General features: G+C 38.2%; 1 protein-coding gene across 1 annotated transcript; it reads left to right on the plus strand.

The window, feature by feature from the left end:
- Positions 1-19,675: 19,675 nt before the first annotated feature.
- Positions 19,676-40,889, plus strand: RGS21 (regulator of G protein signaling 21). Its single transcript, XM_066253519.1, has 4 exons — positions 19,676-19,686; positions 24,866-24,942; positions 28,397-28,563; positions 40,686-40,889. Exons 1-4 carry the CDS (start codon positions 19,676-19,678, stop codon positions 40,887-40,889), a joined length of 459 nt encoding a protein of 152 aa, XP_066109616.1.
- The last annotated feature ends 31,200 nt before the right edge of the window (positions 40,890-72,089 follow it).

Consider the following 72,089-nt stretch of genomic DNA (forward strand, 5'->3'; position numbering starts at 1 on the left):
CACTGACAGCTGTGACAGGTGTGTCAAGTGCTATGTCAAGACAGAGGTAGTGGGGTATAATAGAAACACCCATAGGAGAGGCCAAGAACCCCCAAAACCACAAGTTTAGACACTCTGATAAGGATGCCATCCAGATGCCAGTATGACTGGGACCTCCCTCCTGGTGGGTTATGAGGACTCAGAACTCCGACCACTCAATGCTCAAACATGGCTGTACTGTGGACACGCTGGGCATCCTGCCAGACTTACACTCCACGGGACACATGCCACCACAGCAGCTGCCTGGCTTGACACTCACGCCCACACCTCTACCTGCAAATCCACCAGTGTCTGGGACTTCATTGCCACATGTTCGCTCTGCCTCTGCCATAAGCTCCCCCTCTCTGTGTGTATCCTGCATGTGATTCTAATACACCTGGCATCGTGGAAGGACACAAAGACATGTGAGTGACTCCTTTTGAGGATGCTTCCTTGGTCTCAACAAAGAGACTTCTGGAGGAAAAGTAGAGAGCCAGTGCCGAACTACTGCCGTCATCCAGGGAGAGGACTGTAGTGTGAGTCAGCATGCTGGTGACGGAGGTGAGTAAAGACAGGGTGGTGGGCGTCGCGTGAAAGTAGAATCAGAGGGGTTTGGTACTGAAGGGGAGAGAGGTCAGAACAACCAAAAATGGTCAAAGAAAAAGGCTACAAACTAAGTCAAGAATGACCCCCTCTGCAGGTATCAGAAAAAAACCCGGATGAGACTGACAGATTTTTCTTTTCTTGTTTGTTCTGAAATGTGTGTCCGATTGGTATAATAAAGGAATCAGATAACATTCTGAAATCAAGGATGTGGAATTAGGTCTTTCATGGCTTTCCATGGCCGCTGCAGTTGGAAATGAAAAATCTATTACCATCTTTCCAAGTATACATCAGACACATAACACAGCAGGTCATTTCAATGTATCATAGCCTTGTAGTCTTGAGTTGTTCCCCCTGAGCATTTACTGCTTCCCAAAAGCCCCTTCCTCAAGTCATTAAGACATTTACTCTTAAAGCCCCAATTCTATTTAACTTCAAAATTCCAGTTGATAATACTTTTCAGTAGAAACATTAATGTGGTCACCTAATTAATTAGGGCATCAATATGATATCTAGAGTTAGATCATGAAGGGAGTGCAGACACTCAGTGGTAACATGTTTCAATTCAATAGTGCTTGAAATTTAAACAGTTGATTTATTTCAAAGGCATTCTGTTAGCCAGGTGACTGGATAACCATGTCTACATCAATTAATGAGGTCCGGACACTTAATCAGCAGCTCCACATGGGACACTCTGGGTGGCCCTGTCTAATTTCCTTGTGTTCCCCCTGACTCTCTTTGTTTATCTAAAAGTGGCCACAGATTGTCCTGCAAGCAATTTCTCTCAATTACTACCAGCACACCATTTTAGGGAGGTTCTTTAAAAATTTCTATCCTTCAAAACACTTCCCTGTAGTGTTTGGCAAAATAATTTTTATGAACATACTGGCTTCTTTAGTATTTCTATTGTACTCTCTCTTTTATAGCATTGTTTCCTTAGACATTTATTCCAAGTTCACTCTTTGCTCGACTTGATCTGCATTCCTTTTAACCTCGCGCACTTAAATCATTCCATCCTAAGTGCAGTTATCTTAGAAATAAAAACATCCTTCTACATATAGTCTATTATTTTACAGGATAACTCAAAAAATCAAGATAGTCCTGTTTGAAACTCTGTGTGTGTGTGTGTGTGTGTGTGTGTGTGTGTGTGTGTGTGTGTGTTCTTATAGGAGCTTTAAAATTTTCTTCTATTCTTGACCTTCCATTTCCAATATCCTTTGCTTCTTACTGGATTGTGAATGTGCCCTTTCCTTATGTCTGAAAATCTTTCAACCTTCACCATTCATTCTAAGAATCAGCAATATGTTATGTTTTTATAGAAGCTTTCTTCCAGGGAACAGAGAGTGTTTCATATATATTACCACATTCATCCTGAAAATCTCTCTCCCAACGCCCATCGCCCTGGCTAAACGACACCTCGGTGGAAACTTCCACCCGTGGCTTCCGTTCTCTTTTCCTTGACTGCCTCTCCTATAAACTCTGTAAATCACGTTCTCAGAATTCTGTGTCTGTGGAAAATAAGCATAATTCTGTCACTTAAACGACTTTCCTTCCCAGCCTAGTTCTCAGGATTCACCACCTCTGTTTCAATATGTTACCACAGTCTCCCTGGTAGACTTAGGTGACGAAGGTCCTGCTACTCCTCCTTCTGGAACTTTCTCGTGAAAAGGGCATACTCTGACTTGATAACATGTGGTACCTGGGTTTTTCTTAACCGTGCCATAGAATGTTACCCTAAATTACAGTTGTGTTTCTTTAAAACTTATTTCATTTTTAATAAAGATTAAATATGTTATATTTGATTATTATGTTCATTCTAAATTCATGTTTGAAAATGTGGATCTCTTGGTAGCCATAGCTAGCATTTGGAGTTTTATTTGTTTATTTTTAATTAAATTTATTGGGATGACACTGGTTAACAAAATTATACAAGTTTCAGGTGCCCAATTCTACAATACATTTTCCACACATTATATTGTGTGTTCTTCCACCCGCTCCAGTCAAGTCTCGGTCATTTGTCAATGATTACCATGAAGCAGTCACTTTGACAAATGCTGAGGGAGAGTGCCTCATTTAATCTTTACTATAAGCTTAAAAGCTCAATTCTATTTCTATACATTAGAGAGAGAGAAATGAAGGTTTTCAAAGTTAAGTAACTTGCCCAATGACGTACATAAGTAGCTGAACACATACTTAGATGAAAGTAGCCAAAACATATCACTATTTATCATTCTATACTATCTATACATAATTATTTCAGATTGAAAGTTTAAAAAAAAGCATTACTTTTTCTCAGCATTCATCCATTTTCTATAAAACACTGTATTTGGGGGCTAAGTTCTAGGATCAAACTGATTCAGAAAAGCAGTCTAAAATCTATTTACCCTGATAGGACTAGCCATACTCAAATGTAAATGGTTTTTCTGACTTACAACAATTACTTTTTTTTTTTTTAATAAATTTTTATTAATGGTAATGGGATGACATTAATAAATCAGGGTACATATATTCAAAGAAAACATGTCTAGGTTATTTTGTCATTAAATTATGTTGCATACCCCTCGCCCAAAGTCAGATTGTCCTCCGCCACCCTCTATCTAGTTCTCTGTGCCCCTCCCCCTCCCCCTAACTCTCTCCCTCCCTCCCTCCCATGTCCTCCCTCCCCCCACCCCTGGTAACCACCACACTCTTGTCCATGTCTCTTAGTCTCGTTTTTATGTTCCACCAATGTATGGAATCATGTAGTTCTTGTTTTTTTCTGATTTACTTATTTCACTCCGTATAATGTTATCAAGATCCCACCATTTTGCTGTAAATGATCTGATGTCATCATTTCTTATGGCTGAGTAGTATTCCATAGTGTATATGTGCCACATCTTCTTTATCCAGTCTTCTGTTGAAGGGCTTTTTGGTTGTTTCCATGTCTTGGCCACTGTGAACAGTGCTGCAATGAACATGGGGCTACATGTGTCTTCACGTATCAATGTTTCTGAGGTGTTGGGGTATATACCCAGTAGAGGGATTGCTGGGTCATAAGGTAGTTCTATTTGTAGTTTTTTGAGGAACCACCATACTTTCCTCCATAATGGTTGTACTACTTTACAGTCCCACCAACAGTGGATGAGAGTTCCCTTTTCTCCGCAGCCTCTCCAACATTTGCTATTACCCGTCTTGTTGATAATAGCTAATCTAACAGGGGTGAGGTGGTATCTCATTGTAGTTTTGATTTGCATTTCTCTAATAACTAATGAAGCTGAGCATCTTTTCATATATCTGTTGGCCATTTGTATCTCTTCCTGGGAGAAGTGTCTGTTCATGTCCTCTTCCCATTTTTTTATTGGAAACAATTACTTTTAATGTGTATGTTTAAAGTGAGAAAAACCATTAGAGAAACGCTAAAGGAAAGAGACACTCACAGAGGCTCTGCTTCCTAGTTTTCTGTCCAGAGCTCTTCAGTTTCCCGGTCTTTCCTGTTTTCTTAGTGGAATGGCCTGTTTGTATGAGTTAAAGGCTGTTCTAAAGGGCCCATGCCATTCCATGCAGTGGCTTTTTCCTCTGACATCTTAATTCTGAGGATTTCATCAGCACTTCTAGGTGAACTGCTTTCTGCAGTCATGTTAAGTAGCAAAGAACCATGGTGAGTCTGCAACTCTGAGACAAAAGGAAAAACTAATAATCTACCTTCAAGGACTGTCACGGTCAAGTGAAGGATTAGGGCTAAGTATTTTTTATAGTTGTATCACATATCAAATACTACACACGAGATAGAGTTAACAGAGCCAAGTAAAACATGAGCAGACAAGCAAAGAAATAGGAATATGTTTCCCCACGCAATGTAATACTCAAGTAAAATTACTTAATTTCAGGGCTCGTGAAAGAGGAAAGAGTTAATTATTCGAAATGTCAAGAGTAAACATGCTACACACGAGTCTATTTAGCTTTCTGATATAATGTCAGTGTGACAGCAGGGAAGATAAACCCTCTTTTGTTAATGTGTCATTAGTGCCTCTGGATTCTAATGGCCTTAAGATGCTCTCACTGTAGCTGTGGATATTTCATTGATACAAGTTAGAGTCACATGATCTGGGCAGAAGAAGTGCTGGTTTCTTTCTCTTTCACCTCTCCATGTTAGACTCATTCCTTTAAAAGAAAAATACTATAGTGTGACAATTTCCCTTCCAGTCTATTTGACTTGATAAAGCTGGTGTGTACCCATTTAAAACCACTCCCTGATTAGCCAGAATTAAAAAAATAATAAGAGCTATTAAGCATTTCAAATGGCCTTGATAAGCTTTGAATCCTTGACACTAACGGCTATAAACCATGTGGATGTAAAATAAAAGATAAATTTCCTATGCAAATATTTATTTATAACCTATGGAAGCCATGCAAATGAGACTTTCAGAAGAACAGAGAAAAAAAGGTTTGTCTGTTTTCTCAAATTAAACCCTTTTCCTCGGAGTACAATTGCAAAGTAAAGATTTACATATTTTTGACTGAAAAAATATTTTACATATCACATGGAAAGTGACTTCATAATGTAAAGATTTCAGAACACTGATCTGGTATAGGTACCAGATCATTAAAAAAAGAGACTTGGATAGTCAAGGTTATTGTTGGACTTGATCTTTTATACACTGGGTAGAGACACTACCCAAATCCTTCAAGTTAAAATGAATTAAAACCTAAATATCTTGAGTATGGAATGGATTCAATGGTGGTTAGATATTAAACTGTATCTAAAAAATAATGCAGTTATATGAAGATTGTATAGATAAATATATATATAATAGAGAATATGTCAACATAGAAAAGTCACCACTTGGGGGGGAAAAATCATCTAGAAGAAGCATAGATTCTCTCGTCCATCCTGTCAACAAAGAAGGAGTCCAGAGAACAAGAGGGAAGTGATTTCTCCTGCATTATATTTGTGTGAGTATAAAGAGATTCAACGTTTGTTATATTAATGAACTTGCTAAAGATTAAAATAATGACATTCAAAGATGAATATGCCAAATTTGAGATTGTAGTCATCAAATTCATTAGCTATAGAATCATTAAAAAAAAAAAACACTTTAAGCCTGACCTGTGGTGGCACAGTGGATAAAGCGTCGATCTGGAAATGCTGAGGTCGCCGGTTCAAAACCCTGGGCTTGCCTGGTCAAGGCACATATGGGAGTTGATGCTTCCAGCTCCTCCCCCCTTCTCTCTCTCTGTCTCTCCTCTCTCTCTCTCTCTCTCTCTCTGTCTCTACCTCTCCTCTGTAAAATGAATAAATTAAAAAAAAAACACTTTACTAACTATAGGTTTGGTCACACTTGCACAAAATACTCTATTATCATATATTGCCAGTGGACCAACACTGTGCCAAGCTGTCTTTGATTCAAATTTGTAAAAAGAATAAAACAAAGAATATCAAACTCCACAGAGAGAGGGGAAGAAAGACAAGACATAGGATCATAGAACCTACAGAATTTTAGCACTAGAAGGAATATGGAAAACAATCATCCCTTTCTTCTATCTTTTTAGAAAAGCACCTGGAATACATAATAACAAGACCGTTAAGACATGAATTATATTAAAAAAGTAAGATGTTTTCTACATCACACAAGAGCATATTCAATATAAAATTACTCTTTCTATTTCTGTATTTATATATAGTTTAAATAACTTAGGTGAACCTTGTAAAGATGAAAGTGTTACTTGTATCATGTTCAAAGTTTTAAAGATATATTTAAGTTACTATTTTCACTGTTCTTCTACTATTTATTTTAAAGATAATTTTGAAAACTACATTCTCATATGACCTTAAGTAAAATGGTCATAAAGTATTACATTCTTTTGAAGTACAATAGTTTATACATTTTTTTAAATTTGTAATTTAGTAAGATATTTATAATGTCCATTCCAAACTTGAAAAGTGGTGTTACCACATCTGTACCTTTTCTTGAGTAGGTATCATACTCGTCCATACCTGCACACGAAGCAGATAGTGGTTTGTACCATGCTCTAAAATTTATATCAAGTGCTAACAGCGCTTTCCCTTTGTTTCCAATATTTATCATATTATAAAATAAAAATAAATATTAATATATTCACTATCCATCAGCATTTTAAAGAGATCTAATGCCTTGCTGTTTCTAGATACTGTCAAAATATTGCCCTTTCTAAAAAAAAAACAGAGTCATTACTTAAAAATGTCAAGTATACCTTTATGTGGGTTATGAAAACACTACAATTTTCTCTTTGAGTTGAAAATAAATCCAGGGACCACAGCATTCTTGAAGTAACCCTCTTAATTATTTCTGCTGATCATCTGTAAGCAGAATGAACCCTTCAGGGGGTGGGGCAAGGCAATATCCTGTGTGGGTAGACTTGAGGGACATCATCTCAGGGTCTCAGCCCATCAGCCTGCCTGTAACTCTTCACCTCCTTGGGGCTAGACTCTGACCCTCTCCGCACAGCAAAATCAGTGAGAGCTTCTGTGCTGAGCTCAGCTCTCTGTTCTGGCCCTTGTGCAACACTGTCCTCTCCTAGGGTGGGCCTTCTAGCAGAAATAAGGAAAGAAAGGGAGGAGGGGCTCAGCTTGCTGGTGGCATCTGGGAGCCTACTGCCAGAGTTCTGATCCCAGGTGTGCCATCCTGGTACAATTCTTCAACTCTCCATTCCTCAGTTTTCTCACCTAAAAAAATGGTGCTTAGGGAGCTATAGGAGGATGTTCAACTGAGCTCTACCTGTGATATCTGGGAGGTGGAAGAGTTTGATTTAGAGGGAGGACCAGGTGAACAAACTCAGTAACGTATTCCTATGAATTAGATGCAAAGACACATCCTTTCAAAAAGGACAATGCTGAATGGAAGACAAGAAGCAGAATAAATATATCACACATCATTTATGTAGTTAAATCAAAATGGATGCATCCAAAATAGCCATAGATGTTTTGCAAGAATATTTTGCACATGAAGTGTTTCGCATTACAGTGTCTACATGAGCGGTTGAGAATCAGCAGTGTCGAGTAGAAACTCAGTAAATGCTAACTCTCAGACCATAAAGTACTGTAAAGAGAAGTGTGTATGTGAGAGAGTGTGTTATAATAAAGCCCTTCAGGATTTTCTGGCACGAAAAACATTTGCAATCTAAAACAGCAACTACAAGCAGTGGACTAAAACTTCATCAGAACATGATATTTTTGATTTTCTATATTATTGTGAATTTAATTTCCTACTGTTAGATTAGCAGTTTCAGGGGGGAAGGGGAAGAATAGGAAATAGCATAAGAGGAAACAAAGCAAATTTAAAATTGCTAATTAACTAAAAATATTGAAAAATTCTTTTTTAGCTAAGCTGATTTTAAATAAATCATTTGCATTCTTTTAAATTAGGGTAGCAAAAAAATCATACAGGCTAATTACAATGCTTAAGGATTTACAAAGATTTTAATCTCCACATCATTTATAAAGCTTGCAGTTAGCATATTTTCAAAGATAAGACTATATAATAGATATTATCATGAATCTTTGTCTTTAGTTCATTTAATTTTACATACTTAGTTTAAAATTAAAGTTTTATATAATGATGAAAAATCCTCATATTTAAATTCTAAGCTAGCCTGACCTGTGGTGGCGCAGTGGATAAAGCGTCAACCTGGAAATGCTGAGGTCGCCGGTTCGAAACCCTGGGCTTGCCTGGTCAAGGCACATATGGGAGTTGATGCTTCCAGCTCCTCCCCCCTTCTCTCTCTCTGTCTCTCTCTCACCCTTTCTCTCTCCTCTCTAAAATAAATAAAATTAAAAAAATAATAAATTCTAAGCTAAGGCTTCACATCATTAAAATAAGCATGTTAAAGTTTATTAATAACATCATTATTCATTACATAATTATTTTGTTAGATTTTGATTTTTATTAAAATTATTTTTTTGCTAATCACTTATTTAGAAAAAGAAAGAACAATACACTTTGATTTTCCAAAAAATAATGAATAAATAAAGTCTTTAAAACTGTCTATCAATAATGCAACCACTAATTTAATTAATTTTCCTATTCTCAAGAACATAAAATAGTCTAATTTCTAATAAGGGTTATTATGGCAAGTGCCTAATAAACTTATAACGATTTGACATTAGGGCTGCATTTTTATTGGAACTAGTGGGAAGTTTTATGACTTTAGGCTTTTCTAATTCTCAAGCATATTGATGAAATCCCTCTCTAATAAAACAATCCTCCTGATCCTTGTTGTTTTCTACTTATAAATTTAGAAACTAACACTAAAAATATAAATGAAAAGGAAAGTTATTGACACTTTATAAAAAGGAACAAATTTATTTTTGTTAATTTTATGCCTTGTACTGCTTTCCTATGAATTACTTGCATATTCATAATAAAATAAACGTGATGGTGAATCACAAGATATGCTATATGGCAGTACAATTAGCATAAATCAGAGTGTTTTTTCATGAATCTTACCTACACACTGATATAATAACAGGAAGAGCTTGATCTGAGTATAATAATATGCTTTTTAAATACATGTTTTGCATTCTCAGAACTTGGACAAATCCTTCATTTTGAGATGCACATTTTACTTTCTTGGAATGAAAGATCAGACTCTAAAAAGCAACCAAAACACAAACCCACAGCCACATACTTTCCCCAACAAATACAGATTACAGCAAGTCCATTTTTTTGTAATGTCTCATTTTTAATAAAGAAATTTAATGCAGATTTTTCTTACAATGTCCCTGTAACCACACAATATGTTCCCAGGAAATTAAAGGTGGAAGAGCTAACCCAATATCCTGCGCCTTGCAGGGGACTCCAGCGGATGCATCCAGGGACCTTAAGGACCACACAGACATTCTCCTCAGAATCCTAGGGAGATGATTTAGCCAGAAGTTCTGTTTGTCCCCTCTGGAATCTGAGATGATTCATTTGAATAGGAAAATGTGACATTCAAATACCGAGGGTCAATCATAAATTCTGTATCATCTGAAGAAAACCCTATCATAGCAAGACAATAACCAAACTAATTCCTCCAAACCTCAGAATATCTTTTCCCATCCCCAACCAACATCTCCTTCAAACACCACACAAGGAACCTCTTAAGAAGAAATGTGTACATTTGCAATTCTGGTCAATGATACATATGCTTTTAATTTTTCCCAAAAAGATATTTTTTATTTTGTGTTTGGAATCCTAGGATTCAATCATTATCTATCTATCAATAAATATGATTCTCAAACAAACCTCTAATTAAAATGTTCGTTTGCAATGATTCATTTTGCTCCTGTATTCATTCCTTCTTCATGTTGCATCTCCAAAGTCAAGTGTTCCCAGGGTGTCCCTGGTCCCCTAGAGACTCCCAGCCATCCTCCTCCTAGCCTGGGATCTCACACTAGAGCACACCAAACATCCTGAGACGCTCATTACAAGTTTTACTACCCTTGTCCTACTTGTTTGCTCTGCTAGTCCTATTCTCTCCTCATTTTTTCAGTGGATAAAGAGTGACTGGTTAGTTAATCTGATAAATTGTCTTAAACTAAGTTTTCAATAAATGCAATTAACTTTTTCTATCAAAATAAGTGTTGTCTAAATGCACTGTGGCATTCTGGATTGGTTCCTGGAACAGAAAAACAAAAAACAATTGGTAGGAAAACAGATGAAATCAGAATAAATTTTGGAGTTTAGTTAACAGTACTAGACCCTTCTTGGTTTCTGAGTTTTGATAAACAAACCCAAGATGATGGAATACAGTTAAAGCAAGGAGGGCAGCATGGAGGAGGTGTCTATAAGAAATCTGCATAATTTTGCATTTTCTCTGTAAAATATATATAATCCAGAATAGTTTATTTTTAAAAAATAATAACAACAGGTGCTGCATTTTAAGATGAGACTTCTATTTATTAGCACAAGGGATGAAGATGGTGGGCCTTTTAGATGAGGCGATGGTGCTGCAGAGAGAGAAGTCTGAAACAAAAAACCTTCAAGTCACCTTCCCTTTCTCTCACAGGGGCAGCTGGTTCTGCCTTTGCAAAAGGCTTGGTCTGGTCGGGAAGGAAATAGCATTCATTTGCATGGCATCTGGTCAGGCAAGGACAGAGCCTCAGATTTACTTGAAAAGATAAACCTTGTTGCATTATTGAGAGTGGCCTTCAGGATGTTCAGAGAGGCCACCCAGCTAACAGTTAAAGAGAGAGTGAAATGAATGAATCAAGAGATATTAACAGACTCTACGGACTGTGGTCAGAGAGAGGGAAGGGCTAGAAGTGATCCCTTGCTTCCTTGTGCTCAGACCATGGTGCAGATGACAGAAACACCAGCTGAAAGAGAGTTTACAGAAGAAGGAGCCGTGGAGGTGGAAGGCAGAGATAGCAAGCATGTGGATGATTCTGAGCTTGGAAACATTTTAAGTAGCTATGAAGGGACAAGACGTTCAGGAGGAGGGCCCAAGCTGCACATTTAGACTTGAACATCATTGGCCATAAGGTGGCATGGAGAAGTTTATTGAAGAGTATCCAAATAATTACCAAGATGATGCAAACACGATGCACATTTATAAGAGTAAAACACTCAAGTACCAAGCTATAAAAATTCACCACCCAGAGATGATTAACCTAATCATTTATGAGAAAAGACACATGGCCTTATGCTAAAGAATTCATACCAAAAAAGTAGCTTCAAAGGAAAAAAAAACTCTTAAAAACCAATTTTGTCTCATGTAAATATTTATGTTATGTTTCATTATCCAGCCCCATGAAATACCACATTCGACAAATAAAAGCAAATACATAGCTAACTGCAGGTAAAAATGATACACATATAATATACACTAACTTTTCCACGGATGCATGTATATCTATCTAGTCAGCATGTCAAAAAAAATTAGCAGGGGAGTTTTCCTTAAATATCACAAAATTAATGAGTCTTCTAACAAACTATATATACATATATAGTTACGTTTTGGTTGAAATAAAGTTGGTAAAGCCCTAAGATAATGACAAATTGCACAAGAATAATTCTACAATCAGTCTACTTAGATAATTTTCCCACTAGGAGAGTTTTAACTTCTGTTTGATTATTGATCTCCATTTGGTATTAAGTCCCTTCTTGTTTAGGCTCCTCTGTGAAGAGATCTACTTCTCAGAAGGGTCAGGCCTTAATAGTAGCAGTTAACAGCAATTTCACATTGCACTGGTTGTGAAATTGAACTAAACGTCAAAAATAGAATTTGCTGTTCCCTTTAGAATAGTATTTCACCTAAATGGGTGTTGGGCAGATAAAATATATTATGTTCACTTTGTTAAAGATGGCGCTGCCCACACAGAAGCTGTCGCCCAGGTGATATTAATGTGTGTTGGGGGCGGGCTCTGGGCAGGCAGGATCCTTGTAGCCTAGGGCTTGGTTTTGGGATTAAGCCTTTCCCACCCTTTTTGATGTGGGGTGGTACAATCCCATCATGTCCCAGATAAGTGACTTTGTATTAGAGACTTCCCTATTTTGTATATTGGATTAAAGGTTTTGATTTCTACATTATAAAATGGGGGCAGAACGGGAGCTTGCTCTCTTGGTTCTTGAGATTAGCATTAGAGAGCAGAGCAGAGAAAGGCCATGTGTTGGAGGCCAGGAGAAGCAGCCAAGATGGCGGAGTGTTGAGTGAGAAGCCAGTTTGTGCAGTTTGTGCAGGGAGAACGAAGGAGATGGGGAACAGAGGTGAATAAAGTCTGGTGAGCTAGGAACCTTTGATTCTAGGAAACTTGGATAAGTCAGTAGCTTTGTGAGCACTGAATGTGAGTGGGTTTTTGAGCCCAGTGTGTGTTTTTACTTGCCTGCCGGGTGCAAGCTAGGATTAAAGATGATGGCCCACCAGTTTTTGGCTCCATTGTTTCTCTACCGACTGTCCGAATCCAATGCGAACCTGCATGGGCCAGGCAGCTGTAGTAGTGGTCGTGGCTTCTGGCTTTACAATGGGAATTTCACATTGGGAAGACAGATATAATGATTACATTGCACTTGGAAATTTGCACATAAAAAACCAAAAGTATATTCACAGAGGGAGATCTATATAGACATATTAAACTTTAACTTTTAAGAATCTGTACCCACAGTAAAAAGTTATATTGGCTTCATCCATATTTATTTAACACCACTTACCTCTTCTAACTTTGATGTTAAAATAGAAGTTGTATTACATTTCACCAAAGGTAAGCCTACACCAACAAATGTCCTACAAGACAAATGAATCAGAAGCTGAATTAAAATAATAGGAAACTGATGTTTCTTAGAGTAGACTAGGAAAGGGAGACGTCTTAAACTATGAAAAACTGTTTCCCAAGAGAATAAGAAAATGAGTTACAAGCTGGGAGAAGGTAACGGAAAAGACACATCTGATAAAGGATTGTTATGCAAAACATATGGAGAACTTTAAAAATTAGCAAGAAAATAACCAGACTAATAAATAAGCCAAAGATCTCAACAAATACCACACAAAAGACAGTGCTGGTAGAAATTAGCATATGAAAAACCTTCCTCATCATGTATTACCAAGGAAATGAAAATTAAAACAACCAGGAGCTTCTTCTATTATACCTCTCTTAGAAGAGCCAAAATCCACAACCCTGACTGCACCAAATGTTGATGAGGATGTGGAGCAATAGGAACTCTGGATTCTTGCCGGTGAAAATGCAAAATGGTGCCGTTACTGTGGAAGACAGTTCAATTGTTTCTGACAAAGCTGAACATACGCCCCATATAATCCAGCAGTTTGGCTCCTTGCTATTTACTTAAAGGAATTTAAAACTAGTATTACTAAACACACATGCACCAACGTCAATTGGCTGGTTTTGATAAGCTGCTGTAATAATTTGTTAAGATGCAACTGCTAGGGAGGACAGAGTAAAGGGTGGATAGGACTTCTCTGTCTTGTGTTTATAATTTCCTGTGAAGCTACAATCATTTCAAAACAAAAAACTTAAAAAAGTAAAGTAAAAGATATTATATGACTTTAAGTATAACCCAGAATATATCATTAATAAAATGTGGCAAAAGTGAACTACTTTAACATATGGCTGCCTAAGCATATTATGGTTATAAAGAGATAGACTTCATGTATATACATATAGCCTTGTCTTTGGGTCTGGGCTCTATATTAAGAAGTAACTTACTAAAAGATCCCCTGTAATAAAAAGCATAATACACATGAAATAATAGGGTTAAATTTGCAAAACAACCTATGTCCACCCCCCTTCTCTTCAGTCTCCATCTCTTCTCCCACCAAAATTGGGTTGAGATGAAGGTAGCACTTCTTTTAAAATAAATCACAATATGTATTCCACTTAATGTCATTATGAAACTTGAAATCCTGCTTCATGAGTTTGCAAACCCTATTTTTAAGTTGTATTTTAAATACTTTTCCTATTAAATACATATTACCATATCTGGACCTTCAAATAGCATCATTAAGACATATTATATTACTCTCACAGACATGTCTTCTATTAAAAAATGTTCATAATGCTTAATACTTTTTGTTCTTTTAAACTTATGACAAATGCCTTCACATAAAGAATGTATATAATTTGCAAGAAAAAAAACATAGGTTTTGGAATCAGTTAATGCCACATTTGAATGTTTGCTTCGACACTTAAACTAAATGACTTTTAGGCAGGAGGAACAGAAAGAAGGCTTTTGCTGTTGTTCAGAGAAGTATACTCATTGTAATCATGTGTAGGTTAACCACTTTGTATGATATCCTTCTGTATAAAACATATTGTCTAAGAATCGATTGATTGAAAATTAATGTGTGTGATGTTCCTGAATTTCCTGTCGCCAGTCTATAAGTCAAGCCTAAGCACTCTGATCAGATGATTAAAAGGCTCAAATAGTCAACGAATGATAAATTCAGTGGAAGACATTGCTACTACCTGATTCCTGGTAGCCCACAAATTTGATGACTTCTTGCCTTCTTTCTAGGGTTGAAAAGAGAGTTTTTCCAGCAATAATCTACAAATTAAGAGAGGCTCATTCAGCCTGTCAAAAAATTAAATGATTAAACATCTCTAAGTAACTAGCCAGATATTTTACTAATACTTGCTAGAGTGAATAGATTTTCATTGTCTTTTTCCTTTCTCCATTCCATAAAAACAAATTTTACAAGTTTAAAAGTCAAATATATACATATATAGTGTATATGTATTTTTTCATATATATGCGAAAGCAAAATTATTATGCAAGGGTAAATACCTAGCTAGAAAAAAAAAAAAAAGAAATGGAAACAATCTTGTTGTGTGGTGACTGGCTTGGCAAGAATTCTGTCTTATTGCCTCCCCTTTGTGGATAACTAGTAAGTAGGAGAAACAAGTTATGCTCTGTGGAAATTTGGGTCTCATTTAGCTAACAGAATTAAATGAACTTGAATTTATATCACAACTTAGATCATTGATTCTAGTAATATATAATACAATAATGGAAACCTTCCTCTTAAATAATAGTAAAAAATATTGTCTGTTGTACTTGAAATGTATTTGGATATAGCAGAGAAATTCAATTTAGACATATATAGCCAGGATCTATGTTTCCCCTTCTTATTAGGGATCAGTGCTCTCAAACACAAGGACTTTAGCATCTTCTCTCTATTATTTAAAAAAGCTACAATATAGAGAATCATTTCTTTTTAATCTATTGAAATTCTGCTACCTGGTATTTATTTCCTATCAAAAGTTTTAACTATTCTGTTGGACCACAAAAAGTGAATGAAATATTTTTAGCAAAAATGTACACTAGAGTCCAACTGAAATATTCTAAGAATTATTTTACTTAGCTTTATTCATCTCTGCATGACTGCCACCCTACCTGACATGTTTTTATTTTTGTATTGACGACTAAACTCTTTAGCACCTAGTAAATAGAAAGGGCAGGGTAGCTTAGGAGCAAGTCAAATAGATGCTGTGTGTATAAGATGGCAACACAGAAATTGGAAATGTGGGGGAGAAAAGTCAATTAAATGGTTATTGATCTCTGTGTTGTTAAAGTACCCAGCAACAGTAAAGCAAAACTATAAGGAATTTAGTTAATAGCAGATATTATGAAGAGTATGAGACTATAACATGAGTCAAATATTCTTTACCAAAAGGAGAGGAAAGTTGATCTTGTGATTTGGATAATACTATCATAGGATTCCAATGCAATTCTAATTAACTTAGGTGTGTGAATGTACTAACATGCAAAACGATATTTAACATGTAAAACATCAGAGACATTCTTGCTTGCATCCAAAAAAGCTTGTTAAACTTATATATTTCACTTTATGGAGGGAGATGTTTCTTTGACTGTCAGTGACACGGTCTTCTAAAATAACACAAAGAAGGTGCACGTAGGACAGACAAACCTGAGCTGTGACCAGCCAGTAATATGACTGATTTGTCAAGAAGCACACCAAAACTAAACAGCGAAATGAGTGTTATGTTTTTGAGCAGCCACTTTGGGAGATGAGACACATTTCAGCGGTGCTGCCATTGCTCAAAACATTTCACACTTCCTTTTTAGAATGCTCTCTTTAGTAATTTATGAACCATACAAAACTCAGCCTCATTGCTTTATAAATTACACCTCATAACTGGAGGGAACACAGAATTGGAAAAATATTATTTCCCCCCTCTCTTCTGTATTTATAAAAAGAAATAAATTTTAAATTGTTTAGTCCCAAATAACTGCTTTTATAAGCCTATTGTATAAATCGAGAAAGACCATTGTAAAACAACAGATAACAATAACAATCATCTTTCTCTTAAATTTGAATAAGAATGTAATGTAGACTAATAATCATGCAACATTGTTTGAACAGTCTCTCTCATCTAATCTCATCCTTGTCAGTCTTATTCGGTTTTCCAGTGACCACCTTGGCCAGTCCCACAGTATTGTTTCTCTCCTCACGCTCTTTTACCTCTCTCAGTCATGTGACAACCTTGGTCATCTTTTCTTTTTGCCAAAATGCTATTAGGAACAGTGTTCATAAAGGAAATCCACACCGCTCTATAACTTAAGTCTTTCTCTGACTGCGCACCCCGTCTTCTTCCCCAGTTCATTCATACAAGTGTCGCTGTGCATCCAGACATTCCTAAACTATCTGAATATTTCTTTCATAAGCAAACAGCTCTGCCCTTGCGTCTCTGCTCTGTCATTGCACTGTAATTGTGAATATCAGTAGGAACGCCATCTGCAGGCTATCAGGTGCCACTCTGTTCCTGTAACCCTCTTTGTCCCATCCATCCCTTCCGCACGGGCACCGCGTGGCTCAAACAGGCTTTTCCATCCTCCTCCGCCCTCACCCGCACCCTCGTTGTCTTCTGCTCAGACCAAAATGCACTTCTATGGCTCCCCCGACCCCGCCTGTATTCTCACTTTCTTTCAATTCATTCCACACACAATCTCACCGTGTTTATTTTCCAAAATTACCAATGCCATCCCACCCGATGAAAGTTTTGCGTGCCTACACCACCTACCACATTTACCTGCACAATGTGAACAAACAATTGTAGAATAAATCTCACCCCCTTCCAGAGAAAACCCCATTGACTGCATGATGGTAGTTGTATTGTCCATAGAGTTCCGTAGGACATCTTAACTATGCTGCTGTGATTACCAGATAAGGAGGAAGGAAGTAAAACAAATAGCTACAAGTAGCGCTGTATATGATGCTCTCTGGCTTAGTATTCAATACATTCCCACGCTGTTTCACAGTAACCCCTGAGAAAGGTACCACCTCCATTTCAGTAGCAAAGAGACCCAGGGAGGTCAAGGTTACTGTTCAGTAGAAAGGATCCACACTTACATATATATTCACAGAACTGGTCTCAAAATTCTATTTTATTCCATCCATAAGCAGAGTTTTACAGACTGGAGTTCCTTGGATGTCTTAGCTACCTATTACTGCTGCATCAAACTGCCATTAACTCAGTGGCTCAGAAGAAAATAATTTTTTTACCTTAGAGCCCAGAAGCGCAGAAGTCTGAAATCAATCCCACTTGGCCTAAAATCGAGACATTGGCAAGGCTGATTGTATCTGGAGACTTTTGGAGGTGGGGTGGAAGATCTTGGGGGGGGGATATATTTGTGTGTCTCTTTCTGCATCTCAAGGCCACCTGTATCCTTGACTCTTGCTTCTGTCCTAACATACCCTGTCACTGTCATTGGCCCTCCCATACCCTCTGTGGTAAGAACCCTTGTTATTACCCTGGGCTCATCCAGATAATAAACCCACGTTGCCACATTGGGAAGCATGCTCAGAAGTTCCAGGCAGTAAGATGTGGACATCTTTGGGGGCTATGACTGAGCCCCTCACACTAGGAGCTCTGATCATGGATACTGAGATACTGGGTTCCCTGGGACTAAGGCTTGACGACATTTCAATGTCTTAACAATACTTTTATACATGGTGATCTTTTGTCAAGATGTACTGAACACAACAAAGAGTCATTCGGCCTAAAGACACAGGTTATTTACTCACTGATCATTTCTTATGAACCTTCACGTCTATGAATTGAATCTAACTCTTAGCTGTTCCAGAAACAGTTAACAGAAGCATGGAAGGAACGGGCAGGGCACATTAAATGGACAGCCACTGGGCATTGTGCAAGGATTACGAGAAACAGCTCATGGGCACCGCCACTGCAGTAAAAAATAGAGCTTTAATTTTTGTTTTAAAGTTTTTATGTAAAAGAAGCCTACTTCAGGCTCATACTTCTTACAGACTTAGCATGGTTTCCCATCCAGGGGGGTTTTTACACTTTTTTTTTTTACATTTTTAAGTTTATTTCTCTACAAAGTTCACGCATATGTGGTCAAGTCAGCACTTCATTATCCCCCCCATCAGCAAAACAAAGCCTAAATTTACCTCCCCATTCAGATCTTGCATTTCATAAGAACATAACTTAGTGGTGCTTGAATTAACAAAATGGGCTGAGCTAATTGATGCTATCCTTTCTTAATGAGACAGTGACTTTGTAGGTCATCTCTTCCAATCCCAGCCACCTCGTTGGCCCAGGGCTGTCCGCGCACCAGGCACCCTCGGGCCCTTTGCAGCCCCCCTAAATGGGGACACCTCCATGCTCCATCAGGGAGAAGCGGATTGCGCTGTCCTCTGACTCCTCTCTTTCTTCCTCCGTGAAAACCATCCATCTTTCAGGGATGTCTGATGGACATGGAAGATCAGAAATATACACCAGTAGAATTTCACTCCCAAAGAACTCGGTTAGGTTGAAATAAATGCTTGATGAAGCATGGGATTATATGTACACAACTTCAACCTCAAAGAAAAATACCAATCCATGGCCTTGGTTTTGATAAATATATCCAAGCATTATTACCTTAAACATCAGCATTTCCTAAAGAAATATTGGCATAAAATGCCATGAGAGTCATGGTTAAAGGAAGTAGAAAAATACATGTTATTAAGATGTATAAAGCCTATAAATTTCAAGAACAAAAATGTATGATGCCTTGTGCTAGAACACTTTAGTCCACGCATAAAATTGTAAAAAATACTTAAACATATATAGTCGTTTAAGGTAACTGCATTAAAAGTAGAGATTTCCTCAGACTATTTTTCAAAATAATCAAAGAACAAAGAAAAACAAAATAATCTTTGGACAGATGAAAGGCCTGAGGGTGAATACTAAATTTTTCACATATATATGGTTCTGAGTCGATTTAACCTCCTGTGAACAATACTTGTCTTGTAAACAGATGCATCTGAGCTTTAGAAACCAAACATGTAGGCAGAATTTATTTCAGTTATGGCAAAGACTGGGACAAGTGTCAACCTCATTCTAAGAGCTATTGGTTACTTAGAAGTTTAAGTGTTTTGACCAGAGAAAAGTTAACATCAAAATGAAAATATAAAAATATATAATAAAAGCTGGGAATGGCATGATGTAAAGAATGCCAATCTGTAACCCAGGGGACAGGTATGCACAAACTAATTGTAATGTTCCTTGCTGTCACCCCACCTTCAGCTCCAAGATCAGCCAGGGACTCAGCACTACCCGGCGGTCCGAGGACAAAAGATGCCCATGAAGTGAGTCACTGTTTAAAGCTCTTTTTGTCTCAGAAGGTGTGCAAATGAAATACTTGAGCCTGCACTCATCTCTATGTGTGTTTCCTTCACTTGTGGTTGTCTCTCTTCCTGCTTTATTTTTTCGCCCCTCCTTTCTCTATTTATTTCTTCTTCATTTCTAAAATATGTCAACAACTGGATTGCTTCTGCAGCTAATGTTTATACTCGCTAAAGATCAAGAAAGATTGTAGAGTGGAGACAGAGCTCTCATTATGTGAAGCTTTTCAAAGTTATTCAATGTTCAAGTTAAAGACATATATATATGATATCATATATATGTATCATCTTAGGTGTATATATATGTACCACATATATATATGTGTGTGTATATGTATATGATCCTTGCAAAAAGTATTCACTATTGCAATGCTTCCTTACAAATTTGAAAATGGATATTAAATGCTGGGTAAGGAAGCAGCTGTCACGTCCTCAAACACATGGACTCCTTGCTTGAGTTTTCCATTCTCCAGCACGCTGCTAATTGAGTGTGAACAGTGAAGTTGTTGGAGTCCACATTTTTAACGCAATACAACTGGTCCTGGTTGGTGCAATTAGCCAGATAACTTGGTAGCTTTCACACCGCTTCCATCTGGCCTGACTCTTCTCTGGACAGAAAACGTGGGGGCTACTGGCCTTGAAGGCAACAGAAAGGAAATCAGCCAAAATCCCATAAAATACTAAGCGTGATTTTGGCTCCTGCTATGTGGTGTATTTTCATGGTGAATCATGGACACACGAAGAGCTACTCTGATTATGCATCACAGTTACATGGGAAATACACACACAAGGGAAAGAGCCAGGCAAAAGGTCTGTCAAAGTTACAACTAAATTCAAACAAAGGGAAAAAGAGAGAAATAACATTGCCTACTTAAAGTAACCCATGTCTCGTAAATCAGCCACCCTCTTTTCCCCCAATTTTAATTCAGTGGATTCCTTTCACTTATATAGTTGAATTTTTTTAAACATGAAGGCTACTGCTCACTCCCACCTAATAATAGAAATGATCTTGTTTTCATCTGATAATTTACTTTAACTTAAGAATCTGTCACCTAAAAATTTTCTGTTGAGTAATTATAGTAAATTACCTTTTATTCAAAGGAAATGCATGTAGGAAGTACAATAAAACTTTGTCACAGGAAAATCCTTCTCAAAGCATTTATTCTAAAAGTTCCAGAACATGAGCAAAGCATATGCATATATTGGCTCATTCATTCTAGGATGAACTGTCAATGGAGTTTGGGTTGCAAACAGCTACACCTGTGTTTGAAGTCTAACTGCCCACTAATAGTATGTGAGATATTACACCAGTTATTAGCATTTCTGAATGTCTTCACTCAGGAGTAACATGGGATTAAAATACACTCTATAATTTTCAAGGTTAAATGAGATAAAGTATATGACATGCTTTTAGTACAATGTGGTACAAATTGCAAACAGTCAATATATGGTTGTGTGTTTTAGTGCCATTAACAATATTGTCTTTTAGGTTAGACATATATAACAATAATTGAGTCTTTCACAGAATTATAAATATACCCAAAATTTAAACATCAAATTAGCATTATTCCTCAAAATAATTGCATTTGTCCTAACTTCTAAAAAGTAAATACTGCATTACCAGCAACCCTTTTAAAATATGGTTTAAATTGAACCTTGCAAGTCAAACTTGAAATTGGCTAAAAAACAGTTAAGTAATGTGAGGGCAATCCAGGCATTATCATACCCCCCAGCGGGGGTATCGATTCAGAGTTAAAGGCCAACGTTTCCCTTTATAACAATGTCAGCACTTGATGGATCTTAAATAATACTAGAATAGTCTAGTGTCTCTAATTCTATTAGCTCTATTATTCTAAAGCTGTGGGCGACCTTTAATATTTTAATATCTTCATAATTCAAGACATAAGGATTTTTCCTTTGTCCTTGGTTCTGCACCATCTCCCAGAATTTGCTTTCTTCTGTTATTATTTTCTATGTCCATTACTGAAGAAAATAAGGAATAGCTACCATTTACTTGGATACTTCCATTCTATTCAATGAGCTCTTCACTATTTGCTTAAGCAAACCTGTCTCTCCCTGAAGGATGTGACCAACCTCAATATCATCCAGAATGCATGTGGTCCATTTCCTCCAATTTCACATACTGCAGGGTCGACAATGAGGTCTGTGGTCTGCTGCCCCCTAGTGATGTTTTCACATCATTTCTCCTATTCCCTTGCTCAGAACACACTTTGAAGCTAATAAAATTCAGTGATACCAGTATCATGAAAGACACTGCATTGCCTTAATTGAAAGCTTTCATATCGGCTACTATTTGGGGTTTGGTCGTTCATTCATTATTTGTTTTATATGTTTAACAAATATTTCACAGACCAGACAGTGGTCTCTCTGCTGGAAAATAACAGCATTTATTCCCATCATCAGAGAACATACATACTAATGGCAGAGTGTGTATTTGTCCTTGAATGATGTTGTCTACACTGTCTTTCTCTGTCTTTTAGTTTAATGGCTGTTACTCCTTCAAAATCAGTATACTATGTGGCCAGGTTTGGAATAAAACCTTTATTAGCATATATTTCACAATAGCTTTTAACTTGAATACCCTGCTAACCACCCAATTTCGGTCTACAAGTAGAGATGACATTTTAAACATGCATATTAAGTTGACTAAATGATAATTTAGCACTTTTTGATAGAATTCCTATAAGACCTTATATTTGAGTCACAGGATTTACAACATAAGCTTATTAGAGTAACAGGTTTTACAGTGCTCAAAAACTCTTCACTGTAAAATTTAATCTAGAGTTGGGTCCATTTCTGAAAGGTGAAAATTGAATAATCAAAGTTATTTAAAATGCCCATTTGAATGAAAAAACACCATTTCAGCCTTGGCCCAGTGGTTCAGTAGATAAAGCATTAACCTGGCACACCAGAGGCCAACGGGTCAATCTCTGGTCAGGGCACATGAAAGAAGCAATCAATGAGTACACAACTAAATGGAAAAACTAAGTGAAACAATGAATTGAGAATTATCTCTCACTTCCTCTCTCTCTCTCTCTCTCTCTCTAATTTTTCTTTAATACATTATTTTAAATTTTAAAAAAAAAAAGCACTACTTCAAAATGGTTTCATAGGAAAGGTTGTGTCCCCAAGATTAGTCACTCAAGGGAGAAAGGAAAACCAGCCTCCCACCACTGAAGAAGAAAATCCGATATGGGAATATAAGGAATCTGAGATAACAACATGAATCCCAGTCACACAGCCCCCTTGACCTCTCTGCTATGAGAATGGCCATTACTGCGTGAAAATCCAACAATAATCACCACAGCAGAAGGGACCAAACCCCCCCCCCCAACACAAATAATGTAACCACAGCAAATGACCAGAAGTAACAGAGTATGAAAGCTTAGAGACACTTCGCACTAGCATACTGAAGGTTAGTCACCTTGATAGGCAAATGTAAAATTTGTAAGAATGACTAGGTATAAGACTCTATTATCAATCATTTTAATAGAAAGCTTTAGTTAGACCCCTGGTCGGCAAACTGCGGCTCGCAAGTCACATGCAGCTCTTTGGCCCCTTGAGTGTGGCTCTTCCACAAAATACCACGAGTGGGCACTACCTTGATAAGGAATGTACCTATCTATATAGTTTAAGTTTAAAAAGTTTGCTCTCAAAAGAAATTTTAATAATTGTATTGTTGATATTTGGCTCTGTTGACTAATGAGTTTGCCGACCATTGAGTTAGACCATCCCTTTCTATAACTAAGTGATTTACACATCCCAGTTACATAATCCAAGTTTGTTTGTTGTTTTTTTGGCAAGCAGGTGTTTTCTAAGGATAGAGTTTATTTCATCAGGATATTTGTTTCTTAAGAAGAATAATGCATGATATATTTGCACCTCAAAAGCTTATATCTTAAACCAGATTTATTATTTCTACATCACATCCCCAAAAGTATACCTTCTTCAGAAGGCTTATGTCTATACATTTTTTTACTGCTTTACAAAAGATATTACTCTGTCCTGACAGATTTCTGGATTTAAATACATCAGCCAAGAACTAGAATCCTACCAGTCTAAGGAAAAATAAAGGCTGTCTCATCTCAGAGTAGGGGGTAAAGATGTCCCCAAAATACATAAATATATGTTTTCAAGATAATTACACATTAGAAATCCTTAATAAAAACTTTTAAAAGCTTTTCTGAGATGCAATAATTATGGGATGGATAATTTCATATATTGTGAAAACTTAGAAAATCATTCATCACTATTATTATCATGATCACTTTTCTGGAATAGACCAGATGAATGTCACATACAAGACATCCACTATTTCATAGACCCATGAGCAATATCTCTCTTGTGCATTTTTTACAATTGAAGAATTTGCAAATATTAATACTGTCAGCTAGATTAATAATTAACTTGTTAATGTCAAATTATATCTTATTTTGTGTTGAACTGCTGTCCACCATGGAAAGCAGTTGTATAGGGTGGGGCAAAATACATTCACTGTGTTTGGTACAAAAAAATACAATAATTAATACATAATAACATGGCCCTGGCCAGTTGGCTCAGCAGTAGAGTGTTGGCCCGGCGTGTGGATGTCCTGGGTTCGATTCCCAGCCAGGGCACACAGGAGAAGCGCCCATCTGCTTCTCCACCCTTCCCCATCTCATTCCTATTTATCTCTCTCTTCCCCTCCCACAGCCAAGCCTCCATTGGAGCAAAGTTGGCCTGGGTGCTGAGGATAACTCCATGGCCTCTGCCTCTGGCGCTAGAATGGCTCTGTTTACAGCAGAGCAATGCCCTGGATGGGCAGAACATTGCCCCCTGGTGGGCATGCAGGGTGGATCCCAGATCGAGGACATGTGGGAGTCTGTTTGCCTCTCTGCTTCTTACTTCAGAAAAAAATTAAAATTAAAAAAAAATTTTAAATACATAATAACACAAGGATAAACTCAGTTGCTCACAACTATAAACCTACTTCTGCCCCACTCTGTATAATTCTAGTCAATCTTTTGCAATTTAATCAATGGTGTAAAGCTCATTTGAATGATGCTATTCAACAAAATTTACATAACTCAAATATCACTATAGGTTTTAGTAGAAAAAGATCACAATGCTATTTCAAGGGTAGATGTTGTTTCTACAGGTCTCCAACAACAGAAACAGTGGCGTGGTGTGAAAACATGGACACTCTGTTAACCAACCAAGGTAAGGATCACCTAAGAAGGGTTATGAAAATACAACACTTAAAAGTAAATTGTTAAATCCTGGAAATGATCGACTTAGGATATGGTATGATTTTAATCTATATTTGAAGTAAAAGATTCTTCACAGTCCAAAAAATTTATGCAGGCCCAAAGTCTACATGAAATTGTGTTGGGCCAAAAATAAAACATGGTAATAGAAACTCCAAACATGAAGAAAGAAAGCAGTGTGAGGAATTTTTCATTTCCTTAGATCCATTATTGTTTGATAACAATAATGAGTATTTTGTTACTAGTTGTGAGAAACATACAAATAATTTAAAAGTTAAACCACTTGTTTTAAATGTCCTGTAGGTCAAAATAAAGTTCATGAAGTATTTATTTTAACTGAGCTATTCTTATTTTTAGTAAATACAAAACCGTATTTAAATGTATGTGTGTATATTAAAGTAAGGTAATTTTGGCCAATTATAAGTAAAATATCCCAGATAATACAAAATAGTCATTGGCAAAGGTCACTAGACCTTCTTGTGATAAATCATTCTGCTTTGCAGTAGTTCTACCTCAAGAAGTTACACTATAAAGACATATATAAAAATGTTTAAAATGTTGTATTGTTTGAACTAATCAAATGGCATTTCCATTTTAAAGTCATAAAGTAAATATCATAATTTTAGAAAAGTTAAACACATGGCAAAGCTGAATAAATTCTTCGTCGCTGTTCATTCATATAGAGTTCTATTAGATTAGACTAAATTATACTCTTTAGTTTAACACTCTTAAATAACTAATTCTTAAAATGATTCATACATACTAGTACTAGAATTCAACTAAGGTCAGATACGAAAGAGTTTAAGAATATGGAATAGCACATTTGTAAGTTTTGAATGGCATGATTTGTTTTCTTTTCTTTCTTTTTTTAACATACAGTCAGTGGGACAGACTGGGCTAGCTCAGAGGGGACCTTTCTCTGCCAGGGGTCACTTTGCTGGCTCCAGAGCAGGGGCTTGCAGCACAGGCAGTTCAGTTAGAGCATTATCCTGATATTCCAAGGTTGCAGGTTTGATCCCTGGTCAGGACATATATAAGAATCAACCAATGGGTCTGACCAGGCAGGGACACAGTGGATAGAGCATTAGACTGGGATGCAGAGGACTCAGGTTTGAAACCCCGAGGTTGCCAGCTTCATTGTGGGCTCACCAGCTTGAGCACAGGGTTTGTGGCTTCAGCGTGGGATCATAGACATGACCCCATGGTCACTGGCTTGAGTCCAAAGGTCACTGGCATGAAGCCCAAGGTTGCTGGCTTGAGCCCAAGGTTACTGGCTTGAGCAAGGGGTCACTCACTCTGCTGTAACCCCCCGGTCAAGGCACATATGAGAAAGCAATCAGTGAACAACAAAGGTGCCACATGAAGAATTGATGCTTCTGATCTCTCTCCCTTCTTGTCTGTCTGTCCCAATCTGTCCTTCTCTCTGTCTCTCTTCTCTGTTACACACACGAAAATAACCATGGAATGAATAAATAAATGGAACAGCAAATCAATGTTCATCTGTATGTCTCTGTCTTCCTCTCTCTCTCTCTCTCTAAAATAAATAAATAAATAAACAAACAAACAAACAAATAACAGAGCCATGGAAGACTCTGAGACCAAGGAAGAGGCGTCCATAGACACGGCTCCTGGGATACTATATTTCATGCCCATGTTATGTGGAAAAGTTATAGACGCATCTGAACAGCTGTTTGGTTCTTGGATTTTATAACACCAGAGAAAAGCTTACACACCTTTTAATGCTCTTGACAATTCAATGACTCACCAGATAATCTAACTGTTTTGTGGGGGGGGTTGTTTTGTTTTTTGTTTTGATGTGATAATAAGCCTTTCATGCACTGGGCATGAGCACTAAAGAAGATTTTACCGGTAATTACTGAATGTTTTTTCTTTTGTCAGCCTCTGTTGGATCTAACCCATAGCCATTCCATCCTAGAAAGTATGCCCTCAGATAATTGGATTTTAATTGCATGTATCATATAATTCCAAATTCACTTGACATCTTTTGAACAGTCAAATTGTATGTACAGAATAGAAAAATATAGTTCGATAGTTTCCGAGATAACTAGCTCCAGTTTTAGCTGTTTATTCTGTCCTATTGTGTCTAAGATGATAACAATTATTGGTTCAGAGTGATCTTTCACAAGATGGAAGCAAATAATAATTGCTTCTTGATCTCCAACTTCCCATCTATCTGGGATGTGTTTAGATAATCCTCATTGGGGTAAAGCTTCATACGCCTTCATGAATCCACAATATTCTTTCATTGCTATTAAAGTATACTTTATCCTCTCTATAGATATATATTTTATCATAAATTCTGTTTAGAATCCTCAAATTATCATTGTTTAAACCAAACTTAGAGAACATTTTCATTAGGGGTTACTATGAGGATTTTCAGGACCTAAATTTGTGTCACAGAAACTTCTTGGGTGTATTTTTTTAATTCAAGAAGCATGCAGTTAATTGAATTTTTTAGAGTGCTCACTTATTAACAATGTTCACACTCTCCAAATACTTCTACTGAGAATTTTAATTGGTACCCGATAACCATTTGCAATGACTTGTTATGTCAATTCTATTTCAAAATAAATAAATAAAAACATTGTTAAATCTATTTTAATTGACCTATCAACACATAAAAGGAAGAAGCATTTATACTCAATATCTTATCAGTTACTTTTTTTTTTAGAGAGATTAGACTTGGCCAATATTTCCCCTAAAAACTAATAAATGCCAGCCCCTACTCCTTTGCATTAATAAGCCCAAACCAATACAATCTAACTTCTCAGCATCAAATTGTGTTTTCTCAAGAACTCATAATAACCATGATATTCTTACTCTGAATTAGTAACATCATTAACTTGATCTGGGTTCAGTGTCATGGGTCTAAAAATCAAAGTCCATGGGATTTTCCATGAAGTAACTGACATTCCTCTAGCCCTAGAGACGAATAGCTCAGTTGGTTAGAGCGTCTTTCCAATATGCCAAGGTTGTGGGCTCAATCCCTGGTCAGGGCACACACAAGAATCAACCAATGAATGCATAAATAAGTGGAACAACAAATTGATCTCTCTCCCCTTCCTCTCTATAGTCAATAAAAAAAAATCAATTAACAAAAAGACTTTCCCCTCAATATAATTCTTAGATTCTCAGATCTAAAAAGTACAGGTTTTCTTTGTTAATGGAGCTAATTGTAGAATTAGAGCTATAATACTTTATGATTATGGTGACTGATCCAAATAAGGCTTTGAGAGCCAAAAGTAGAACATATACATATCATATTTAAAGAGATGGTAAGTATTTGTCACTGGATACCCTATAAGTACTCAACCTGTACAAGAAAATTATTTCGGCCCTATTACTGAGCTCTGTGGCATACAACATCTTTCCTATGTGTTTTGTAGCTGGTCTGGATGCTTTTCGAACATTTCTAAAATCAGAGTTTAGTGAAGAAAATGTTGAGTTCTGGCTTGCCTGTGAAGACTTCAAGAAAACAGAGAGTGAAGAAAAAATTGCTTCCAAAGCCAAGATGATCTATTCTGAATTCATTGAAGCTGACGCCCCTAAAGAGGTGAGTAAAATAGTCTGATTTAATGAATATTCATCCTTGAGCGAATCTTCTCCCAGTTAAAAGACACTGAATCCATCTAAGAAGAAGTCAAACTGCAGCTCTGTACCCAAGAGAAAAATGTCTGTAAACCCCCATAGAAGTTCCTGAAGGGGGGAGCTCTGGCCTTCAGTGACTCAGCAAGTCTATTTCAACACTGTTTCTGTTTTCTTAGCACAGCAGCCAGGCTCTTGAGAAATAGTGTCTATTCTCTCTCACATTCCATAGTTCTAAGGCCAACCCTACAGAAATCCTACTTACATGTGTTCTGTAGTTTAAGTTCACATTTGTTATGCCTTTTCGAAACCATGGAAGTCAAAGTGGAATATAATTTGGGAATAAATTGTTTTTATTTAAAACAGTATGTGGAGCCCTGGCCATCTGGTTCAGCAGTAGAGCATTAGCCCAGCATGTGGAAGTCCCAGGTTCAATTCCCAGTCAGAGCACACAGGAGAAGCGCCCAACTGCTTCTCCACCCTTCTTCTCTCCTTTATCTCTATCTCTCTCTTCTCCTCCTGCAGCCAAAGCTTCATTGGAGCAAAGTTGGTCCGGGTGCTGAGGATGGCTCCATGGCTTCTGCCTCAGGCTCTAGAGTGGCTCCGGTTGCCAGAGATGGGCAGAGCATTGCCCCCTGGTGGGCATGCTTGGTGGATCCCAGTCAGGCAAATGCAGGGGTCTGTCTCTCTGCCTCCCCACTTTTCACCTCAGAAAAAAAATACAAAAAATAAATAAATAAATAGTATGTGGGGAAAAAATAACAACTCCTATCCAACAGTATAAATTCTTCATTTTTAATATTTTGGATGTCCCCACTATGGCATTTAAGAATGAATGCCTCACTTTCCAAAACAAATATTTGCTGACCTTTATTCCTTTGCCAGCTAAAATGAACCAAAGGTGGGAGGCACTATCTGAGGGAGCAGGACCCACCTGCACTTTCTTAGAATCAGAACAATAGGAAAAAGGCCTGAATGAGAAATCTGGAGTGACTTTGATACTAGCCCCTCCCCAAAAGTGTTGTATGCAACATCGCATTTTTATTTGATTTACTTTCCAGAACTAAAACCATGATCATCTTCACATACCCCTCTTGTGTTTAACTTTAAATTGTAAGCAATTTACATTTTAAAACCACCTTGATTTCTCAGTGGCTACATTTTAATGAATAAGTAGCAAACAGAAAGATACATTAAACTACTAGTACAAGTCATCTTTCCCAGAGGTGCAATTCCAATACCCTGACAGGTGATGGTTACTGTACTTTCTGATCTAAAATTAGGACTCATGGTATAAGAAGGGTTGGTTGTACTTATGGGGACAAAAGACAGAGTGGATGAAATACAAACACTTTTGGACAACCAAGGGCATAAACTTTCCATATCAATAGTTCAAGTTTTAGACGGATATTAATTATTGCAGCACATATTGCCCTAGTATGACACTCCAGAAATATGAACCACTGAATTATAACCTGGAATTTGTAGGGGGAAAAGAAAGGAAATTCACCTCCTGTGGATCTATTTCAACATTCATTTCCCAGGCACCATATAAAGAATCAATAAATAATTCTAAAAAATTTAAAGTATAATACATAAGATTTATCAAGTTGATTAATGTGTCATTCCCTAAAAGGCTTTGAAATCAACTTTAAAGATATTCTATTTATAGTGATACTGGTTGGAAAGCCAGATTTTTTTTTCCTTCTCTATAAATCTATCTAATTAACGATGATTGTTTTAGAATAACATTCTCAAACATCACGTAGACTAAATAAAATATAACTAAATTTGTGGCTGCTTTTCAAGTGATAGATTATACTGTCTCCTTGAAGTGGCTATGTGACAAAATTCATTGAAAATAAAGAAGCACATATATACATTTGAAATAGTCATTATATTTTCTATTATTTGCCATTTGTTTTTATTATTTTCTATGATTTACTATTCATTTCTATTATTTTCCAATTTGCATTACTAACAGGCATTTGTATCTTATATTATACACCAATTGCAATCTTCACGGTATTTCTCTACACGTTAAATATAATACAACCGTTAGGATGCTAATTCATTAAGCAGATTATTTTAAGTAGCTGTCCCCACAATAAAGACACAGTGTAGGAGAGAATGACCTATAATAAAACCAGTCAATATGCACTAAGCGACATAGTAATACAAGCACGATGTTTGTTATTAGCCCAGTAGGAACGTAACTGAATGTCCCTGGAGAGTTAAGAGACTGAGTTCCAGATTGGCTCACACTTGCAAACCACAGGCATCTCATGTGAAATAAGTACTATCTATCAAGAGAGCAAATAAGCAAGACTGTTTCAGACTGAAGGCACGGTGGCATAGCGCGGAGGTCCAGAGTTCTCCAGTGCTCTCCAGAAATTCTAAGCACTCTGATATTGCTAGTGAGGGGTGGGGAGAGGAGGCTGGATAGGCAGCAGCAGAAATAAGGAAGGGTGCCATTTTCTAGATTTAACTAGTGGGACGATTTAATAAGACAAGGTGATCTATTTGATATGGTTGGTAGAAAATAAAATTTCCATGAGTAGAAAATTAATTCAAGAGTGAGATTCTTATGAGAATATTCTCCCATTTTTCTATATTCAATTATAGTTGTATAACTGACTCTTATAAAGAATTAAACTTACAACCACTTTCCCTGACAGGAATGCCTAAAGATCAATGACAAGGCCGTGTCCTCAAGATGGTCTCATTGTCTTTCTTTTCAAGTTCTTGTGTCTTTAGTTCTTCATCTATCAAATGGTTAGCATGACTTAATAGTATTTAACCAATGCAATTAGACAATTTACAGTGAGACTGGAAGGAGCTGACTAAATGACGCCTGTCTATAAATTGACATCAGTATGGTTCTCAGTTTCCTGTTCAAATAGGCAAAGACTGAACACAAAAATGGAACTTCAGGCCTTGGCAAGGTGATCATAATTGCAGCTGGACTGAGGCCCTGTCCCTCCTGTGTGGACTTTCACACTAGTAGAGAGTTGGTCTGATGCCAGAAAACCTTCAGTTTGGAGATTCCCAGACCTTATTTCACATCCTGTAATCTTGGGCTAAGTGATTTTTGCTCTCGGAGCCTCAGTTTCTTCATATAAAAATACGTTCATTAAAAGAAAAAATAGCATATAACAACCACTCAGGACAGATGAGAATGATGAATGAGATCTGGTGATTACATCATCAGGACAATTTTAAACAAATGTCAATCCCTTTATGTCCTCAAACAAGTCACTAGAAGCACTACTGAATCAACTTGAACACAATCAGTATATAATTTGTAAGGACATTTGAGGAAAAGCAACTCTAAAAGACTTGGAAAATATATATACATGGACATGTTATAAAAACTACTCATTTCAGTAAAGGGAGCTACTTATTGAATGGATGGTACCTAGGCAGTTTCAGAAGAAAATACTGCAGGAAAAAATAGATGTGAGCTAGGTATTTTGACTACGTGATTTGACAATTATTAGACAAGCAATATATACATATTTAAATTGTCTCTGTTTTGCACACAATAAGAACTTGTGAATGACAAAGAAAATCATCTTAAACTTTATTTACTATCACCTCAAAGTGGAACGCTAATTTCATAATATTTGAAAATTTAAAAAACATGTTACTTAGTTTTAAGGGAATGTAAGCCTTCAAGAAATTTAAGATGTTTTTATATCAAGCTAAGACACTGATATATTTTAAATATTGCTGTGATATTTATATAATTTATATCTTATATGTTTATCATTGTTCCCTTATATTGAAAAGAAATTTTTATTAAGGGGGAAATTGTCTATGTCGATTGTCCTTCTGTGGGGTTAGAAAATGTTGGAACCATCAGACCACAGTGTATTGTGGCATCTACATTCAACTTCATATTATCACCGGTCCAGGAACAAAGACACAGGCAGTCAAAAAATTATATAACTCTTAAATCTATTTACTAAATGTGAAGAAAACTGTAGCCAAAAAGGAGATAGTTTGATGAGTCTGTACAGGACATTTTTTAAATATCTGTTTATCTGGATTTTTGCCTTTATTTTTACCATAGTATAATGTTATTTACTGATTTGTATTTTATGCCACATCAGTAAATGCTTATTCTGTGCCTATTGTTCACCTCCTCATGAGATAAATCCCTCCATGGAAGGGAAGCCCCAGGGAACAAGTGATAAGAGTATTAAGTATAACCCCGTGTATTTTGTGAATGAGGCAATTTTATTCTCAATAAAGAATTGCAAGAAAATAAAACAGGTTCAAATTGTGGTTTGGCTCAAAAGAAACATTCAATCTAGTTGGATTAAAAAAATAAAATTTAGAACTAGGGAAAAATAGCTAAGGAGAAAATGATCAAGTGCAAAAAAAAATGGGTGAAATCTTTTTTGCATTATGCCGAAAGGCTATGCCAGAATAGTACTGAGATAGGACTTTAAGAGAAGGTCTTTATTTTAAATGAGGTTAGGTTTGAACTCCGTCTTGATGGAATACACAGAGTTATTGGCAGAGGGAAGCCCCTGAAAATGAGCATCTAGAGGCATTTCCTGACATTACTGTAATGCCAATTTTGTATTCTCCGCTTTCTATTCACATTTTTTCTTTGCATTGTAAGAGCTGTTTCCCAACATGGCGATGTGTTGTTGAGCATTAGTCCTGCCCCACATTTGCAGCTTGTCACCCGTCCCTCCTGAGAATAGAATCATCTCCAGATGTCACATCTGCGTTTTTAAAAACCCATTGCCTAAGTTTTGCTACACTGGTCAGTAGCTCAGTGTGTCTTTTATATGTCAAGCACTACACTGGTGCTGCTGAGAAAATAGTATCAGCATCCCTGAATAGATCTAGCGAAGCGTCATCTTGGTAGAAAGACACCAGTTAGAACAATAATTGCAATAAACTTTTATGAGGGATGTGATAGGGAAATACAGATGATGAGGTAGACAAGATGGGAGCAGGGAAGGACAGAGTAGGACAAGGAAGAAGAGTCAAGCAAAGGACCAGCCAGCACCTCGAAAGCTGGTCCAGGGGGAAGAAGCCTTCATGCTCTGTGGCCCAGAGTGCAAAGTGAGAGAAGAAAGCAGGAATCGAGCTCTAGGCTACACCTGCACGGTGCATGGACCGTCTCATTCAATTAGTCATCACATTCACTGGCTTAGGGAGGTGTTGCAAGCATCCACATTGCACAGGGGAAAATGAACTGAGCCTTAGAGATAAAATGAAGAGCCCTCAAGTCACTAAGATGCACAGAGCCTGAGGACGGAGGTCCACAGCCCTCCTGTGAGGTTTCAGATTCCAGTCTCTGGATCAACTGCTTAATTTAAATGTCCATGATGCAGCCTGGGAACCTTGATATTTATGCTAAAGGCAAACACCTAGTTATCTTGTCCCATGGCGTCTACCTCTCTCTTACCAAAATACTTTATTTCTCTTCTCATAGTGTCTCTACTTCATAGAAGTTCTTAAACTATGACGCCCAGATGCAAATATGCCTAAGGAGACAAGAAAGTGGCAAAAGTATTTCTCCGAATACTTTTCAGTAATATTTTGCACCCTCCCACCCCTGGAAAAATTGGTTGCTGCATTTTAATAAAAACAAAACACTCAGGTGCTTCTCCAAACATCTGTACAACCCTGTGCCACTATCCTGGATGAGCATGTTGGGCTGAGGAAGGAACCCAATTAATTTCACTCCCTTTCAGCTTCTCTAGACAGCTGTTGCCTACATCCATTTATTTTTAACAGTCCATGTACATTGTGGTTTTATACATACATACAATCTACAATCGCCAATGTCGTGGTTTCTTTGACATCTCTTGCCCAACTGAACGTGTTAGAACAGAGCGGCATTTACCCATATTTCACTGTGTATAAGCCTCTCCATGTATGAGGCGCACCTTGATTTTGGGACCCGAAATTTGGGGGAAAATGTATTTACATAAAGTTATTGAACTCAAGTTTTATTCATCATATAATTCATACAACACCTGATCACTATCAAAACTCCCATCTACTAGCTGGTCCTCATCTGTGTCTGACGACGAATCACTGTCTTCATATATTGCCTCATCCTCAGTTCCATCTATGGCATTTGAAATGGCTCAATCACTGTATAAGATGCACCCAGTTTTTAGACCCCAAAGTTTTCAAAAAAGGGTGCATCTTATACCTGGGGAAATACGGTATCTCTGCCTCCAAAGTCAATAACCACATAAGGACATGGTCCCATGCATGGATTGAATTCTATATGTTGCAAAGCTTGCTATCCTCTACTTTAATAGCCATCCTTGAGAATATATTTCAAGGATACGTTTTCACCTTTAATGATGCCCAACATGAAGTAAGACCAGAGGCGTTCGTGATGATTAAATAGAATTATGTCACTGAAAGCATGATCATAGGTCACTTCAATTTGAACAGTGATTTTTTAAGCTCAGTTGTGAATGAGAGAAACAGGCTGCCGGTGGTGGGAGTTTAGCAGGGTGTTTTACATGGACCAGCACACACCCTTTGCATAATGAATCTCCTGATACACAATACCTCCTCAATGAGGGAGGCTATCTGATTTGAATGTGAGAGCACAACTGAAAACTTTTTATTCAAATTATGTAAAATATATAGAAAGCACAGCTTAGGGTCATAGGAAAGCCAAAAGGGACACTTCAAAATGTATTCTTCCTGCAAAAAATAATTTGTTGAAAGCCCCCTCAAAAAAATTTTAATTCCTGGTATTGACACAAGGACCTTGGCATGCATATCTGGCAGTTAAGAAAATTGTGTATTAAAAAAAAATTCTAGATCTTTATAATACAATTGTTTTGCAATGACTACCATAAACAACATACAGAAGGTGGCCATTTTATTGCTAGATATTGCTGTTGATGTCAGCTATATCAAGGCATTTTCAAAATATGTGGGATTTAAAAGCCACTAAATGGTTGCAATGACATCTCAGCTATCACTCCATAAGAGTCACAAACCCACATCTTGTTTTTGAGCTTGATAGTGCAGCGGTCTCAGATCTCTAACCTAATTCATGGCCTTTCGAAAAATACTGTATTTCTCAGAGTCCATGAAATGGAAGCATATCCATGTAAACGAAAGGGAAGTGACTGCACATCAGTAAATATTATTGCTATAACTCTGTTTGTTTCATCAGTTGATACATTGTCTAGCCCCATGCTCTGGACCTACTAGTATGAGATGCTCAGCAAAGTGTAAACTTCCATGTAACTTTCAATGGCTCAGAAGTTTTTCAAGATTAAGCAGGTCTTCCCTGAAGATCACCTGCTAGTAACATCTCACTTTCATTGCATTCAAAGTTCAGCGTCACCTCTGTCTTCTGTTTTGAGATGGGAAATGTATCCATGCGTCTTCTGGTAGAATCCAACCAAATACCAAATTTAGGATGAGCGCAGAGGTAGGGGGTAAAAGTTCAGAAACATACCCCAGAAGTGATTTTATTCAAAGAATTTAGGTATCCAAATATATATTAAGACTAATATTTTCATTCTTATCCTGATACTGAAATTTCAGAAAAGTCGAGAAGAAAAGATAGAGCCCTCTTGGTAGCCTATTCTCAAACTTTGTTTCTATGGGCTCTTCAAGAACATTTAGTGAAATGGAGAGCTCTGATCGTTGGAATATTGTCTTCCCCTGGCTTCTGGCATTGCATTTTCTCCGCTCTTCCTGCCAGCCCTTTAACAATCTCTTCTGCTGTTCCAACTCATCACACAACACACGCTGTAATGAGGGAGGCGGACCCCATTTATTTTCTGCTTGCGCAGACTCTCCCGGGATCTCTTCCCATCCCTGAGACTGTAAAGGGCATCTCAAAGTTAACAAATTCAAATCGGAGTTTCGATTTCCTGCCCAAAGCTTTCTCCCGCCTTAGTCTCTCCATCTCAGTCAAGGGCAACTCCATTCTTCAAATCCCTCTGGCCAAACACTGGGCCATTATCCCTGATTCTTCTCTTCTGTTTAGACCCCGTTTCCAACCCCTAGGAACTTTGTCATCTCATTCTTCAGAGTATTTGTTAAAGATTTTGCTCCTCGGCCCAGCTTGTTCCCATGTGATGCTAAGTTCCATCGTTCTGCTTTCCAAATACCTTTGAAATCTATGCATGCCCCTTCGCTTCCTGTGACATTACGCAGCCTAATCCACCATCATGGCCCACCTGAACTTCCGGTATGACTTCCTAATTTTTCTTCCTTTTATCCACACCTAGCTGCTATATACCGCATGGCAGCCAGCGGTGTGTTTTCTCAAGCATAAGTTGAACATTGGTCCCTCATTAAAATTCTCCTCAGTGCTTTCAGGTTAAGTAAAAATTCTTCAACCGGACCTGTAAGGGCTCATCTGCATGATCTGGAAACTCCATTCCACCCCAGGCCCTTACCTTTCCTCCCCTCAAACATCCCTGGGTGGCTTTCAACCCACCCTCCATGCACAAGTCTCTTCATCTTCCAAATTTCTAATAATACTTCAAAGATCAAGAAATCTCCTTTCCTTCAGAAAACATTTTCCCCCCTCTGGCTTGCTTTTTCAAAATCTGTCTTTTTGATGGACCTCTCATCTTAATCTTCTTTATATGTATCTTCAGATCCTGACATAATTTCTAAGCTCCCATTCAAGAATACTTTAAATGAAGAAGTACTAGGAGTGACTATAAATTAATTACGTTTTCCTATATATGTTGGCTTTTTACCCAGAAAAACAGGGGATAATACTACTACTTATCTTAGAGTTGTATCATATAAACTAGTCATCCGCACTAATAGTATCACTATTAGTTTTACAGTTCCAATAATCATCTTTAAATATCCTTAAGATTATTTTGATACAATGCCATTTTTAAATATTTTGCCATAAGAAAAGACAGAGTCAGCAGGAAAAAGTCTAGAGAGAGAAGGCTTGGAACAGAACTTGGATAATGCATCTCTGCTCCGATCATATTTTCAGAGACTTCTACAGAAAAAAAAGGAATTAGTGAAAGAAATTGGAAAAAGCAGATAAAAGATAGGTTAATTCCATGTCACAAACTATTGAATTCCCTGTGTGGGGAATTGACAAATCTTTTTTTCTCTGATAATCAGATTGAATACTTAACATTAGAAGCCTTTGTATCCAATCCTGTTTAAGCAAGAAATCTAATTTCTTAAGATTTTCAAATCAAAACAATGTGTAATGAGAAGGAAATTAGTGATGTTCCTTCAGTGACTGAGGAAAGCTTCATGGAAGATATTCAACTTAAGCTAGATGATAAGAGACCAGGATAGTCAATACAGAACAAAAATGTGGGGGAAAGAGGGATTTTAGACAATCCAACAGCATAAACAAGGGCTTCAGGCGCTCTGGGAAAGAGAGTAGACCAGCATGCTGGCTACCACTAGGACACGTAGGAGATGATCTGGGGACAACACGCTGGAGTCCAGGGGTGAGGAGGCTCAAATACCAGGGTAGGGAGCTTAAATTTTATGTTACAAAAAAAATAATAGATTTTCAGCTGAATGCTTATACAATGAAAAGTGATATTTTGGTGAAACTCATATACAAATGCTATTTACAGTATTTGGGAGGGAAAGACATTGTAGGAAAAGGTGTCAGGTGAGAAGTGAATTCTGTGGTTTAGTGAGGAGATTCAGGTTGGAAAGAAAAAGTAAACTGCAGAGACAGGAGCGAGAATGAAAATGAACATTGTGAAATTACAAAATAATAGACAAATGAGGAAAAATATCTATATGTGCCATATAAATATGTTATATAGTTATATGGGAAGCAATCAGAGCAAAAGGAGGTGTCAGAGATAATTCCTATGTTTCAAGCTTGAACAACTTGGAGAAAAATAATGGCATTTGTACAACCATGTGGGTGTGATGTTTCGTCACTAACATTAAGCTGAATTGCCAAGACACATCTTCATAAGATCACTGGTTATCTCCTGGGAACAGTCTCTCTGCTCACCACTCAGCCATCAGTAGCTGATGTTGGCAGTTCCTTGGTAGAGAAACAAGCAGATTAGAAAACAAGAGGGTCAGGGGGGCAAGCTTTTCCTCTCAGTAAATAATAATGATGATCAGTATTATGTGGAAATAAAATGGTTCCCTTCAAAATCGAGACATGATTCTGATCAAATACAGACATACTGTCGCACTTTCTTGCTGCAGCGGAGATGTATTTGAGTCCCGACACTGAACCAGGCAGGGGAGTTGCAGAAAATGCCAATGTTGTCTAAGTCACACAAAGTCCTTTGAGAGGAAGAGCACTTCACAGGGTAGATGTGATTTGAATGCCATCTTAAAGATGTGCAGGATTATTTAAGACTTAGGTGAAAAGGAGTAACGTACAGCTACGTTGGAATAGTACAGAAAAACGGCCGTAGCTTGGGGAAACGCAAGGGATTTGAGGGAAACTGTCTCGCTTGGTGGGAATACAGAGCATGCACAGAGGAGAACAAATGTGTAAGTTGGGACCAACCCAGGAAGGCTAAGAAAGCCCCGATGAAGGCTTCAGCCCTATTGCCTGATACAGGGAATAAGGAGTTAGTGTAGGTGTTGCGTTCCGATGAGAACAAAATGAGGCGGCACGGTGTCCCTGCTCTCTGTGGAAATTCACCCTCAGTAAATGAGAGCCCAGTTGCTATAGTTACCATGATGGGGGATAGAAAGTTAAACAAATAGCAGATGATGCCGTGAAATAATTAACAGCATAGTTAAAGGAGGAAAGCAGGCAATGTTCATGTCATGTCCCCACCACGCAAGACGGGATGCGGGAAACAGACCATGACAAGATCTTGACAACAGCAACTGTTCATTGGTGTCCACTCTGAGACGGGCACTACAGTAGAGTCACAACATGCGAGCATGCCTCATCCTGCTTAAAACCTTTAGTGTCTTCCCATTGATTCTAGGAGAAAAGTCATAACTCCTCAAACTGCACTTAAGTTCTCCAAGCTCTGGCCTGTGTCACCTTTCCTGGCTTCGACATAGGAACGTTCTGTCTCACACCCTATGCTCCAGCCTCCCAGACAGAATGGCTTTTAGGGACATGACCCGTTCTTTCTTGCATCAGGGACTCTGCCTTTGTTGTTGTTTTTTCTGCCAGAAGTGTTTTTTCTGACCCATGCCCACCATGCCTCGGGGACTGGCTTCATCTCATCCTTCATGTTCAGGTCTAAAATAAAACTATTTACTTAGGTGTTGGTTGTCGCTCCCCAAATACAGCAAAACTTGGCACATAATGACACCCAGACATATCTGTAGAATTAATACGTGTCTGTGCCATGTCGCTTTCATCCTTGTAACAGCTCCGTCCAGAACTAGCTGCCTGACAGATGAGGAAGGAAGCAGAGCACATAAAGATAAAGTCAGTCAGCCCCGGTCACCAAGATCATTGAATGTCAGAGTACAGTTTTGAAAACTACCCTGAAGTCTTTCCTCTACCCCACAGCAATGTCCTACATAAAGAAGTAGAAATGGATTCCAGATGTTGAGGCCTCCCAGGAGGCTGCGGCATTGGACCTGAAACTTTCTGGGGAAGGCACAGGGGTCAGTGTAAAGAAGGGTGTTTTTTGGTTTGTTCTGGCAAAAAAAAAAAATGCAAATTAGAATGAAAGCAACATGATGGGAAAGAGCACAGGAACATATGGAGAATAGAAATGGGTTGGTGGAAGCCACCCTAATAAATTCTAGATATTGCTTTACCTCTGGAAACACATTTTAGGTATTAAGATCAAAGCACTGGGAAAAAACAAAACAAAGAATGAGCGAGGAGAGAAATTTAAAATCATAAAGTATTTTGTTTGCGTGGGCACTTTGCCATTATTTTTATAATCTCAAAGTAAGGCTTTACCTGTGTTCTCTGTCAATGCCAACCCTTCTCAACCTAAAAAAAAATATACACCGAGCATGTGTTCTGCATCAGAAAATGAACGCATGACCTTTCTGGTGTTTTGCATCAGATTGTCTTTGGGTTAAGGGAAAAAAATTCAAATAATACGTGCATCTGCCACCTGTATAAATGGTGTAGTCTTTGATAAACTAATCTGATGATATGCAACTTTATCTCCACAGATTAACATTGACTTCAGCACCAGGGACCTCATCTCAAAGAATATCGCAGAACCGACTCTCAAATGTTTTGATGAGGCTCAGAAGTTAATCTATAGTCTCATGGCCAAGGACTCTTTCCCTCGATTTCTAAAGTCAGAGATTTATAAAAAACTGGTAAATAGCAACCAGGTGGGAAATCATAAAAAATGGCTCCCTTTCCTGTAAATAAGGTAAATGATAAACCAATAACCAGGTTACAATTTGGAGGGAAACAAGTGATAGACAGATCAACGCTTAATCACTACACTTTAAGGCAAAGGTTTTTCATACACAAACACAATGTAAGTTCTTTAGGGTTTAGAAAACACTTTTTTACTCTAATGAAAAATAATATTTTTAACTATGAAGCCTGGATTTCTAAGTCATTTGTTTAGAATTTATTTATTTCATCAGGTACTTAAAAATCTTCTACTGGCAGAGTTCAAAGGGAGTTTGGAGAGCTAAAATACACTCCTAAACTGTAAGTGGATATTCTTATGACCTTATAAACTCAAGGAACTATATATCTTCATGTTTCTGGGTGGGAGACTGTTTAACCTTATAAACATGATTTTTAAATACCCTTTGCATTATTCAAATCATTTCCATAAGGAAAAAGAAAGTCTGAACCAAACACATTTAGTGTATTCAACTATTTCTTTTTCAGTCAGGATCTGCTAGATAATAATGTGGTAGTTATTTAAACTGCTCTGGCTGTCTGATTAATTAAAATGAAAAATTGCAAGAATATATACATATGATGTATAAAATCTGTTTAATAACACAATTGATAAAACTTTGTCAAAATACATCATTTGGTTTAATTCAATGGCATCACAAAGGCACGTATGGAAAAGGCCTTGAGGTTGGAGAGACTGTATTTCTTAGATTAATAATAATATAAAAGAAAGAGAATGAATAAGGAACATGGATGATTCCTTATATGATGAACTGTGTAGCAGCAATTGTCCTATAAAATAAAAATTACTGCAACATTATGTATGCAAGTAAGTATGGAGGGAAGTATCTATTCACTCAGCACTGGAACTTGTTTATAAAACTCCAAGAAATTAGAAAATGCATTTATTTTGAGATGTTCCCAAACGGTTTTTCTCTGTATATAGATGTCCTGTGGTAAGTGTGAATAATTTCGTGTCAATATGAGAAGCTATAAAGACTCAACAGATCTTTTATCTTTCAATTTTATTTGCAGTTAGTTATCTTCATTGATATCTCTATTTTGCAGATTATTTGAACATTAAAAAATGAAGAAAAAATAATGTGACTTATTTTGTTTCTACAATGACGCATTTGCTAGACAAAATTTCATCATCAAAAGCAAACACTTAAATACATGTAAATGGAATGTTCCCTGTACACTTGCAAAAAATAAATAAATACATTGTTTTCAAAGAAGGCATAATAAATACAAATTGATGGTGAAGTATTCAGTGCACCTTACAGTGCACTCAGTGGAAAATAGCTATATACTTTGCAACATTTATTCTAAAGGTTCCCACCTTAATTGAGTCCCTCACCTTAGAGATGAAATGAATGGGAATTAGGTTATTCGTTGTTAGTGGCGAAGCTGGTAAGAAGTGATTTTCCCATGGTGCCAGTTGCTTTGTGCCCCCAGCAGTGCAGAGTGTCCCCCAAATCCCACTGACCCTCAAAGATCCAGACACTGTTCCTTCCACTACTCGAATCATCCTCTTACAGCCTGTTTGCAGCTTTCTTTATTGTTATCAATAGAGTAATATTTCCTAGGTCATGGCTACCTCTCCGATTTTCCCCAAATGGTGCCCAGGAAGCCACAAATCAAAGCTTCATCACTCGGAAGCATTGGTCATGGTTAAAATACAGTTGGTGTCAAATGTTCACTGGAAAAGTAGATGTGCAGTGTCTTCTCATAGAGCCCAACCCAAGACCCATGATGGCCATACTTTCTCACCTGTACACCTCATTCTCCATCCTAAGCTTTTCATAGGGTTTCTGTCTGAGTAAGACAGAAAAGAAAACAATGGCAGGTTTGGGGAATAGAATCAGTTTTGGGTTTTTGGAAGAGCTAGTAGTGAGAATTTTTCAGTAAAATGTCAGATGTACATCATTGTGGTTCTGTTTCTATCTCTTCCACTCCTTAAGTTACTTTATTTCAGAACTTATCATAGAAGAGTGATTTTATGGATGAGATGTTTAAATAAAAATGACTAATTCTGAAAAAGAAAATGCAATATTAACATTCCTGGTAAAAAAATTTAAATATTTACTGAGTGTGTAATGATGTTCTCTGAAAATATGTGCATTGGCTTTTAGAAATGAAAGACTTAGAGACCTGAAGATGGCAACGGAGTAGGCAAATGCACAGACTCCCAGCTCACACCACCAAACTGGATTATAAACTAATTTATGAACACTAAGCATGAAAAACCAAATCTGGACTACAAGAACAGCTTTCAAAAAGCAAGGAGCAAAGAAGAAGCCACAACAAACCTGGTAGGGAGTGCCTGAATCTCCCCTGCTTACAGAAACAGAGGGGGGGGGGAGTAAGGCTGGGCTCTCACTCCAAGAAAAAGAGCAGTTAATACTGCTCACAGCCACTTTCCTGGTGACCAGGGAGCAAGGTGTGTTGAAAGGGCCCGCTTGTCTTCCAAAAAGAAAGGAGAGAGAGAGAGAGAGACGGATGGTGAGGGGGAGAGGAATATAGGTGATGACATAAAAAGCTGACTCATACAGTGCTGGAGGCGGCCATAACTGGGGGAGGGGCTGATCCTTCCACAAAGCAAAATATAAAAGTACTTCCAGGTCACAGAGATACAGACATCTCTCCAGCTCCAATCAGCACAACAAGACACAGCTGAAAACAAGAAGAGGGGAAGAGGGGCAGTAACTCAAGTCTCCATGGAGATCTGAGATACACCTCCCCCTACTGAAGCTGAGAAAGCAACCCACCCCCAGAACTGGCAGAAGAGGTCTTCAGAGCCTCAGGTCACACCCATCGCATTCCTGGATGAAGTTTCAAATAAGCCCCCTACTGAGATCAGCAAACAAGACAATCACCTGTTAAGAAAACAAACAAATCAAGACTTCAAAGCAGCCCAAATCCTAAAGTGGATTACAAATAATAGATGATGCCAAACCAAGAAGACCTAGAAAACAACACAAGTAAAAACTGGAGGCAGACAACACCAACCCTAGACTCAACCAGCTCTACAAAGAAAACACCCAGATACCCAGGCACAATGAGAAGACAAAGAAGTGCAATCCAAATGAAACCACAAGAGACACCTTCAGGAGATGAACTGAGTGATATGGAAATAATCAAATTTCCGGATGCTGAGTTTAAAATAATGATTGTAAGGATGCTTAGGGATCTTAGAACAACAATGGATGGTCATCACGAACACCTAAATAAAGAAATAGCAAGTATAAAAAAGGATATTGAAATATTAAAAAAAGAATCAGTTGGAGATGAAAAATACAATATCAGAAATGAAGACCACAATGGAAGGAATTAAAAACAGGATGGATACAGCTGAGGATCGAATCAGCGAGTTGGAGGACAACTGGAATGAAGGCATGAAAGCAGAGAAGAAAAAAGAAAAGAGACTCAAAAACTCTGAGGAAACTCTTAGAGAGCTCTGTGACAACATAAAGAGAAATAACATCTGCATCATAGGGGTTCCTGAAGAAGAAGAGAAAGAACAAAGGATAGAGGCTTTATTCAATCATATCATAGCTGAAAACTTCCCTAAATTAATACAGGAGAAACTCTCACAAATTCAAGAAGCACAGAGAACTCCACTGAAAAGAAACCTACACCAAGACACATCATAATTAAAATACCAAAGCTAAGTGATAAAGAGAAAATATTAAAAGCTGTGAGAGAGAAAAAAAGCTATCACCTACAAAGGAGCCCCCATAAGGATGACATCCAACTTCTCAACAGAAACACTTGAAGCCAGAAGGGAATAGCAAAAAATATTCAAAGTAATGCAGAACAAGAACCTACACCCAATACTACTTTATCCAGCAAGGCTATCATTTAAAATTGAAGGAGAAATAAAAAGTTTCTCAGACAAAAAAAAATTCAAGGAATTCATTACAACCAAACCAATGCTGCAGGAAATGTTAAGAGGCATGGTGTAAACAGATCAAAGTGAGAAAAGAATATAGCAAAAGAGGAATACAGCTTTAAAGAATAAAATGGCAATAAACAACTACATGTCAACAATAACCTTAAATGTAAATAGATTAAATGATCCAATCAAAAGACATAGGTAGCTGCATGGATAAGAAAACAGGACCCATACATATGCTGTCTACAAGAGACACACCTTAAAACAAAAGATGCACATAGGTTGAAGGTAAAAGGATGGAAAAAAACATTTCATGCAAATGGAAATGAAAAAAAAGCTGGGGTAGCAATATTTATATCAGACAAAATGGACTTTAAAACAAAGAATATAGTAAGAGAAAAAGAAGGCCACTACATAATGATAAAGGGAGCAATCCAACAGGAAGATATAACTATTATAAATATCTACGCTCCTAATATAGGAGCACCTAAATATATAAAGCAGACTTTGATGGATATAAAGAGCGAGATCAACAGCAACACTATAATAGTAGAGGATTTTAATACCCCACTAACACCACTAGATAGATCCTCAAGAAAGAAAATTAACAAAGAAACAGCAGACTAAAAGGACACACTAGATCAACTCGATTTAATAGATATCTACAGAACCTTTCACCCTAAAGCAGCAGAATAAACATTCTTTTCAAGTGCTCATGGTACATTCTCTAGGATAGACCATATGTTAGGGCACGAAAGTGGTCTCAACAAATTTAAGAAAATTGAAATCATATCAAGCACTTTCTCTGATCACAATGGCATGAAACTAGAAATCAACCACAACAGAAAAGCACAAAAATTCTCAAACACATGAAAACTAAATAGCAGGTTGTTAAATAACAAATGGATTAAGAATGAGATCAAAGAAGAAATAAAAAAAATTCCTAGAAATGAATGATAACGAGCATACAACATCTCAAAATTTATGAGACACAGCAAAAGCAGTACTAAGAGGGAAGTTCATAGCACTACAGGCACACTTTAAGAAGCTAGAAAAGGACCCTGGCCAGTTGGCTCAGCGGTAGAGCGTCGGCCTGGCGTGCGGCGCCCGGGTTTGATTCCCAGGCCAGGGCACATAGGAGAAGCGCCCATTTGCTTCTCCACCCCCCCTTCCTTCCTCTCTGTCTCTCTCTTCCCTTCCCGCAGCCAAGGCTCCATTGGAGCAAAGATGGCCCGGGCGCTGGGGATGGCTCCTTGGCCTCTGCCCCAGGCACTAGAGTGGCTCTGGTCGTGGCAGAGCATCGCCCCCTGGTGGGCAGAGCGTCGCCCCTGGTGGGCGTGCCGGGTGGATCCCGGTCGGGCGTATGCGGGAGTCTGTCTCACTGTCTCTCTCCGTTTCCAGCTTCAGAAAAATACAAAAAAAAAAAAAGAAAGAAAAAAAAAGAAGCTAGAAAAAGCTCAAATAAACAACTTAACCCTGCATCTAAAAGAACTAGAAAAAGAACAGCAAGTAAAGCCTAAATGTAGTAGAAGGAAGGAAATAATAAAGATCAGAGCAGAAATAAATGACATAGAGACTAAAGAAACAATACAGAGGATCAATGAAACTAGGAGCTGGTTTTTTGAAAAGGCAAACAAGACTGATGAACCTTTAACTAGACTCACCAAGAAAAAGAGAGGATTCAAATAAATAAAATTAGAAATGAGAGTGGAGAAATAACAACTGACACAACAGAAATACAAAGGATTGTAAGAGAATACTATGAAGAACTGTATGCCAAAAAACTAGACAACCTAGATGAAATGGACATATTCCTTGAAACATACAATCTTCCAAAAATCAATCTGGAAGAATCAGAAAACCTAAACAGACCGATTACACCAAATAAGATCAAAACAGTTATCAAAAAACTCTGAACAAAGAAAAGTCCTGGGCCAGGTGGCTTCACAAGTGAATTCTACCAAATACTCAAAGAACTAACTCCTGTCCTTCTCAAGCTATTTCAAAAAATTCAAGAGGAAGGAAGACTTCCAACTCCTTTTATGAGGCGAGCATAATTCTGATTCCAAAACCAGGCAAGACAACACAAAGAAAGAAAATTATAGGCCAATATCCCTGATGAATATAGAAGCTAAAATCCTCAACAAAATATTAGCAAACCGGATCCAACAATATATGGAAAAAATCATATATCATGATCAAGTGTGATTTATTCTGGGGAGGCAAGACTGGTACAATATTCGCAAATCTATCAATGTTATTCATCACATAAACGAAAGGAAGGAGAAAAACCACATGATAATTTCAATAGATGCAGAAAAAGCATTTGATAAAATCCAGCACCCATTCATGATCAAAACTCTCAGCAAAGTGGGAATACAGGGAACATACCTCAACATGATAAAGGCCATCTATGACAAACCCACAGCCAACATCATACTCAATGGGAAAAAATTAAAAGCAATCCCCTTAAGATCAGGAACAAGGCAGGGGTTCCCCCTTTCACCACTCTTATTCAACATAGTCCTGGAAGTCCTAGCCACAGCAATCAGACAAGAAGAAGAAATAAAAGGCATTCAAGTTGGAAAAGAAGAAGTAAAGCAATCATTATTTGCAAATGATATGATATTGTATATAGAAAACCCTAAAGTCTCAGTCAAAAAACTACTGGACCTGATAAATGAATTCAGCAAGATGGCAGGATATAAAATTAATACTCAAAAATCAGAGGCATTTTTATATACCAACAATGAACAGTCAGAAAGAGAAATTAAGGAAACAATCCCCTTCACTATTACAACCAAAAAAATAAAGTACCTAGGAGTACATTTAACCAAGGAGACTAAAGACTTGTACTCGAAAAATTATAAAACATTGATAAAAGAAATCAAGGAAGATACAAACAAGTGGAAGCATATACCATGCTCATGGTTAGGAAGAATAAACATCATTAAAATGTCTATATTACCCAAAGTAATTTATAAATTCAATGCAATACCAATTAAAATACCAACAACATACTTTAAAGATATAGATCACATATTCCAAAATTTTATATGGAACCAAAAGAGAACACAGCCTCAGCAATCTCAAAAAAGAAGAATAAAGGGGGAGGTATCACACTTCCTGATATCAAGCTATACTACAGGGCCATTATACTCAAAACAGCCTGGTATTGGCATAAGAACAGGCACATAGATCAATGGAACAGAATGGAGAACCCAGAAATAAACCCACAGCTCTATGGACAACTGATATTTGACAAAGGAGGTAAGAAAATACAATGGAGTAAAGACAGCCTCTTCAACAAATGGTGTTGGGAAAATTGGACAGCTACCTGCAAAAAAATGAAACTAGACCAACTTACCCCATTCACAAAAATAAACTCAAAACGGATAAAAGACTTAAATGTAAGGTGTGAAACCATAAGCATCTTAGAAGAAAACATAGGCAGTAAGCTCTCCAACATCTTTCGCAGCGATATATTTACTGATTTATCTCCACGGGCAAGGGAAATAAAAGACAGGATAAACAAATGGGACTATATCAAACTAAAAAGCTTTTGCACAGCCAAAGACAATAAGAACACAATAAAAAGACAAACTACACAATGGGAGAACATATTTGACAGTACGTCTGATAAGGGGTTAATAACCAAAATTTATAAAGAACTTGTAAATCTCAACACCAGGAAGACAAACAATCCAATCAAATGGGCAAAAGAAATGAATAGACACTTCTCCAAAGAGGATATACAGATGGCCAATAGGCATATGAAAAAATGCTCAACATCATTAATCATTAGAGAAATGCAAATTAAAACCACAATGAGATATCACCTCACACCGGTTAGAACGGCGCTCATCAACAAAACAACACAGAATAAGTGCTGGTGAGGATGTGGAGAAAAGGGAACCCTCCTGCATTGCTGGTGGGAATGCAGACTGGTGCAGCCTGTGCGGAAAGCAGTATGGAGATTCCTCAAAAAATTGAAAATCGAACTGCTTTTTGACCCAGCCATCCCACTTTTAGGAATATACCCCAAGGACACCATAGGATGGTTCCAGAAGGAGAAATACACCCCCATGTTTATAGCAGCATTGTTCACAATAGCGAAGATCTGGAAACAGCCCAAGTGTCCGTCAGAGGACGAGTGGATTAAAAAGCTTTGGTACATATATACTATGGAATATTACTCAGCCATAAGAAATGATGACATTGGATCATTTACAATAACATGGATGGACCTTGATAACATTATACGGAGTGAAATAAGTAAATCAGAAAAAACTAAGATCTATATGAACCCATGCATAGATGGGACATAAAAATGGGACTCAGAGACATGGACAAGAATGTGATGCTGAAGGGAAGTGGGGTGGAGGGGTGGGGAGGGGGCGGGGAGGGGAGGGAGGAAGTAGGGGGAGGGGAGGGGCACAAGGAAAACCAGATGGAGGGTGACGGAGGACAATTTGACTTTGAGTGAGGGGTATGCAGCATAATCAAAGGTCAAAATAATCTGGAGATGTTTTCTCGGAACATATGTACCCTGATTTATCAATGTCACTGCATTAAAATTAATAAAAATAAGATTAAAAAAAGAAATGAAAGGCTTATATTAAAAATTAAGCTATACAGTAAAACAGTAATAAAATTACAAGACTTTGACATGTATATGACCTTAAAGTTATAAGAAGAGTTTTCCCAAGCACAGTATTTTCCACCTTCTAACAGTTCCTACAGAGTATATTTAAAGCAATTTATGTTTGCCTTCCGTTAGACTAAACCTAAAAAAAGATATTAAAGGATATATTCCTAAAGGAATCTTAGCTTCTGTAACAATCCAATGTAGAGCATTATCCTTGAATTTATCTACAATTTCTTTAAATTTATTTGAATATCAAATAATAATGATTCATCAGTAAAGAATACCGATTCCTATAAGTTTATGCAAATATGGTTCCTTACATTTGCCTAGAAAGGATCTATTTTGGTCTCAACCCAAAATCAATGGATTTTTTTTTAACTAAGATTCTAGTAAAAATCGAAAATGTTCAAGATATTACAAACATGGGCTAGTGTCAAATTTTATTTTCCCAAACATTTTTTAGTCTATCTCTACCTAGAATTCATTCTATCTGCCTTCATGGGTTTACTTTTCTCTAGAGTTTTCTACTTTTGTGTGGGATAGCAACTATGTGTATGGTTAGTGTTTCTGATGAGAGTTTACATTGTTATAATAAAAGCAGAGAAAAATGTTTTCTATTTCCTTTCCAATATCCTTTCTAGGGTCCTGGCCGGTTGGCTCAGTGGTAGAGCGTCAGCCTGGCGTGCAGAAGTCCCGGGTTCGATTCCCGGCCAGGGCACACAGGAGAAGCGCCCATCTGCTTCTCTACCCCTCCATCTCTCCTTCCTCTCTGTCTCTCTCTTCCCCTCCCACAGCGAGGCTCCACTGGAGCAAAGATGGCCCGGGCACTGGGGATGGCTCCTCTGCCCCAGGCGCTAGAGTGGCTCTGGTCGCAACAGAGCAATGCCCCGGAGGGGCAGAGCATCGCCCCCTGGTGGGCAGAGTGTCACCCCCTGGTAGGCATGCCGGGTGGATCCCGGTCGGGTGCATGCGGGAGTCTGTCTGACTGTCTCTCCCCATTTCCGGCTTCAGAAAAATACAGAAAAAAAAAAAAATTTGCTTTGCCAACATCCTTTCTAACAACTTCAGCATCACCTTGGTTTTTTCTAACAATAGTAGCATTCTGGCTCATAACTTTGGAGAGCAGTTTAGATTTCTTTCCTGGAATTTCAAGAAAAGTTTCATTCCATTAGCCTGAACTGGAGATTTAGACTGGATTGATCTTCCTTTTGTTTAAATGGAAGCTGATAACCTAATCTTCCCAATCGTATGGACTATGTTCTAACATAAGCAATCAATATCAATCGTTTTTGGAAAATTAAAAAGATTCATCTTAAGAAAAAAAATTTCTCTTTAAAAACCAGACCGGACAACCTGGTCTCAGTATCATTAGCCTTCACACATTTATTTCTGGTGCAAAATCTCTGTCTCTACTTTCACCTACACATGCCTAACAGCTACACCCCAATTATGTTTATTGTGGGGCTGACTGTCTTCCCAACCACACAGCCATGTAATTTATTTCACAGTGATGCCAATTAAAGTGAACTTGTTTCACAACCGTGTGAAAAAGGTGGGATGTTGTCAAAGCAGTAATCGGTTATTATGTAAATAAAGACTCACTTGTTCTATATCCCTCTGACTGGCCAGGGGGCCACTGCCTCTTAATAGGAAGCTCAGGAATCATTACTGTGATAACTATTGACTCCAGCAATGCCGGTCCAGAGGAATGTTGTTTTATACAATTACTATTTACAGTGCGTACTTGAATATGAAATACCTATGCATAATTAATTCTAATAGTAAATGAGCAGATATCTGTGTTTCCAAGTATAACAGAAGGTGGAAAAAATAACTCGTTTAAGAATAATGAACTCGTTTCTTTAAGAAACTGAGTCTTTTTTTCTCCTTAATTTGTTAAAAATGCAAAAATAGGATCAATGTCTAGTACAGAAAGAAAAAAAACGGTTTAATGGGTTATTGTTTAGCCACTGAATATTTATGCCTTGTGCTGTATCTAAATTAAAGTCTGCTGTGCATATTCCTGAGAAAACAAAACTGTCTTGTTCAATTCACACGTTTTCTCTTGGGTGATGATTGTTTCACTATTCTTGGATGTCACGCATAAAACATCATTTCATTGACATACTTTTGCAAATAAGAATTTTGAAGCCATTAACTCCTTACAAATATGATATAGATTTCTTGTTCTGATACTTTTACTCCTATAGTGCATTTAGGAAAATAAGTTGTAATTCTGGGTCATTAAGTATGTATGTGATGATGGCTTAGAGATAAAATGTAATATATAGCTGGCTCTTTAAAGACTGATAAGAAAAAATATTAAAGGTTTCATAATGTAGGTCTATTGAATAGTCTTGCATTTATTTTATTTATATAGATTTTAATTAAAATGTCTTAAAGTATCAGTATAGGCCCTTAAAAAGTAAATATTTTTCTGAATGATGACTTTGAATTATTGTGTTTGTTCTACTTTCCAAATGTGTCATATTTACCACCAAGACATAATCATGAATTCAAAAATCATTAAGACTGGTTATCCTTACTTCTAATAAACTGGAAAGACAGAGGAAATTCCTATTATTTAGTAGGAAATAACAAATTTTAAAATTAATCATTAGAAGCAGTGTGTGTTTAATATATGAACATGAATCTTTTATGAGATCATTTTGAAATCTATTATTAAAAACCGAGAGCACATCAAGAAATTTATATGTTGAATTTATAATTGATCTACTAAAAAAATGCTTTTAAATTACTGTCTAACAAGTCCATGTATTTTTCTATAGGATTTTATTTTTACTAGAAGCAATCTTTTAAAAAGAGTAAATAAACCCTAACACTTAAGAAGAGGGGCTTGCTGGGCAGACAGGTGTTTTCAGAACCAAGTATTTCCAAGCAGAAGCCAGTCAGAGCCAAGCACACCAACCCCCCGCGGCTGCCTCACCAATACTTAACTGCATGGCAATTGTTTAGCTATTCACCATTGCTGAGTCTTTTCAAAGCATTCAACATGGCCTCCCCCTGAATCAACTGTCTTCCTGCACTGATCTTGTTTGTGTGTTAGTTAATTAAATCATGCAGTAACTTTATGTAAGTAAAACAATCTGGGTTCTTCCTTATCCCCTTCTATCTGCCAACCCCGGTCTATGGCTCCAATAGACCAACCCTCTAAGTATGTAAAACCGAGGAGGAGGAGGAGGAGGCGCTGGAGGAGGAGAAGAAGCTTAAGAAGTCAGGTAGGCCTTGGCTGGTTCACTCAGTGGTAGAGCATCAGCCTGGCATGTGGATGTTCAGGGTTCAATTCCCAGTCAGGGCATACAGGAGAAGTCTCCACCTGCTTCTCTACCCCTCCTCCTCTCACTTCTCTCTCTCTCTCTCTCTCTCTCTCTCTCTCTGTCTCTCTGTCTCTCTCTCTTTCTCCTATCACCATGGCTCAATTGGAGCGAGTTGGTCCCAAGCATTGAAGATGACTCCATGGCCTTTGCCTCAGGCACTAAGAAGAGCTTGGTTGCTGAACAGCAAAGCAATGCCCCAGATGGGCAGAGCATTGCCCCCTAGTGGGCTTGCCAGGTGGATCCCAGTCAGAGTACATGTGGGAGTCTGTCTTTCTGCCTCCACTCTTCTCACTTAATTAAAAAAAAAAGTCAGGTAAATATGAAAATAGAAGAAATAGAAGTAGGGAAAACACAAAAACCAAAGAGGAATTAAGAGAAAAGAAGGCATAGTGCACAATAAAGCATGTTCATTCTTGAGGGTATGCTTTTATTTCTGCACAGAAGATGTTGTTGCCAGTATTTAATAAACCACCCAAGTTAATCCATGAAATATAATGTTTAAAAATAACTATAATATGCATACATCACTAATTTCAAACATTTATTATCACTGATTAACATTACAATTATCAGGCATTAATTTTTACATCAAATTTGCATAGTAAAAAAAGTTATCTCACAAAATTTTGCACTTCTCAGGTAATTCTAAAACTAAATGTAATAAAATTGTTATGTTGAATTACTTTTATTAACTCTACACTATGAAATTAAAAGGTATTTAAATTTTTGTGTAAGTGCTTAATGAAAATTTTAATTTTATGAAATGCCTATATTATAAAATTATATTTCAGTTACTTAAAATTGTTGTTTAAATTAGGCTGCTTAAAGATTTTAAGTGAATCTTACCCAACTTATTAACAATTATAATGTTCCATGAATTTAAAATAATATTTCATAGTAATTAAACCATACCAGTTCTTACCAATAAACATATTTGAATGTGAATAAAAATAGAATTTTGTGAAGCATGAGTGTTTCAGAAACATGCTTTGGGAAACATACTATTTCTTGGAGACATGAAATACAAGAGAATAACCGAGAATGTTTGTGGTAGAAAGGACATGAAAACTTTTTTAACTATATAACTATTTTAATTTAAAATTACTTTTCTCCCCTAGAGAACATTAAGCTAAGTGAAATAAGCCAGTCAGAGAAAGGCAAGTACCATATGATTTCACTCATATGTGAAATTTAATGAACAAAACAAACTAACAGACAAAATAGAAACAGACTCATTGAGACAGAGAACAGACCAACAGCTGTCAGAGGGGAGGGGGTTGGGTGAAGAAGAAAAAAATCACAGACACAGACAACAGTATGGTGAGTTGAAGACGAAAAGGTGGGTGGAGGGGGTAGACTACAGTGGGGGGGTGATAAATGGTGATGGAAGGAGACCTGACTTGGGGTGTTGAACACACAATATACTATATAGATGACAGATTATAGAATTGTAGACCTGAAACCTATACAGTTTTATTTAACCAACATGACCCCAACAAATTCAATTAAAACAAAAAATGCAATTGCTTCTCTCTCAAGATTAAAATGTTAAGCTTAGAAAAGTAGCAATTTTTGGACAAAGCGTAGCATGTACTGGCTGTCAAGAGCTAGGCAATACGTTCCGCACACACAATTTTATCCTTGTTGTGATGCTGAATAAATAAATGTACGTGCTGTACCATAGTGGAACGTTTCTCCCTAGTACTATTCTAAACTCACCATGCAACAACTGAGCCACCAGCAAAGGGTTAGCAACTATATGTTGCAAGTATTTTTTCATACTAAAGTGTTACTTGATTCTATATCCCATGCTTGAAATAATGTATATTTACCATGCCGTTCTTACATACTGTGAATGAGATGTTATCCTATTTTGAAGCCAACAAGGTGGTTGACTTCAGCCCCACATTTGCTGACAGAAGACCCAAGATGCCTAGATCTCAGACCAAAAATGCCCTCACTCATAGCAAGAGCAGTAGCCAGAGTCCCATGTCCCACAGAATAATGTGCAGAGGGCCAGCTGGCCCCCGAATACTCATTGGTTTGTGTTACAAGAGAGAAAGCCTGAGCTTAGGAAACCTAAATCTTTTATAAGGGGCACTACACATGCCTATCCTTTCTTCTGCAGAAAGAGACTCTATTTTCCAAGGCTGTTTGGACCAGAACAGAAGTATCAGTATTTCTGCAAAATGGGCCCACGAAGAATTATCTCTCAACAACTATCTAAAGACTGGAAAATAACAAGTCTTATTACAGGGAACACAGGGGAAATACTCAGACATCTTTGCTCTGGGGACTGTGCTTACAGAGCTGCCCTTGAATGTGCAAGAAGCCATTCCCTGAGAGCAGGAGGTCATAATTCACAGAGAAAGGCACCAGCCACCTTCCGTCAGAAAATATGCTCTCCATAAAAATATGTCAAAGTGGATTTCTTTGTGTGGCATGGGGGTTGACTCTTTGGAATGCTCTTCCAAAAGCTGCCCAGGAACAGAGTAGGGAAATGTCCTCTATTTTGTAAAGAGGACAATCCTTTGAGTTAAACAGCTTGCGTTGGAAACAAGTGTTACAACTGAGATGTCTCAACTGTAACTTTGCTGCTCTCCATCTACTGCCTGATGTCTTCCAAAAAGAAGCCATCATTGCAAATCCCAAATTTCCCAGAGACCGCTTGGGTTGTGCACGCCGCGTGGGGCCGCGGCACTGTGGCTATGCAATGTTGCCGCTGAACACGTCGCCCACTTGAATGATGCTGCTTTGACAGTATATGTTAGCAGCAGAGAGGAAATTAAACAAGCCCAATAATATTTTCTATTACGGGAGAAAGCACAGGGTTCCTGGCGTGATCCATCCCAGCCTCTGCCAAGGATCAAGAGCTCAGAGAAGGCTTTCTGAAAGGCATTAAGATTCCGTGTGCCCGAGTGAGAAGCAAACGCGGGAAGGGTTTGTTAAGCCATGGAGTGAAAAAAAAAAATCAAAATTTTATTTTAGAAAGTTTAATACCCGGAGTGTTCAAATACCTTGGAAATGAACAAAACTTCTGCTTCTAGATGGTAAATGTGTATATGTGTATGTATAATCCTATAATTGTAGGAAAGTTCACCAAAATATTCGTTTTCTTCTACCTCCCTCCCACATACCAGTCACGAGCAACTGCAGGGCAGGACACTGTCCCTTCCCAGAGCAGTGGGACAGTGCTTCCTATGCTGGAAACATGCTTGAAATACTCTTGTAATGTCTAATCCCAAACCAGAAGATACAGAAGATACAGCAGTGCCTGCTTGCTTCCTGTCAGCTACGAGGAAGTTGATTCCACACCCCAAAAAGTAGCTACAAGCACGGAGGACATGACCCTAGCGCCTGGCTTGGTCAGCTTCCTATGTTTCCTATTCCAGCATTTGACTAAAATTCTGGAACCAGGGCCTGAAAAATACCAACGGGTTCCTCTTGCTCATTCCCTTGGTCTACATCCCACGAGGAAGGATGTGAACACAAGTACTGGTTTTCACAAACGAAGCCCATCTTCACACAAGATTCCCAGAGGGGCCCACGCATGTCTCCCAGAAGGAGGGCACCTTCTACCTGATCATTCCACAGAAAAATTCATAACAGGAAGGGGAGGGAGAAAAAAATTATCTCTCAACTTTCACCCAGTTCAAAGTCTAAACAAGGGGAGGAAGCAAAAGGGAACCCTGATGGAAAATGAGATGCTTGTTGCTAATTAGGCTCTTCCACGGTCCCCAAGGAAGGGTGACTGGCCAATTAATCTTAATCACTCCATGCCGGGGCCTTGGGGTCCAGCCCCAGCCGAACTCACAGCTGTGCTGACAGGAGCTTCCTCCCCCAGAGCAAGGCTTCAGGACCCCACTTCTCAAACTGGCCTCAGTGACGCCTGTACCCAGAGAAGCGGCATATGGACCTCTAACACGTTGCCATATTATTTAGAACTGGTTTCCAATTAATACCCTTCTCTGAATTTCAACATCTTCCCCGGTCTTTGCTACTTATTTAGTTTATGATAATTAAGAGACATCCTGGAGAAAAACAGACCTGTGGGGAGAGCTGGCAGCCAAATTCTCCTTCTAGAACTCAAGACACATTGAATAAAAATCAGAACTCCCAGATAGATATTTAATTTTACACACGTGAAAATGACTTCTTGCTTGTAATATAAAAAATATTCCAAAAACAGTCAGCTATAGGAATCTCCAATAACCGAAAGATGGATATATTTTATAGCTTCACCTTTGTGAAAGGTATGTTTTCCTATTATTATTCTTTCTTGAGTGTGTGTGTGTGTGTGAGAATCCTGATAAAGAAGATTTTTCAGGACACATTCTCCATCTAACATGGATGGGAGGAAAATCACAAATGTGTCCCCAGCCTTCCCAGCCACCATGGCATTTCTTCAACACCCGCAAACATGCCCTTTCTCTCTGGCACTCGGGTCCCACCCAGATTCCACTAATATTTGCTTTTAAAATGAACGAATGCTGAGTTATCTCCTTATTCAAGCCTTCTGCAAATGGGTTTGCTGCTGGAGAGTAATCATTTTCATGCTGCATTCATGTGTCATAAAAAACTAGTTAAAAAGAAAAATTATAGGACATAACTGGACCTGGAGGCTGATTTTTCCCCTTTTGGTAATATTACTGATATTTTTTTACCTCCATTTCTTTTTCAGTTCTAAGAACACCAATGATAGGCAAGAAACTTGCTAAAACACAATTAGATAATTACCACCATTAAGAAAAATATATGAATTGGGATTACGAAGTTTTATGTAGCTGAGAGAAAAATAGAAAAATGAGAAGCTTCCAGGTCAACACAAGTAAGAAGGATGAAAAGAAGAAGAGGCCAAAAAAGACAAAGGCACGTGAAGGAAGTGCTGTACCAATCACGACGATAAAGAATGGAGCCCTGGCCGGTTGGCTCAGCAGTAGAGCGTCGGCCTAGCGTGCGGAGGACCCGGGTTCGATTCCTGGCCAGGGCACACAGGAGAAGCGCCCATTTGCTTCTCCACCCCTCCACCGCGCTTTCCTCTCTGTCTCTCTCTTCCCCTCCCGCAGCCAAGGCTCCATTGGAGCAAAAATGGCCCGGGGGTTGGGGATGGCTCTGTGGCCTCTGCCTCAGGCGCTAGAGTGGCTCTGGTCGCAACATGGCGACGCCCAGGATGGGCAGAGCATCGCCCCCTGGTGGGCAGAGCGTCGCCCCTGGTGGGCGTGCCGGGTGGATCCCGGTCGGGCGCATGCGGGAGTCTGTCTGACTGTCTCTCCCTGTTTCCAGCTTCAGAAAAATGAAAAAAAAAAAAAAAAAAAGAATGGAAAGGCTCCAAAGGTTTGTTCTTTGGACACAAGTGTCATTACCGTCTAGTTACAGGTCATATCCCTACCTCTCCTCCTTAGACCGTTTTCTCAAAGACAGTCAATTAGTCCTAAGGTTTTCGATTCTCTCCAAGTGTCAGACAATTCATATGGAGATGGGGAAGCAGGTGCATGGTAAGCAAATGCTCGCTGGCCATTTTTAACAATGAGACTCCGGGAGGACTCCCTGTCAATCACACCCAGCTCCTTTGAAATCAGAGTTACCGATGATAATGCCTCCCTTCCTGGAGCACGTCCTTTCTCTAAATCCTTTTCTACAGTTAGAGGGAAGGTCAAGGTTCTTCCTGAGTCTTTTGTTTCTTAAAAATAACCAGTTTAAAATAATATCCTTGAAAAAGTACGTTTTGCAGGGACAAACTCTGCTCCTCCTCACACACAACTTTGAAGACTGAAATTGTTAAAAAGATTTGGCTTACCTTTGTCCAATCACAGTTCAAATGGAGACTCGTCCAAGAACTGAAGAAAAGGTGGAGACTCAGAAGGGCAGCAAGGGAAGAATTATGGAAGGTCACCATGAGCACAGACATGTCATTAGAGACCAGGGCTGAGACCACCCACACTGGCATCTTCCCAGGCACTATATGTATGGATGCGAAAGCAGGACAGTGAAGAAAGCTGGTAGGGAAAAAATTAATTCATTTGAAACATGTGTTGGAGGAGAACTCTGCAGAGACCCTGGACTGTCCGAAAGATAAACAAATGGGACGCAGAGCAAATTAACATCGCTGGAGACAGAAAGACGACACGGAAGCTGTCCTACTTCAGGCACATCATGAGAAGGCAGCCTTGTTTGGAAAGATGGTAAATCTGGGAAAAACAGAAGATAGCGGGGAAAGAGGAAGACCAACTAGGAGATGGAGTGACCCCATAAAAGAAGCCACAGGCTGAGTAGGGCTGTGAGGACAGCACATGGTGGACATCACTCATTCATACATAAAGTAGCCAGGAGTTGTAGCCAACTCAATGGCACATCATGTGTATGCGTGTGTATACACAAACTCACATACAACTCATCAGAACATCTCAACTCCCTACTTTATTGTAAAGCATTTTGATCACATAAACTATTCTTCCCATTTCTACTTATTCAGAATTTATCACTACTGCATTCCATATTAAAAACCTAACACACAGCTTAATGAATGTTACAGGTCACCATACAGGCAAGATTGCAAGGTTAGCACATTTGACTTTGAAAAGATTACAAAGTAACTTCCAAACTGCAAGAGTTTCTCCCAGCAGTCCCACTCTGGGTGTATATCCAAAGAAACCCAAAATACTAATTTGAAAGAATATGCACTCCTATGTTCATTGCAGTGCTATTTATAGTAGCCAAGATTTGGAAACAGCCCATGTGCCCATCAGTAGATGAGTGGATAAAAAAAACTGTGGTATATTTACACAATGGAATACAATGCAGCCAGAAAAAGAAAGGAAATCTTATCTTTTGTGATGGCATGGATGGACCTGAAGAGCATTATGCTCAGTGAAATGAGCCGGTCAGAGATAGACAAGTACCATATGATTCCACCCATATGTGAAATCTAATGAAAAGTATGAACTAATAAGCAAAATAGCAACAGGCTCATAGAGAATAAGCCAACAGCTGTCATGGTGGGGTGGTGAGGGGTCAGGGAGGTGGAGGAATAGAGCAAAATTTTTTTAAAAAGGACCAAAACAACCTCATGGACACAAACAATAGTGTGGTGATTGCGGAGGTGGGAGAGGTAGAGGAGGGTCAGGGGCGATAAATGGTGATGGAAGGAGACTCGATTTGGTGGGGCGTGAACACACAGTATGGTGTACAGAGATGTGTGGTAGAATTGGACGCCTGAAGCCTGTATAACTAGGTTCAACAGTGTCACCCTGATAAACTCAATTTAAAAACCCCAAAGCAACTTTATTAAAATTACAGTCCTACTTGTGATGAGATTTAATAAGAAAAAAAACCCACAACAACTAAGTTGCTCTCCTTTCCTTCTGACTAGGAAAAACTCATTCTATATAGGAGGATTCCACGGAGTTTTATTTAACCATAGGCATTTGACTGAGTGTGTCTGAAATACTTCAACACCTCTTGGTATGTCATCCTTCAGAACTCATTTAGAATTCAGCGAGACACCCAGAGCATCATCTATTCATGTGCTAACCATCTGAGTGTCACGTTTCTTTCTATCCGGGTGCATTGGGAATTCAACATTACAGGACACTCAGGAACAAACAGCATTAGCCTTCATTTCTGCCATTGCCCCACTGTTAGAAATCTCCTTCTGCAACTAAACCAGCACATTTGCATACACAATTTATTCTTTATCTGAGCTTTATATTGTCAAGAACTTCTTTTTCCTGATTATCATGTTAAAATGCAAATCTTTTAATACACAACTCATCTGTTACAGTTGTGAAGATGTCATATCAAGCAAGGGGTTCCATAGGTTGGATACTACAGCAAAAGTTGTATGAGCTTGTGTGATTATTATTTTTTAAATGTATATGGTGCCTGAATAATATAAGCATTTTTTTTTTGCCATGTTCACCCATGCCAAACCCAACAAGGCCTGTTATAATATAAATACCCTCTGAGAAATTATTCTGAAAGTGTGTGAATTCTGAGGAATGCTATTCCTCACATGTGACCCATTTATATTTTAGGGAAGGGAGCTGAGCAATAACATAAGGGATCAAAAAATAATCCTGAAATCGGGTAGGATGCCTCTGTGGTGATTCCCAGAGATTTCACAGCCTGTGCAGGAACGGGAGAGTTGTAACGAGAATGACGTGGATAAAAATGTCCTATCTCGAAAGACAGCTACAAAGATAGAAATAGTACATCTGAGATGCCTTTTCAATCTGCTGCACAAAGTCTACAGGGTCATGGTAAAATAGAACTGTGTGTATGTGATAAAAATATTTTTCCCGCCTGACCAGGCGTTGGCACAGTGAATAGAGCATCGGACTGGGATGTCGAGGACCCAGGTTCGAGACCCCGAGGTCACCAGCTTGAGCGCAGGTTCATCTGGTTTGAGCAAGGCACGCCAGCTTGAACCCAAGGTCGCTGACTCAAGCAAGGGATCACTCAGTCTGCTGTAGTCCCCCCTTTCCCCCCCATCAAGGCACACATGAGAAAGCAATCAATGAACAACTAAGGAGCCACAATAAAGAATTGATGTTTCTCATCTCTCTCCCTTCCTGCCTGCCTGTCCCTATCTGTCCCTCTCTCTGACTCTCTGTCACACACACACACAAAAATTTTCCCATGCTTCATCATATATTAAGGTTAAACAAAATTATAACAATTACAATTGCATGAACTAACCTCTATATATACTGCTCACAAAAATTAGGAGATATTTTATCACTTCATATTTAGTGATAAAATATTTCCTAATTTTTGTGAGCAGTATGTATATATGAGATATAGAAATGTGTGTGTGTCTTAGGTAGATTAAGAGATTATTGGTTATGTAGCAATATCATTCTTAATTATAATTTACCATAACTAAAATATTTTCAGAAATGATATCTCAAACAGCACTGCAATACAAGATCATGTCACAGAGGAAAGCTGAGGTGTAGACCCCACTTAACAGAAGTCTAAAAGTTGATCTTTGGATTCACAATATGATGAGCTCATCCTGAAGAAGAGAAGAACTGACTCTCTCTCACCCCACATTTTTTCTAAGGGTTTTGGGATGTTGAATTGTTTTCAAGTCTTAAAGCCATTGCCTTTTCTCATGAGAAAACGAGGGGAAAGGCAGTAAATCATAGTCAAATTAATGTGCTCGTGCTTCTTGGTGTTTTTGTGAAAGCTGAATCGTAACGGGATGAATGAGATGCAGCAGGATCCGCAGGTCATTACGCAGAGCCCACGAACATCCTAGCGGAGCATCAGCACGCATGCACTCAGACGCACCTCAGCGCCCTGAGGGGGCACTCGGCGCTTCCCAGGAAAACTGTGGACGCCTTTGCTGACCTGGCCCGCACCTTCAAATTGAGCAACTCTTCCTCCCACCGCACAGAAAGGTCTTCCCTGAGAGGGAACAGAAGTGGCCTATTCTCTTTTTTGAATAGTATTATCAGTCACATGGTACAGAAAACAGACGTGATGGTTTAGCATGTGTACCAGCCAAGGCAAAATACGTTTGTAAAAAGGAAGCTTGTTTCAGAGAAGGGTCAGAATGGACTTTGAGAGAATCACAGAGTCTTACTTTCCACTTACTATAATTCCTAACCAAAACGTCTCTGTTTACCATAGTTTGCAGATCTACTTTTTAATTCTTTTAGACTTGACTTGTACCAGATGCTACTGTTATCACCAGTTCACATTATTTAATACATAAAACAATTTTTTATTTAAAAAGGGCATTTTCTGTTTTAAATTTCTGAATTGCAGCTATTCAAGATTCTGCAGTGCAGTGTTTCAAGTGAAATCTTTCTTGACAAACACTATCGCTCAGAATTCCTGAGTCACAGAAGACATTGCAATGGATTTTTGTCATTAACCCTTTGAGTATCACGAACGTTCATGTACGTCCTCGTGCCTCCTGGCCAGCCGGAGTATGATCGATTTATTTAAAAAATATGCAAGGCAACATTTAAAAAAGGCAAATGCATGTTCTTCTTGTTTCCATAAATTGGTTATCAAACAAACATGATTTTAAGTTAATAATACTGTGACAAGAACTAATTTGGTTTTTTGGAAAAAAAAACAAAAACAAAAAAAAAACGCACTTCCAGGGGTCAACAAGTATGAAAAAAACTCACAACTCAAAGGGTTAAAAAAAAATAGTTAAAATGTGTTATGACATTTAAGTGTCTCTGAATGACTAAAGAGCAAGTCAACTGTATGAAACAAAATTTATTCTTGTCTTTGACCTTGAGGTGAGGACCACACCGCATTAAAGTTCCTAACTTTAGCGAATACAGCACTATTGGCCTTAGATGCTATTTGAAACCACTAAACCTCTGCCTCAGGTGAGAGGGGAAACAGCATTTCTAGGTAACTGGTATCAACCCCTTGCCTAATGAGATGAATTTGTTTCCCCGTGGGTTGACGATATCTATCCAGAACCATTTCTTCTCCAAAAATTTCTTCTTTATCAGAGATGGCAGACAAGCATTTAATCACCCCCTCATCTCTCTTCCTCTTGCCTGACCTGCTTCCTGGGAGGGAAGGCCTGGTTGCCGAGCAACAGACATCTCTAACAAGCGCACAGCCCTGCACTTCCCTGAGTCAGGAAGGGGCGGGCCACTGACAGCTCACCTAACTGAGGCTCGGACAGGACAGCAGGAAGGGGCTCTGGCCCAGCTGCCCTCCCCGGCTGTCACAACTTAGCCATCTGTCATGGGGTGTGCAGCCATATAATTGCTCAGCCGCAGGGTATCAAAAGCCTTTGTAACAACAGCCACTAAATCAGAGCCAACGGGATACTTAAGATGGCCTAAAAATAGCCAGCTTAGTCTCAGAACATTTTAATAAATTAAAATAGTGCTGTTCAGTCCCAAGACGATCACTTTTGTGATCTCAGGTGAGGGTACACTGGAGAGCCCAGCAACATCTAATGTAAACATTTTATTTATTTACTTGTGTATCAATGTGTCCATTTATCAATATACTTATTCACTTAGATTTGGTTGTTAATGAACACATGTAACAAATTTCATCTGAAGAGTATTCATTAAATTTTTCCATGACTTCAATTGTGCTGTCCTGCAGTTGATATCATTGTTTTTATATTAAAATTTGATTTGGGGTTCCAGGAACTAAGACATTTTTCATTGTTGCCTGTGAACAAAATAGTAGCAATGTCTGCCTTAGTTAGCTCTTAGCTTTTAGATCTTTTAGCATCTTTTGTCACCAAAAATGAGTTCTCGACTCTTTTTGTGTAAAGTTCTGCCCAAACTTTCAACATCTCAAGACTCAATAGACTTATGCTTCCTCTATTTCAGGATTTAAATGAGTCAGTATGTTATAAAAGGTAGATTTAGTCTCTTTGATGAAAGTAAAAGATATATCCCTGGCCGGCTCTATCCACACTAGTGGATAGAGTGTCTGCCCGTTGTGCAGACATCCTGGGTTCAATTCCTGGTCAGGGCACACAGGAGAAGCACCTATCTGCTTTTCCACCCCTCCCCTTCTCACCTCTCCCCCCCCACCCCCTCTCTTGCAACCATGGCTTGATTGGAGCAAGTTGGTCCCAGGCACCAATGATGGTTCCATGGCCTCGCCTCAAGTGCTAAGAAGAGCTCTGTAGCTGAGCAACGGAGCAAAGCCCCAGATAAACAGAGCATCGCCCCCTATTGGGTTTGCTGGGTGGATCTCAGTTGGGGCACATGCAAGAGTCTGTCTCTACCTCCCCTCCTCTTACTGAATAAAAATAAAAAGAAGTTTTTTCTCTATAATACCAAAAATGTATCAAGTAGAAAGCCAGAAGGGTATTTTTTCTATCTTTTATTCTTAAGTTAAAGAATCACAACAATAATAAATCTGAATTTGGAAGAACATAAAATTTTCCCTAGCAGTTTATTAACACCAGACTTTGCCATGGTTCGTAGGGCATCTGTGATCAAAAGGAGTTCTCTTTCAGTCCTAAAGGTAACACTGTAAGAAATGGTCTCCTACAGTCTCCTTGACAACCAATTACAGATTCTGTAATAACTTATATGTGGTTCTTTGATTAAAAGAAAAAAATATTTGATCCTTTTTATTAAACGATATTCTCTATAACAACCTTTAGATTCCTTAAAATCTGTTATTTCTGAGTAAAATTTTCTTCTTTTTCATTGCTATAGTTTTAAAATATGGGCATTTTATTCTATCATTTCAAGATTTTTGTAGAAAAATAATGTTTACCTCCTCCATGTCCCTCATGACTTTAGACATCTAAATTTGATTTCTATTCAGTTTGTTCCTTTACACATTAAAACCTAACAGTTTATACCAACCTCTGTCCATTCTATAGCTTTAGATTTTGAAAAGAATTTCCCTATTTTTTGTGTTTGCTTTTAAAAATTACACTAGTTATTTTGTTGATGCATCTCTGAAAATTAATATAGCAGGATACCTCCTCTGAATCTGAGATGCTTTTCTGAGACCAACATCAAGAGCTATTAAATTGTTAATTTCTTTTTTTAAAATCTGTAGTTAGCCTGACCTGTGGTGGCGCAGGAAATAAAGTGTCAACCTGGAACTCTGAGGTCACTGGTTCGAAACCCTGCACTTGTCCGGTCAAGGCACATATGGAAAATGATGCTTCCTGCTCCTCCCCTCCCTTCTCTCCCCCCCCCCCGCCTCTCTCCTCTCTAAAATGAATTTTAAAAAATTTTAATAATGTAAAAAAAAATCTGTAGTTAAATATTTTAGCAAACATAAAACTATCCTGAGATCTTTTCACTCAGTGCAGATTAATCTTGTCTTTGCCTTTGGTCTTCCAACTCTAAGCCATTTTCTTGAAAGAACTGTCTTTGTGACACTGAAATAATATGTTAAACCCTTGTTCTTTGTGGGACTCCAAAGGTTCATTTTTAGAAATTTAAGTAGATGATATAAAGTGAATTTTTCTTTTATTTATGTAACTTAGGTTATCATGACTTTCCATTGAAAGAGGTTGAAAAAAGCACAATCCATTTTTTCTCTAATTTATCATTGTTAAGTAGTCAGGGTATTTTTATTTGCTTCTGTTTATAAACACCTGTAGTCCATCCACTGTGGAGGTGCAACTAAATACTTTCTTGTGTTGAATTAAACTGATGATCCCTTTAAAATACGTCAACATTTTTATGTACAAATTATACTTTTTCTCATAAACTCCAATATTTTCTTTGTGTTCTTTTAAATCTCTCAGACAGATACCAGCCAGCAATATTGACGTGTCTGTTTTGATTTCATCAGATTGGCTTAAAAACTTCTTGCACACTGGCCACACTAATCCAATTCAAGAAGAAATCTTGGAGAAAGGCTCTATCTACTTACTCTACACAGCAAGCATGCGCAGATTCCAGGTGATTGTGGATATGAGTCTCCTTCTCCCAGAATGTTTGCTTCTTATTTCTAATTCTAGTTCTATGTCACTTGTTAACTAATGATGATTCCTCTTCTCATCTCTCAATGTATGAGGAAGAGTAACAAAATCAACTTTAAATATTATTCTTGCTCAAAATGACTGCTTCAAAGTCTATAGTAATATAACACCCAGGATGACTTTAACCCCTATACCATCATCCTGCAATTGTGTCCCATTTAAAATTTCACAGTTCCTTCAGATGAAAATGTTCCTTCCAGTCTTTAAGAGCTGAGCTTTATTTATTTTTATTTTATTTCAATCTAAGCATTTCAGGTTCTTCTAGCAGCCTATGTAATCAGTGGCTCTCAGTGGGTAAATTCATCCCTCACATCAGTACCTCTGCCCCTTCTAGCTTCAGCCCATGGACACAAGAGTAAATCATTGAAACCAGCTTCTCAGAGTTGATGCTGGCTTTGCCAATCCCTCTTTGGGAGTCAAGTAGGATAAGAACACAAGCTAGGGTAGCAATGACACTTGCTACAGAGACCATAGTCTGAACCCATTAGACATATTTAGTTTAGTGAGAGTTTATGAGGTTAGATCAGTGGTCCAGGGTTCATGCCAAAGTGGACCCCAAAATACCAAGAATGATGCTGATGGTAATACTGATAAGATAATAAAAGGCAACATCTATTGTGTGCCTATTGGATTCCACAAACTGTTCCATTTGCTTTATATGTATTAAATGTATAATCCTTATAGCAAAGCTATGAGATAAGCTTTCCTTATTCTGTAGATAAGGGGTCGGGAAACTTTTTGGCTGAGAGAGCCATGAACGCCACATATTTTAAAATGTAATTCCATGAGAGCCATACAACAACTCATGTGCCTTACGCATTATCCAATAAAAATTTGGTGTTGTCCTGGAGAACAGCTATAATTGGCTCCAGCCACCCGCAACCATGAACTTGAGGGGTAGGAAATGAATGGATTGTAAAACAGGAGAAAGTTTAATATTTTTTTAACGTTTTTTTTTTTATTAAAGATTTGTCTGTGAGCCAGATGCAGCCATCAAAAGAGCCACAACATATGGCTCGGGAGCCATAGGTTCCCGACCCCTGCTGTAGATGAAGAGGTTAAACCACAAAGAGATGAGAAAGCTGGGAACTGGTTAAGATCGAACCACAAGTAACCTTGATATTTGAATCCCTATGCTCAACTGCCTTTCAAAATAGTCATGGGAAGTCTGTAATCTATTTTCAATTTCCCACTCTCTTAGAGACATGGCACACTTAGGTAATTTGGATGAACTAAATAAAACACGGTTGCTTTGACTTTGATCAAAATTTTATCAATTCAAAGTGGTAACCCTACCTGATTGTGTACTGTGCTGAGAAGTCTGTAGACACCTTGGGACACAGGGAAGATAATGACTTAGTCATCTGGTGTCACAGACAATGGGTAGAAAAGTCAAAACAAGAAAACCAGGTTTTCTTGGTTTCTGTCCAATATGTCCCTCAACTTCTACCTACCTACTTTTCTTAATATAATAGCACATCAGAATTTTCTTCACACAATGTTTTATATGTCTCCCTGTGCTTTCTGACCTTAGCCCATTTAAAATATCTGGAGCTAATGCTTTAAAGACTTGCAAAATTTTAAAGTGGCTTCTAGGATCAAAAAATATGAAACAAGCTAAAACCCACTTTTTATCCACTCAGCACATCCTTTGGTAACACATTCTGTTTCTTCCTTCTACTATTAAGGTGCCCAGTTGCAATGGTGTATAAAAACCTGATAAGGTTTCACTACAAAATTCAGTCACACGGTAGGTCAATCTGAAAAAAAAGAAATAATGTTCACATAAAGCCAACCTGGATCAAAATTTTTATTGCAGACATGAAAGTTGGCAAGGGTTGGGGTATAAATGAAAGAGTCATAGAAATGTAGCACACTCATAATCTTTCATTTCTTCCCTGGTGTTGGCTTGAAACGTTGAAGCCAGGAAACTGAATACGATCAAATACCCCAGCTTGTATGTGACTAAATTGATAAAAAGCCATGAAAATCTCAGTCTAAATTATAAAGCATAACTTATAAATTATATAAATCTAAGACACAAAGCATAAATTATAATTTATGAAGTCCTAGCCAACTGAATTATCTTTAGGTGTTTTGAACAGAAGTTGCAAACACTGAATAATGGGTCAATAAAGTCGTAATAAAGAAAGAAAGCTATGGTTCTACCAATCCGCACTCTGTCTTTTGAGATACTCTCTCACTCATCTCTAAAATCCACGTGAGGCCAAGACTTGCAACCTATTCTGAGTGATTTGAGGGAGACGGGAAAGGTGCTGTATTATTCAAAGGAGAAAGCCTATGCATTTGGAATACTGATAAATTCTTCAAAAATGTGAAAGGATGGCCCTGGCTGGTTGGCTCAGCGGTAGAGCGTCGGCCTAGCGTGCGGAGGACCCGGGTTCAATTCCCGGCCAGGGCACACAGGAGAAGCGCCCATTTGCTTCTCCACCCCTCCACCGCGCTTTCCTCTCTGTCTCTCTCTTCCCCTCCTGCAGCCAAGGCTCCATTGGAGCAAAGATGGCCCGGGCGCTGGGGATGGCTCTGTGGCCTCTGCCCCAGGCGCTAGTGGCTCTGGTCGCAACATGGCGACGCCCAGGATGGGCAGAGCATCGCCCCCTGGTGGGCAGAGCGTCACCCCTGGTGGGCGTGCCGGGTGGATCCCGGTCGGGCGCATGCGGGAGTCTGTCTGACTGTCTCTCCCTGTTTCCAGCTTCAGAAAAATGAAAAAAAAAATGTGAAAGGACTAAAATATGGGACATAAAATTATTAGTTTGTGCTAGTGAATTGTCACAACGTCTTGCAATTATCCACTAATCATAATGGGTAAAACAAAACATGTTAGATGGTGACAGAGAGGACATGTAAGCCATCTAGTTCATTTTCAACTGTCATTTTATTGGTTAAAAATAAATATACTGAAAAAAAATACTGGAGGCATGAATTCAAACCTGAGTGGCCAATGTGTACAAGGATTTGAAGCTTAAGTGCTTAATGTGAGAAAAATGACTCATTACAAAAAAGCTCCCCCAATGGTCCAGGTTGCGAGAAGTTATAAATTCTATCACACATAGGAAAGGACAGAAGAAAGAAAGAACATAATCTTCTAATATCACACGCTTAAATTTTCACACCTGGTGTTGTTTGACGAAGACCGGACATTCTGCAAATGTATGCGCAGTAACAGTTTTAAAATGGAAGGTGTTGGACAGGAAATTGGTCCATGTCCATGGTGAAACAAGAAGCTTGCAACAGAATATGAGCCGGCTATGTAGTCACTAAGAAAGTTTAGTTCACCTGGCATATCTTTCATAACAAGACCTCCTCAGTGAAGAAAGCACTATGCAGGTTAACATTCTGGTACACACTTCTTATCTCATTCTACGCTGCTAATAACTATAAATAACCTTGAGCTAGAGTGCAGGTGATTATTTGTGTACATCAATATAGATCTGTGTGTGTACATATGTATGTAGGAAGATTAGGAGAGAAATGGGAAAGTCTCCCAATCTTGATTAGTCAAGATAAGAAGAAATAAAGTTTGGTATGATTTATCTCATGCAAAATAGTTAAATAAACACCCATTTACATCTAGCATCTATGAACCATTTAAACAATCTCAACAATTTAATGATATTTCTAGATGTGACTTTTAAAACATGTAGGCCAAAGCAATCAGAACAAGGTTGCAGGATACAAGGTTAGTATACCAGAAGTTCAATTGCTTTCCTACATCATAACAAGGAAAAGTCAAATTTATAATTCAAAACAATACAGTATACATTAGCACAAAAAAATTAAATACTTAAATATACATCTAACAAAATATGTATGAGCCCCTGTGAGGAAAACTACAATAATTTACAGGATAGTGGAATAGCACGAATATATCCCACACCGCTCCCTCTCACAGCTGGCAAGAGACAGCCCACAACGTTAACAGTTTCTATTCATGGAAATAAAAAGTGGGGAACAACTGACACTTTTACTGGCTGTTTTATGTGTCTCAGTGGTACTGAAGATATATATATATATATATATATATATATATATATATATATATATATATATTTACAAACATTACTTCTGTAATTTAAAAGCAAATTAAATTACTGATAAAAAGGTCTAGAATCACTCATTGCTACTGAGAAGACAAACAAGGAACCTGTTCACTAGTTTTTAATGCACCCAAACCTTAGAGAACTAGTCAGAACCTTCAACAATTTATTTTATCTCATTGTCAGGCAGAACATGTGGGGCTGGAAAGAGAGTTGCCCTTGAACAGCACTTAGTTAGCCCTCTCTGGAAACTTCCCTCACTGGAGAGAGCAGCTTTGCCCAAGATCCCACCCTTTGCAGGAGCAACTGTCTTTCACTCAATAACTTAAAAATGGAGAAGAAAGTTTTGGTTCCTTTGACCCAACTCAGACAGCTACCAGGAACCAACCCAGTGGAGTCGCGGTAGGCTGTGTTGAGGTCCAATGTTCATCTGGAGCTGAATCTTGCTTTCTTCCTTCATACAACATTGCTCCCGAGAGCAATTCCTAATAAACCCCCTACATTCTGATTTCCACCTTCAACTTTGTGTCCAGGAAAGCAACCCACACCACTCACAGGCCATGGCATGGTTTGAGTGATGAACATTCAGGAAGAGGAGACACCTAGAGTACCAAGCCTTTTCACATAAGAAAGACAAGCACACATTAAAAAAAAGAAAGTGATTGACATTAGAGTTAACAGTTCAGAAGGATGGCTGAAGTGGAGATCAGAAAATTAGCCCAGAGGGAGAGGCCCCTGTCAGATCACCTGGGGCTGTGTAAGCCTGGGTATAAAACTTTGATGTGTTAACATGACAGAACACCATGTATATAGCATACCTGACAATTAAAATTGTAAATATAGCCTGACCTGTGGTGGTACAGTGGGATAAAGCATTGACCTGGAACACTGAGGTTGCTGGTTCAAAACCTTGGGCTTGCCTGGTCAAGGCACATATGGGAGTTGATGCTTCCTGCTCCTCCCTCTTCTCTCTCTCTCTCTCCTCTCTCTCTAAAAATCAATAAATAAAACATTTTAAAAAATTGTAAATATAAACCAAAGTCCAGATGAAAATAATGCAAATGGCTATCTCCCCAAACAGAAAGCAAGAAACTCTGGAGAGGATAATAAGGAAGTTATTCTTACCAAAGCAATGGACAAAAAATAGGATGGATTTGGGTATTTATTATCAAGGTTCGTTTCTGATTTCATTTTAACAACAGTATAATGGAGGCAAGGGTTGTGATAAATCTGTGCTTGAAGAACTCTTGTTGATGTATCCACGTGCTTTTAGACTCAGCTCTTTGAAATGGCCAAATCCTTCGCAAGCAGCACCAAGACAGCTGACCCACTAAACAGGGCACCCTCGCAGGAAATAATAGTTCAATAGGACTTAAACCTATTCCATTCGGTTCTCTCGAGCTAGGCAGTGCATGCCTGCAAAGAATGAATATTTTCTCACTGTGTGCAAGACAAAGGAAGCAGTGGGGTAGAAGGCTCAGACAGCTTTAGGCACAAGGGCTCCATTCAGAAGCAGAGGAATCCGACCGAAAAGAAACGTAAGAAGTGGGATTGGAAGAATCCCATAAGTTCCCTTTTCCATTTCTATCCACTTAATGACAACTAGAATAGCTTGTGGTGACTTATCAGGCACAGTGGCATTGAGCTTTTAACCTTGACAGAGAGCGGAAGGCGTTATCATTGTGTGGGAGGCATCCTGCCAGTAACTTAAAATTTTTTTCTCCAGTGGAGAAACAAAAGCTCTTGGTCAATTTCATCTGGAAGAGTCAAGCATCAGATTCCTGGGACTTCAAGATAGGATTAC

This window comes from Saccopteryx bilineata, chromosome 1 (genome assembly GCF_036850765.1).
Source record: "Saccopteryx bilineata isolate mSacBil1 chromosome 1, mSacBil1_pri_phased_curated, whole genome shotgun sequence".
Lineage (NCBI taxonomy): Eukaryota > Metazoa > Chordata > Mammalia > Chiroptera > Emballonuridae > Saccopteryx > Saccopteryx bilineata.

Coding starts and splice junctions, on each gene's coding strand:
- RGS21 (XM_066253519.1), top strand. Junction 24,943..28,396: donor CACTCTGTTAACCAACCAAG/GTAAGGATCACC, acceptor TGTGTTTTGTAG/CTGGTCTGGATGCTTTTCGA. Junction 28,564..40,685: donor AAGCTGACGCCCCTAAAGAG/GTGAGTAAAATA, acceptor TTATCTCCACAG/ATTAACATTGACTTCAGCAC.